This window comes from Aotus nancymaae, unplaced genomic scaffold (assembly GCF_030222135.1).
Source record: "Aotus nancymaae isolate 86718 unplaced genomic scaffold, 86718_ANA_hifiasm-v0.15.2.pri h1tg000057l, whole genome shotgun sequence".
Taxonomy (NCBI): Eukaryota; Metazoa; Chordata; class Mammalia; order Primates; family Aotidae; genus Aotus; species Aotus nancymaae.
Window position 1 is genome coordinate 30,507,780 of NW_026988471.1, and position 72,089 is coordinate 30,579,868.

At 39.1% G+C, this 72,089-nt stretch overlaps 1 protein-coding gene across 1 annotated transcript; it reads right to left on the reverse strand.

Moving 5' to 3' along the window:
- Nucleotides 1-3,743: 3,743 nt before the first annotated feature.
- SRD5A2 (steroid 5 alpha-reductase 2) lies at nucleotides 3,744-59,145 on the reverse strand. Its single transcript, XM_012475559.2, has 5 exons — nucleotides 58,865-59,145; nucleotides 15,865-16,028; nucleotides 11,674-11,775; nucleotides 9,576-9,726; nucleotides 3,744-5,837 (listed from the first exon to the last, which is right to left on the reverse strand). The coding sequence occupies exons 1-5, from the start codon at nucleotides 59,143-59,145 to the stop codon at nucleotides 5,771-5,773; spliced, it is 765 nt and encodes a 254-aa protein (XP_012330982.2). The 3' UTR covers nucleotides 3,744-5,770.
- Nucleotides 59,146-72,089: the final 12,944 nt, after the last annotated feature.

Genomic DNA, 72,089 nt, shown 5'->3' on the forward strand with positions numbered 1-72,089 from the left:
TTTGTGACTATGCACCATCAAGGAAGGGCCCTCTCAGGTCTCCTTCCCTGTCCCCAATCCATCTCATAAGCTCCAGGTGGAGGTCGGGGTAAAAGATCCTGCAAAAGACCTAGCAAGCAGACTAAGGTGACCAGGTCATCCTGGTTTGCCTAGGACTTTTCCAGTTTGAGCACAGAAAGTCCTGTGTCCCAGGAAATCCCTCATCCTGGGGCAGATCTGGATGCTTGATCGGCCAAGCATCTGAGGCTCCTAGAAATTCTAAACTCATGCTAGTTTCCACTCAGCTATCGATAATCCATTGAAATTTCTGTTGTTTTCTTCTTTCCCACTCTTATGGCCATTACCTCTTTCTCCCATACTCTGTGAAAGTGAAACTGTTTGTGTGTTTCCTTTGAAATTCAGTTCTTGTGATCGCTTTCCTATCTCAGTTCATTAAAAGGCTCAAAAAGTTATAATTGTATAGACTATCTGGCTTTTTCTCATTTTTGGAGTGGGGATGATTATCTCTGGTCTCTTTCTCCATCCTAAGTGGAAAAAAAACCTCCTCATCCCCTTTGCTTCTAAAGAATTGAGCTGTGGCATAAGCATATTGTCCTTGTAGAAAGACATTATAAGAATCTGCGCAAAGTGACCCCTGAATTTGTTGTTAAGATGTTCTCATGAATGTAGTTTTCCACATCACATAGTGTAGAAATTTATCATGAGTCTCAGTACCAGTAATAGTTGTGTTTCCCTGGTCAAGCTGTTTTTCTTTTATGAATGCTCTGAATTTAGCAACTGGCATTTTCTTTCTGTACTTTGAAGACTCAGCACCTAATTTATGTTTAGATTTAGCCACTGTACATGATCTTCTGGAGGGCATTTTCGCATTTTAACTCTATCTTTGGTTTTATTTTATTTTATTCTTGAGACAGAGTCTCACTCTTGTTGCCCAGGCTGGAGTGCAATGGTGTGATCTCAGTTCACTGCAGCCTCCGCCTTCTAGGTTCAAGCGATTCTCCTGCCTCAGCCTCCCAAGTAGCTGGGATTACAGGAGCCTGCCACTACACCTAGCTAATTTTTGTATTTTTAGTAGTGACGAGGTTTCACCATGTTGCCCAGGCTGGTCTTGAACTCCTGACCTCCAGTGATCTGCCCACCTTGGCCTCCCAATTATTTTATGTTTTAATCAATCCTATTGTTACTTACCCTCATTTACTTATTTGTTGAGAGATTATCCTGTTATAAACCACAACAAATAATTATTTTAATGAAACAGTATCTGAAAGGCAACTTGTAACAAATGAAAGCATTAATAAATTGCCAAAATTTAATTGATTTTATGGTATTGCTTTCTAGTCAACACTGCAAAAATGCATCTCTATAGGGAAGGATTCTTTTTTTGGAGGAGTGTTTCTGGAGTAAAGGAAAACAAAGGCCTTGAAAAGGGGAACCCTGGCGGTGGCTTATTCCTCTGGATGCTCCCATCTCCCCATTGGCCTCAGCAGACTTGAATGCTGCCACACACTCTCAGAGCAATTACTTCACCTCTTTCTCACAATGTCACTGCTATGTGGGACTAAAACTATCTTTACGAGGTGAGCTGATAGAAATACGATTGTTTATAGTGAAGCACAGCCATATGGCTTGCGTTTTTTAAAAGTCAGCTTCTTATGAAATGGAGCTCTAGCAAGTGTTTATTTTCTCTCTCAGAGGGGCTTCTTTTCCTGGGGAGATAAAGAAGGGACCAGGCTTGTGCAGCCTAGACACAGCAAAGGGAAGACGCCCACTCTGTCAGTGGGAGGCCCCTGTCTCCCAAGGACCTTCCGATGCCAACCCTCCCTTATATACTCTCCCTCATTACTCCCCTCCTTCCTCCACTTTCTTTGTTCTTCTCCTCCCAGCCAGCTTGCCATGTCGGAAGGGATATTGAATATCCCTTCAATAAAAAATCTAAATTCTGACTGCATTGAACAAAACCTGAACCCAAAAAAGACAGGACCAAAGAAACTAACACAGCTTGGTGCATACTTTAACCTTCTGATTATTTATTTCATTCAATAAAAAATGATTTATTTCACCAGTGATTTATTTCATTCATCCAAATACCAAGCTAAGGTTAATGGGGAGAAATGAGGTCCAATACAAATAACATAGAACTTTTTAAGATCACAACTCCACGGACTTGTAGAAAGAATGAACAAATCTCTTACTTAGAAACTAAATTCACCCAATGGCTTATTAAATCATCCAAGCACTCACATTGCCATCTGGCTCTATGCCTCTTTCTTTCATCATAGGATAGTGTAGATGCTATAAAATAACCAGCGTCCTTCTCTAGAAAGATTCACTTTACATTTGCTGTTACCCTCCTTGTTTGTCCTGCCTGGACCTCAGCCCATAGCTTATTAGAGAACCAAAGGACCAAGCAGGAAAGGGAATGGCTCTTCATGAGTCTATTCCTTCATATGCCAAGAGCTTGCTCCCCTGCTTCTTAGTGAGATTGCCATGAGGTAACCACAAAAATCCAAGACAGCTATTATCATATTGCAGGGTTGTAAAATCATCGGTTTATTTATTTGTTCCTGAAAGGGTCTAAGCCGCCTAAATCACTGTTTAATTGCATATTTTTCATTAGAGCTCCTTTTTCAATTTAGAATACAGTGGAGCCAGTGTTGTTCTTTATGAAAGTAAACATTAGGGATAAGGGGGTTTTGAAACCTTTTCCATGCTAAACATCCGTGTTGTCTTGACTACACCAAGGAGGGAAAACTCTCTATTCTGTCAAATAGGTTTATGAAAGGGCATGAACCTGATGCTCCCACAGATTGAGGGAAGCCTCACACACAAACAGGCATGGGACAACAGGTGTATAACTGAATTGTGCAATAGCACTTAAGCTCTGGCTATTTTTCTCCTGCATGAGCTCTGTAGAAATCCAGATGGCAGCCCTAAAGGCTGTGCCTTAAGCAGAAAAAACGTACTTCTGACCTTCAAAAGGGCAAAATGAGATGGCTTCTCTGACCAGCTCTGTACCAGCTATGGGGAGGCATTTTAACTCTGTGGGTCTCAGTGTTACTACGTATAATATGAAGTGGTGGGAGTAGCTGATGTCTGAGGTCTGCTTCAGCTCTTTAAGTCTAAATTCTGAAAAACAAACAAAACTCAACATCTTCTTCAAGGTTGGCAGGAAAACACCTCTTCCGTGAAAGCTTCAGCAAAACCAAGACAGAGTATCTTGTGAGTTAGGACACCATTATATTACTTTAGCCAAAACCACTCCATGGAAACCTCGATTAACTATAATTTTGTTGCACTCTATTTTTAGAAGTGGGAAGAAATATATTTAGAGATGAGCACACATTCAGACCTTGATTGTACTTAATCCACATACATATTCCAGCCCTAAACGATGACAAACTATCATTGAACATGATGGCCCTAGAACACTGAGAATACCTGAATTATCAAGGGAAGATTTCAGCTTTCATAGAGTTCATGCTCTCCTACCCTATATTCAGATTAAGAAGTTCCACGATTATGCTATCTTGAAAGGTCCACCATCAGGCAACCGGATTGGGGTTTCCCCAATATGTTAATTACCTAATTAAGTCAAGGTTGACTACATATAATTTTAGAAAGCGCCCTCTTGTGGCAAAAAATAAAATAAAATTGCCAATGGCAGCATTGTCCTGAGACTGTGAGTACTGCCATTTATGGTACACTTATTTCATCTCAAGGACCGGTCTGGATGTTTACATGGGAGTAAAATAAAGGACTTAAGAAAGGTAGTTTTCAATGTCATAGAGAGAACTGAAAGTCTTCTATGTCACAGAGCTCAAGCTACACCTGAAGATTTATTTTCCCCTGTGTATGCCTGAGCACCAGGAGTGGCGTCTAAACTTAGGACATTTTCCTGCGTCTTTACTGTACTTCGTTGTAGTTCTGAACTGTGGCTGAGAGGCTCCATAAGTCGTGCTTTTTTCTTTCCAGCACATAGCCCCTAATTTCATGAAGAGAGAAGAGAAGAAAGGAAACAACACTACAGACAGGGTGAATGGGTACAGGGGCCTGGGCGAACAGGGAAATCAATACCTTGTGAAAAATTCTAGAAGTCCCAGGATATTTTAATTCAAACAAAATTACTTAAGATCCATGATTGTACAGGTATTTAATGAACAACAAAGACATTTATTTATATGGTTACAATTTGTATTTTTCAGTAATCTACATCGTCCTCAGACGTTTCTAGTTTCCTATGTGACTTACATAGTGAGTTTCTATACTTAGCACCACTGGTGCCCATTTCTCAAAACAGTTTGCTAAATATTGGCAATGCATTCCACACACATAGGCCTGAAAAGACAAATATTTCCACATATTTCTTTTTTTCTATAACAATTTCTTGATTTTTGCTCAAACACATATTTCAATTACTAGCGTTTAGCCCCGTACTTAGAGAGTCCCATATCTCAGCACCTTTGGAAGGGTGACCCCCTCGCAAGAGTTTGCAAACTCAAATGCTTACTAGCTACATAGTTCCAGTTGTAGTGTGGAAATGTGGACTCTATATGCTCAGATCCTCCAACGTTTTAAATGAAACTAGAATGCTAGTGTTTCGTGAAGCAAGCCCCCGATTTTTAAGTTTTTGAAACTTTGTAAAAAAAAAAAAAATCTATATGTCTGAGCCAAACAAAACAGGTTTTCTACCCAGATATGCCCCTCAGTCTGCACTTTTCAGCCTCTGCCTTCAGGTCCTTTGAGGGGTGGCTTCCAAGCTGCCCCTAGCAGACTCCTTCTTGAACAGGTCCTGAGAACTCCAATGAAGAAGTTCCAGAAAGGAAAGTTGCTCGGGGCTTCTGCTGTACTTCACATTGTTGTGGACATCTGGTGGAGGCAAGCAGCATGTAACCTCATCATTAATTCTCTTTATTTCACACTTACTCATTATTTGGATATTGGCACCAGTTTCCAAGACTGTGGGAGTTTGCAATGTCTGTTATAAAACTCTTCTCCCCACTCTCAGTAGCCATCCAGGGTCATGTCATTCTGTTATTAAAACCTGACCTTCAAGAAAATTCATACCAGTCTTCTGAGGATTGTGAAATTTTCTGGAAAACAGAGGCACTCATCAACTAAGACACTGCAAAAATTTGAAATGAGGTCAGTGCATCAGTAACTTTTCAACACTATAAGGAGAGGGCTCCTATATTAAAGTCCTACCTAATAATTTCGTATCTTTCCCAATTAACCAAGAAAAAGGAAGACATGACCAGGGTTTTCATTTGGGAGTGGGTTTGCTCTCGTTCTTTGTGACTTCAGAATTTAAATCTCTGCTACTCTGTATGGATACAAAATGCACTTAATAAGGTCTATAAGCACTGCCTTCAAGCCAAAAAATTCTTCACTACAGAGTTGTCCTCCATTGATAAGGAGTGAATGTGAAGCCACATGTACTTAGATTGCCCAGTGAAAGAAACAGAAGTTTGTACTTTCTCAGAGCAATAGCTAAGAAGCAACTGTCGCCATTTGGAAAAGGGGCTTTTTGAAGTTTCGGTTGGAGATCAGGATAGGGATTCCTGGAAGGGTGGTAGTAAACTCTAAGCAGGCATCACTCAGAATCCCCAGCTGGGAATTAGGCCAGCTGGCAGAATGCCAGGAGACCTACTATTATATATATACACATACACATATATATGGAGGACTACTATATCATGAAAATTACAGTTTCAACAGCTTGACAGTTTTCATTAGCACTGTGGGAGTTTTGCTCCTTTTTAATTTGGCTTCTTTAAAAGATGAATGGAATAAGGGCTTTCCGAGATTTGGGGTAGTCCTCAAACATCTTGAGGTAGAACCTAAAAGACAAGAAAGAAATAATTGTAAATATAATGGAGCCGTGGCTGACAGCTGAGGTTTGCTGTGTCCAAGATCTTTGTTACAAGTCAACGTACAGGTATTTAGGGCCTGACTATTTCAGATGATCATTTATGATTCTTATTTCTCCTTCCCACAGCCTATTTTTTATAAATCCTGAAGCTTATTGTGCTGGGAAATAAAAAGTCATAGGCAGAGGGTAGTGGTGATGGCTGTGCAACATTGTGAATGTATCTAATGCCACTGAATTTTACACTTCAAAATGGCTAAAGTGGTAAAATTTTTGTTATGTATATTTTACCAGAATTTTTTTAAAATGTGGTATCCAGAAGGAAGCACTCATTTGGATTCAGCTGAGAAATACAGGGAAGCAAAGATGATGGGCAAAGAGAACCACTAATATTCCCCAATATCCTTTCATGAGGCCTGGGAATGCCAACAAAATATCACCTTGTCTTATGGGTTGAATTTGTCCCCCCAAAAGATATGTTGAAGTCTTAACCCCCAGTGCCTGAGAGTGTAATTTTTTTTTTTTTTTTTTTTTTGGAACTAGGACTATTGCAGATATAATTAAATTAAGATGAGATCATACTTGAGAGGGGTGTGCCCTTAATCCAATATGGCTGTGTCCTGAAAAGAAGAGGATAAGAGACAAAGAGACGGAGACAGAGACACCCAGGAGAGAAGGCCATGTGATGGCGAAGGCAGAGATTGGAGTGATGTAGCTATAAGCCATGGAACACCAAGGGTTGCAGGCCACCACCAGAAACTAAAAAGAGGCAAGGAAGAATTCTTCCCTAGAGCCATTGCAGGGGGCGTGGCCCTGCCAGTGCCTCGATTTCAAACTTCTAGCTCCAGAACTGTGAAAGGACAAATCTGTGTTGTTTTAAGCCACCCAGTTTGTGGTAATGTGTTGCAGCAACCACAGGAGACAAATGCATCTTAAGGAATCCTTTCTCCTTAAGTTTCCAGGCTGTCCTTCTAACTAGTTGGTGACGGTAGCCCTCAAGGTATAATCAAGATGATACACTCTGTTAAAGTACCTTAGTTTGAATTAGAGGGCAAATAATAAGGTACAAAAGGTGGCTGGGTTTTGGGACTGTGATTTGAGAAGTCTGGTGGGCCACCTCTGTGCATGCTGCCTCTGCTGTGAGGGCCTGCCTTTGTTTTATAGGAGCCTTCACAAAATCTTGTTAACCTATTAAAAACCATGCCCTTTGGCCCTTCTCTGGTGGTCTGACATAACAGGATGAGGCCTCAGTTTCGGTTTATTGTTGCAGTAGCTGAAAACATCTGGTAGAATTACTGTCCCTCCCCTAACCAAGCACAGTGGAGTCCACACTGAGTGATGCCTTCTCTTCTCCCATTTCCACTCTGCCTCTGCCTCTTCTCCCATTCCCACTCTGCCTCTGGTGGGCAGCACATCCAGCCTGAAATGGTAATGTGGGAAGTAGGAAAGTTCCTCTTCAAAGTTTCCTTTCCTATTAAAGAATAATCATAGTAAGTGTTAGAAATAAGAGTTTGTTTTAAACACTTTCTTCAAAACTTTCGTGCTTTTTGCTAGTAGCTCTCTGGTAAGCCCTATCCTATGTAGCTGTTAGGTTCACAGGCATGTAGTACATTCTATGTCCTTGTACTTTCACCAAGATACTTGTGCTAGACATGTTTACAGGCAGGTAGTATATTCTATGTCCTTGTACTTTAACAAAGATATTTATGCTATTACTTTTCTAAGCCCTTTCCTAAGCAACTTCCTGTCCCGTCCTTATTTGGACTTCCTCTTTTCCTTTTGTTCTCCATTGCTTTTACCTGTTTAGAAAAGTTTTAAGTTGTTAGCCAATCAGGTTTTAGTTTAGATTGTGAGGTCTGGCTCCAACCCACAGAGATCAGACACAGCAGTAAGGATGACCCTAAATGCATAAGGGATAAATATGTCTGCTTTTCCTTTGTTTGTTGCACTGTCGTGGCAAGACTGCTGTTGAGTGTAACCTTTCTGCAAGAAGTAAAGATTGCCTTGATGAGAGATCCTTTGTCCCAGTGCTGACTTTTCTTTGTGGCACTGAAAATTTACATATAACAGTAAGAACTGTTATGACTCTCTTATGGACTAGGAACCTTCTGCCACTCTTCCCCACAGACTCTAAGAAGTGGTAGGAATAGGTCACGAGCTGTTGCTTCATTCATTTCAGAACTGTTGTCCTCAAACAATTCTACTCAGAAGAAAAGAAACTCATTCTTACCTAAACTTTCAAAATTAGGCAATGAATCATAACCCTAGGGTTCTGGTTCCAAGACCATACATTCCTTCTTTGAGTATCCATACAGTCTTCAGTAATTATAGGCTTTCTCTTTCCACAAAAGGCATTTTAGGGAAAGGATCTGAAATTTACACTTGGATTTAAAGCCTGATAACAACTTAATACGTTACCTTTCACTTCCAACAATGCTTTCAGTTAATTCTTTTGTCCCCACTCCACCCCAGGTTAGCGGGTTAGTGAAGCCTTAGGCCAGACCTTCAGAGGGAGGATTCCGAAACACCTGCAATCCCCAGCATTTACCAGCAGATGGGGCAGTCCTAAGATTGCCCCACACATGCAATTGTTTGTCCTACCTTTCCCAGAAGCCAGTGTTAACCTTGGTTATGACTTATAGAGGGTGGGTGTCAGGGAAGGAGGGCAGTACCAAAATAAACACTGGTATTGCACAGGTTCTAGGGGAAATAATCTTTCTGGAGTTTCCAGGGATCTGTGATTACCTGAACTGTTAGCACCAAACCTTGTAGCCAAAAATAGCAGCCACATAGGCACCAAGATAGTATTTTTTTAGTAGCTTGCTAGCCTGCTATGACTCAGAACTATCGGTAGAGGCCAGGCATGGTGGCTCATGCCTGTAATCCCAGCACTTTGTGAGGCCAAGGCAGGTGGATCACTTCAAGTCAGGAGTTTGAGGCCAGCCTGGTCAACATGGTGAAAACCTGCCTCTACTAAAAATACAAAAAGTTAGCTGGGCATGGTGGTGGGCTTGCAGTCTCAGCTATTTGGGAGGCTGAAATGGGAGAATTGCTTGAATCCGGGAGGTGGAGTGAGCTGAGATCACCCATTGCACTTCAGCCTAGGCAACAGAGTGAGACTCTGACTCAAAAAATAATAACAATAAAAATAAATAAAATTTTTTTAAAAAAAGAAAAAAAAACAACTATCAACTATTATCAACTATCTGTGGAGCTTTGGAAAGTGCTGGCCATGGTCCCGGACATGGAGCACACTTCCGGAAATGTGGTGGGAGAGGATGAATTTGAAGCATGGTAATGGAAGCTGCTGCTTCTGCTTCTTGAAGCTTTATCTAAGCATCTCCAGATAAGCCTGCCTGGCGGGCACAGAGCCTGGTCAACTAATTCATGTTGGTGCAAGGCACTTCTTGCTGGACAGTCTTCAACAAGACAGGCACAGGGCCTTCCTGGCCATCACCTCAGTTACCTCTGTCTCCATGGACTTATTTTTGTTATTAGAAAAAAAATTATTACTACTACTCTCATCCAGCTAACTTCCGACTTCAATAAAAGCCCAATATGTCAGAATATACTAACCCAGATTATTGTATCAACCTTCCCTTATAAAAATAAATATCTTCGGTTTATAAACCTTGCTCTGCAGGTTAAAAGCCTGTTTAGAGAACAAAAAAAGCTACATGAATGCAGCTACTTTTATTGGAAAGTTTACCTATGGTGGTGAAAAGCTCGCAGCCCAAGGAAACAAAGTGAGAAAAACGCAAATGCAAGTGCTGGGAGGGACCAAGTGGCCAGGGCAAAGCCGATCCATTCAATGATCTCACCGAAGAAATTGGCTCCAGAAACATACGTAAACATGCCACCTGCGTGCAGAAGAATTGGAAGGTCAATCATTGCAACTGAATCACTGTGACATTAAACCCCTCTGTGTTGTTCCAAAATACACAAAGGCACCAAGAACAAATGTGGGGCTGGAGACTCCCTCCATAGTCTTAGAAGTTTGGTGGAATCCTCTTGGAAAGAAGGGGAAGCAAAGCAACAACAGCCTGTTGCCTGGAAAACATTCTGGAGTTGCGAAGAGTGGCCCCAACTGCTTAACAGGCTCTATCCAAATCTCTAACAACTGCTGGACCACTAACTTTGGGTAGGACAAGGGAGAGGTGTGGGAGGTCTGGGTTTTGTTTCATTCTATTAAGGAAGGGGCCACCTCTTACCTCCCACTTCTTTCCTGGACACACTCACACTTTCACATTCACAGTCCCAAAACGTGAAACTGCGCACTACATTAAAATAATACAAATCTGAACTTATGGGAGAAGGAATTTAGATTCTCTTTTGGGATTTGCCCCTCCCCACCCTTCTGCAAAGCACTCTACTCTGTTCATGTTTAAAGTAGGGAGTAGCAGCTATAGGTATTTGTCCTGCTGGAGGCTGGTGAAGTTGGCTTCTTGATTTTAAAAGTTTCATTTTCTATCCAACCAGGTATTTCTTCCCTCAGAACTATATCTAGAAATCAACATATTTCTAATGATATTAAATATATCCACACTCAAATTTTATGACCCACATCAAACTAGGGAAGTTTCAACCAAAACAATTTTGTTCTTTCTGTAGTTATGTAAAAATACTTTGTTTTTAAATCATTCTCTATTATAAATCAAAAGTTGGAAACTAATCTTGGCAACTGGTTTTCAAGTGCCTTCTCTGCTCTTCTTTATTTATCTAGTTATGGAGTGAATGTTTTTAAAATGAAAGCTCCTTAGGGTTGAATCTTTCTTGAAAATAAGATTGCGTCAGTGGTTCCCAACCTGTTATTCTCTAGGCCCTGGGAGGAACTAGTGCAAAGGATCTATAGATCATTTATGAATACAGTAAATAGCACATCTTAACCTACTAAGTTATTTTTGTTTGATGTATATACTGTTAGAGGATATTAACAACATTCAAATTCATTTGAATATGTTACTGAATTCATAGGAACTTTGTCATTAATTTCTTATTCAATTACTATTAATGTGCACTAACATCATGTCATAATTGAGGCAATTTTTGGATGTAAATAAAGGATTGTATTTCCATCAGAAAGGGTGGAAGCCACAGACCTACACAAATACCCATCTAAATCTATTGAAGGATTACTTGGACTGATTCACTCCTATCTGTGTATATTTGTCAATCTCTTACCCTGGTTTCTTTGGAGCAGTCAGGATTACAAATATGCTGCAAAAATGCACTTGTGCTTTTTTATCTCCAAAATTCACTTGTGCTTTTTTATCTTCAAAAATGCACTTGTGCATGTAAGACCTCCCATTCTAAGTTTTGATGAAGTAAATATGGTTCTCTACACCTTTAAGAGTATACAAGTGGCAGGAAATATACAAGTTCTACCCTTAACTGCTCATAAGATAAGTCTAGATCAATTGGAGGGGACACATTTATTGGCCAAACATTCAGCAGCATTTGCAAACCTAGAAAGGATAAGCCCTCTGTACATGACAATCTTACCTACTGCAATGAGGTTGTAGGTAGCCGATTCCAACCCTACTCAAACCTCCCACTCTCTCCCACCTTCCAGGTATTGTGATCTCACACCTTCCTGAGGGCTCTGGTAGCTCTCTGGAGCTTCTGGATTCAGATGAGAAGAGCCGTTGTGCTGTGATGGGACTGGGTATGCAGGGGAAGTCAAGAGCAAGCTGAGAGCCATTGCATCATCTGTGCCCTCACTGTCCCCTCTCCATTTGCTACCATAGTGTCATTCTTGAGACAGGCTCCAGGGAAGAATGGGATTCTGGGGGCAGGAGAGGCATTACCTTGTGGAATTCTATAGGTGATTTCTCCAGGCTTCCTGAGCTGGCACAATATGTAGTCACTATGAATGTTGATTCCCATTCCCAAAAGAAATAAGAAGACACCTTGACAAAGAAGAGAGAAAGGAGAATTTTTTTTTTAAATGTGTGCAGATTTTGATGCTTTTTTCACAAGCTAAGCTAAAATGAAAGAGGGGCATTTAATTCCTAATAATGAAGGGAGGGGCATTTAATTTCTAAAGAATGGTCCTAAGTTATGGCAGAAAGCGAGGAGGGCAATGAGTCCTGGTTCTGAATGGGGAGCGGGTGTGCTGTTTCCTAGACTCAGGCTGAAAGTGCACAGTGGCACCACCGATGGAGACAGACAGGAAGAGAGAGGAGAGCAAGAGGCAGCACCATTGACCAGTATTTAAACAGATAAACAAATAAATGAACGGATCATAATAGTAAGCCTTTAGCTCATTCACAAACAGTCAAATCGAGGTTGCATATCTCAACAGCCAATTCCAGCCCCTTTTCCTTCGCCATCTCCCACTATAGAGGGTGGACTGAGAAAGGTGGGTCACATGAGCTAGTTTCAACAATAAGATGTAAAGTGAAGTCTCGATGGGAGGACTTCCTTGGAAATTGTTTGCTTTTCTGATAAAAAGGTTCAGGCAAGACCAGTGCCCCTGCTTCCTCCTTCTTCCTGTCTTGATTGCCAGATGTAATGCCTTGAGCCTCAGTCACCATCTTGCAACCATGAATTGACTAACAAGAGGACCATAGGTAAACATGCTAAGAATAGTGGAGACAAAAAGTGCCTGAGTTATTCATGGTGTCAGTAAGCAACAACAGGAATGCAGAAGCCAACTACTTTGACACTTCTTGCTATGTAAGAACTATGAATTCTGAATTATTTCAGTCACTATTGTTTGGTTTTCTGAGCGCATTCCTGACTGAAACACCCACTCTCATGAAAATAACATGAGCTAGTTTGGCGGACTTGGCCACTAACAAACTGACTCCCACCACTGTCAGTTCACACACACACACACACACACACACACACACACCCTGACATACTACACACACTGTTCACATCTATTTATTTTACTTAGCCACATATCCTGGAGTTGTCTCCACATGTACTATCCACTGGTACAGAAAGGGCCCTGTTCTGAGGTGAGGAGAGTCAGGATCAGGGATGCTAGATCCTGCATCCCAAAGGGCATTATTACAGCCCAGAAACACTCACTATCCAACCCGACCTCCCAGCAAAGCACATTTGTGCTTTTCAAAATATATTAGGCAAAAAGCAAGAAAAGTTTAGTAAAAGTGATCAGGTCTATTCTCACCTTATTTGATGTGATATAAAACAAGGATTTTCCACCTTGTCTAGTCAAAAGATCATTGGCCTGGAAGAAAGGGTATCTGAGGAGGGATGGTAGGGGAGCGGGGAGGCAAGGGGGACAGCACACACAGCAATGGAGAAAAGCAGGGACCTGGGACCAGCTGTCTGTGTGTCCTTGAGCAAGTCACTTCAGCTCTCTCAGCCTCAGTTTCCTCATCTGTAAAATGTAAATTCTAACAGTGCCAATCTCACAAGAATGGTATGAAGACCATCCATGCATTCATTCCGTCATTCATTTATTCAACTAATATTAATTGAGAGCTTACTACATACCAGGCACTGTCCTAAGCACCAGAGTTACAGGAGTGAGAAAACAGTCAAGGTACCTGTTGCCATGCAGCTTACATTTTAGTGGAGGAACACAGACATGAATTTTTAAAAAATTAAAGTAAAAAAAAATCACATAATGATCACTGCAAGGCAGAAAAATCAAAGTAGGGTCATGAGACAGAGAGTAAAACGGGGTAGGGGCTGTCTCTATTTTAAGTGAGGTAGCTAAGGGAAAGTTTTCCTGAAGAATTGACATTTGTCCTGTGATTTGAATCATGAGAATGCAAAAAATCTGAGGGACAGCAATCTGGTAGGGGGACAAGACGGACAAAGGCCCGGTTCACCTGAAGCTTGAGGATAGAGTGGGCTGGAGGAGATGGGGACAGGATGCTAAGTGAAAAGCCACAGCAAGCATTCTAGGCCTTGGCAAGGGGTTTGCATTTTTAGGTGACATAGGAAGTCCTTGGTGTTTTAAGCAGGAGAGAAATGAAGTCTGATTTCTGTTTATTATTATTGCAAAAGAAATAAAAAGGTTGTATAGAATATTGTAATTAGCAGACATAAGGAAACCAAGACACTTATTCCTACCACACACACATTGTTACTATTAAACACTTTAGTGCCTATCCTTCCAGATTTTCATCTTACTTAATATTCAGGCCATATTTCAAATTCCTCAGATATCTCCCAAATGTCCACTTAAAGGTGGTTTGTGCAAACCAAAATCCAATATAAGATTATGTCTAGCATCTGCTGGTTGTGTCCAGGCTCTTTTAATCTAGCTCAGATCCCTGACTTTTTTTTTCCAGGGCACTGACTTGTTGAGGAGATCTGGCAGTTGTCCCTTAGAATGTCCCCCTTTTTTTTAATATGACCAGCTTACTTCCACTGTATTTCCTGTAAAATGGCATAAGTCATTTTCCTATGTGGTTATATTAAAAGCTTAGCATACAGATAGGTCTTTGTTCTCAAGTTCAGGAAACTTTTTTTCAATTTAGAATTAAAAAAAATAAGTAATGAAATTTCATAATTCAAAGGACAAACTATATTGAAGGAAAAGCTCTACCTGCCCACTCTGCCCCCTTTACCCTGAGATACGTAGGGAAACTTTTTATTAAGTTTTTTACAATTTCAATATTTCAGTTTCCAATTATACACAGCAACACACATTATCCTTCTATTCCATTCCTACACAAAGAGTAGCATACAATACCTGCTACTTATAAATGTGTAGCGGGCATCCTATGCATAAGTTATTTGTTTTTATTTAACCATAGATTCTGGAGGTGTCTCCACATGAGCACACAGAGATCTTGGTTTGGTTTGATTTTGTTTTTGTGTTTCTTTCTCTGTGTTTGTGGTCACAGAATATTCTATGCATATACCAGTACCGCACAGCTAATCCTCTGGTTATTTGTGTTTTCAAATGTTCACTGACTGCTTTGTGGAGAAAACAGTGCACAGGATGGAAAGGGAGGTAGAAAGTTCAGTTCGGAGGTTATTTTGGAAGACCAGGCAAGAGGTGATTGTAGCATGGACTAGGATAAAGTAATTTAGGGAAAAGTGACCGCAGCGGCACATGTTTCAGAGGGAGAGCCAGAAGTACTAAGCTGATGGAAGGAATGTGATGTGTGATTCTAACAGGAATTAAGCATAATTCCCACTATCCTATTATTTTTTCATTTAGGCCAAAATAGTATAAAGAAAAATGAATCTTCCTGGACTTTAACTCCACTTAAAGAAAATGAAAAAAAAAAAACAAAACTCAACAATCAGTGTCTTCAACTATTTTAGATAGGGTGGTCAGGAAAAGTCCCTTTGAGGAGGCACAAATTGGTGGAGACCTAAACAAAGTGAAGGACCAACCCCATGAATATATGGGGGCAAAGCCTTCTAGGCCAAGGTTGTCCAGCCACAGCCTGTGGGCCACTTGCAGCCCAGGACAGTTTTGGATGTGACCCAACACAAATTGGTACACCTTCTTAAAACATTATGAAATGTTTTTTAGCTCATCAGCTATTGTTGGTGTTAGTGTATTATACGTGTAGCCCAAGGCAATTCTTCTTTTTCCAGTGTGGCCCAGGGAAGCCAAAAGACTGGACACCCCTGTACTAGGCAGAGGGAGCAGTCCTGAACAAAAAAACTGGGGCTGGAAAAGCTTGACAGGTTCTGGCACAGCAGGAAGGCCACTGGCACAGGAGCACAGAAAAGGAGGTGGAGCGAGCCAGGAAAAGAGGCTGGGAAACTGGAAAGACCAAGAACATTTAGGATTTATAGGCTATGGGAAGGAATTTGTATTTTATCTTGAGAGTAAAAGAAATCTACTGGAGATTTTTGAGATAGGAAATGGCATGATATGTGTTTAAACAATCTCTCTGGCTACCGTATGGAGAAAACACCAAGGTAGGTGTGAGGTCCGGGGAAGATGAGATAATTAGGAGGTTATTACAGTAGAGAGAGGCCATGGCGACATAGACTGTGGGAAGGGTTGCTAGCTGGGGAGTAGGTGAGAAGTGGCCAGATTCACTTACCCAAGCTAAATCGTATGTCTGTGTACCACTCATCAGGGTATTCAGCACAATAAATCAGATAGTAGCCTTGAAGGAATCCATTTCCAGCACAGAAGGCAATGCCTTTGAAAATGAGTAGAACTGGATAAGGCCTCCCTCGACTGAGCAGTGGGTAGACAAATGTCCTGGAACATATGGGAGGAAAGGTTAGGATCCATTGTTAAAAAAGAAAACAGTCAGACAATAAGAGGAAAAGGTTTCAAACAGATAACCATATCAAACCCATTTTTACAAACTGTTTTCCGTTATATCTGTGGAATGAAAGAATATTATTATCTGGTTCTAGAACAACAATTTATACTATAATTTGGCCCTTTTCATTAAAATTTGTAGTAGCCACAATTAAGTATCTTATTTTAATCTCACAACAGCCTTGAAAGGTGAGTATCATCCCCATCCAGTAGTTAATAAATTGAATTCTATGAGCTCAGAACTGGAGAACAGCTTTCTATAAATCCAGAAGTGAAATCTAGTTTATATTAGAAGAAAGGTAAAGCCTGGTTTACCCCAAAAAGTGGAATGGCATTTTGATAGCAACCACTTAACCACATGGCTTTCCATAATGTTTTTCTGATATGATTAGTTACTGATATTATGCATTCCCAGAAAGTGGACTGCAGGGTCCCTTGAGAAAAGACACACACATACACACACACACACACACACACACACACACACACACAGAGAGAGAGAGAGAGAGAGAGAGAGAGAGAGAGAGAGAGACCCATCTAAATATAAGAAACTATTAACCTGGAGGAATCTAGGAAGAAGGGCTTGAAAAATATAAATACCCCCCAAATAAAAATTTACCCAAGATATAATACTAAATACTAGACCAAAATCTATACCCTCTTTATGACTTTTCTTCCCTTATGGTGCAATATAACGGTTCTATAGAAAACTTCATAAACTTTTGTGAATAGTTTAATAGTTAACTATCAAATAAACAGCCCCATAACCAGGAATGAATTAAAGAAACATAACAATGCCATCACTCAGAAATCTCTCATGTGTCCCTCCCTGTTCTCAGTACCACCATCAACCTGGAGGTAACCACTATATGGGGATTTTTGTTTTTTAAATAATTTTTTCTTTCTTTCTTTCTTTTTTTTTTTTTTTTTTTTTTTTACAATTTTACCACATTTGGGAGCTTTCTTAAAAATACAGTTTATTTTGCTCATTCTTAACTCCATAAGAGTGGAATTATACTCTGATTCTTAGACTATTCTTTAACACCTATTTCTTTAACTCATCACTATGTTTGTGAAGCTCAAGCATGTTGTTGTGTACAGCTATATTTGGGTTGCTTCCTGAATGTTCATACCCACTCTGAGATTATTTTGCTATAGCTCCCAATTTTCCCATAATTTTAATGATTTCCTTTTTATGTTTAGACCTTTGATATATCTGGAATTTCTTTTGTTCTGAGAAGTTAGATAAGAATTCAACTTAATTTTTTTCTGATGTTAGTAAATTTACTAAATGTCTCTTTCCTACTGATATGCATTGCTGTTGGTATTATACACTAAATTATCATATGTATTGGTTCTTTTTCTGAGTTCATGGTTCTGTTCCATTGATCTATTTATTGCCAATACCACACTGTTTTAATCATTGTAGTTTTAAAACATGTCTTAATTTTGATTGAACCTATTCTTACATTACACTTTCTGAGATATTTTCAAGTCCAGAACAGGTAAGTCCTTAGAGACAGAGAGTAGATTAGTGATTGCCAGGGGCTGGGGCAAGGAGGAGTGACAGTGACTGATACAGGGTACATAATTTCTTTTGGGGGGTGATGAAAATATTTTGGAATTAGATTGTGGTGATGATTGCACAACTTTTTGAATATACCAAAGCCCAATGAATTGTACATTTTTAAACAGTGGATTTTATGGTGTATGAATTAATTCTCAATTTTTAAGTTAATTGAGAGAAAATTCAGGCAGTGTTGTATAGGGGTTAAAATTTAGGGTCTTGCACTTGCTGCATGGCCTTGTCACTTCACTTCATTGTGTCTGTTTCTTCATCTGCCTACCTTATAAGACCAGGCCATGAGGATTACGATGAAAAGGGCTTAAAACAGACCAAATAAGAGAGCTCCATACATGCGTATATTGTTGTTGTTACCTTTATTATGTTGTGGTTAACATCACCTTTCTGTTCAGGTACAGGTTGTAACTTTCTACTTAGTCAGATCTTTTCAGTCTCTCAGTAGGCTTTAAGGTTTCTTCACCACTGCACATTTTTTTGTTATTTTTAATCCCAGATTTCATACTTTTTTTGTTACTGTACATGAGATTTTTCCATTTACATCTTTAACTGTTTGTTTTACATGTAAAGGAAGACCTTTGATAGTATTAATTTTGTTCTCAGCCCTATCCTGAATTTCCTTATTTATAATCATTTTTCAGTTTACTTTCTAGAATTTTCCAGGTATACCAGCACCTGTAAATTATGTTTGACTCTTCTCTTAGAAAGAATCTCAACACCTTCATCTTTTGACCATGCTCTGGAATGACATAAATAGCATTAGCATTATCTGTCTTTAAAGATTTTGAAATCCATCTAGAACCGTTTTATTGGAAGGAGAGGCTGTTGATATTTGTGATGGCTCATCTTACCTACCAACTTGACTGGACTGAAGGATACGCAGATAACTTGTAAAACATTATTTCTAGGTGTGTCTATGAAGGTTTTTGCAAAAGAGATTAGCATTTGAACCAGCAGACTGAGTAAACAAGATCCACCCTCAGCAACATTGGGAAGCGTCATCCAACCTGCTGAGGGCCCTAATAAAACAAGACATCAGAGGAATGGTGAATTTATTCTTTTTGCTTGAGATGGAACATCCATCTTCTCCTGCCCTGAGATATCAGAGCTCCTGGTTCTCAGGTCTTTTGATTCTGGCACTTACACCTACTCACTCCTCTCCTTCCAAAATCTCCTGATTCTCAGGCCTTCGGGCTCAGACTGAATTACACCACTGGCTTTTCTGATTTTCTAGCTTGCAGAAAATATGTCAGGGGACTTCTCGGCCTCCATAATAGAGTGAACCAATTGCCATAATAAATCTCTTGTATGTTTATACATATATATCCTCTTGGTTCTGTTTCTCTTGAGAACTCTAACACAATATTATTGACAATAAGATCTCTATTTGTCCCATGGTAATTGGTTTGTGTAGATTATGTCTTCAGGAACATCTTATGAATTCTGGAAAATTTATATTTTCATAGAAATAGAAGGTCATTCTTATTATTCAAGTTTTTTAATGTATTTGTATAAGACTGACAAGATAATATCTTATGAAATTTTTAAACTGTCAGTATATTTTCTTATTACCCCATCAGCACAAGTATCTGCTATGCTGCCCTTTCATAGTTACAGCCATATGCCCTTCCCCAACCCCTAGTAACCGCTTTCTGTTATCTCTTTCTATATTTTTGTCATTTCAAGATCCTCTAAATAGAATCACACATATGTAACTCTTGTAAACTGGCTCTTTTTATAACAGTGTCAATTCCCTCAAGATTCATCCAAGTTCCATAATATATTTTTAAGCAAAAAAAGAAATCTGAAAAATAGTATATATATAGTGTGCTAATCTTTTGTAATCAAGAAAAGGAAATCGTAAAACATGCATACATATTTGCTTCTTTTTTATAAACGTATTATCAAGATATAATTTACATACATGAAATTCACTCTTTGGGATATTCAAAAGAATATTGACTGTAGTTAACTATAAACACTGAATAAATAGAGAAATAGAGAAACAAAGATCTATAAGTTGATAATGATACTTTTAAAAAGATATTAAGACATTTGTTACCATTGAAGGTGACTGTTATTATACTAAATTCTTACTCTGATGAAATGTAACTAAAAGGATAATTAAGTATTTATCCTACATCTTATGTTCCCACCTTCTTAAAAGGAACTATAATTTATATCTTTAATTAATAAGTGAAACCTTTTCTTTTTGGAAGGACAGCAACTAATATATGGAAGACTAATTTTAAAGTTTGAAAAACAGGATTCCAAAGTATTATCCCAGAGATTATATGCTGATAACAAGAGAAAACAATTTTATAATGGTGAGCTCCAGAGGTCATTATTTCAACAAAATGACCAAACTAGACACCACTGAGAATGGGAGAATTCATTATTACTTACCTCCTGATATGATGCACCATGAGTTCTGCAGCATCACCAATGAAGTGTTCTTGCCAAAACTGCACCTGAATCTAATCAAAACCTTACAACTAACTTTCACTAAGATGAAAAAGAGGAGATAAAGCAAAAATTTAATTGGCTCCAAGAGGAAAAGATAAATTCAGAGTATGAGATATTCTATTACTGGCCCTCTTCAAAAAGTCACTGTCATGGTTAAAAAAAGATATATGGGGGAGAGTAGTCAGTTCTAGATGAAAAGAGATGCAAAAGCAATAGACCTTAATGTATGATGTTTCAATATATCTTTTCAATGTTTTGAAAAATTAGCTATCAATAACATCTGGAAGAAAAGGCAGTTGAGGAAATCTGAATATGAATTGGATACCAGATTGTTATTGATGGCAGTGGCCACTCCAGACGTCTTGCTGCTGCCATCATGCAGCTGCAACAGGAAGGCACAGCCGGGGCTGCACACTCCATGGAGCCAGAGGGAGCCTGGCCCCTTCTGAGTTGGAGCAAGAGCTCCCTGGGTACTGCTGCAGCTGCCCAAACCACGGAGTGAGACCCAGGCTTCCCACTCCACAGAGCAGGCAGGAGCACCACCCTCCTGGGTGTAGCTGTCCAAACTGCAGCTGCAGACTCAGGCATCCCTGCACTTTTGGGGGCCCAGGAAGGACCCCCTGCCCTCAGAGCCTCAGAAGTGCCTTCCCCTGCTTCCTGGTTTCTCCCTGCTAAAGGCACCCTCTCCCACCTCCAAGAAAAGTCTCAACTGAGCCCGGGGACCATGAATGGCAGCAGGAGGCAGATAGATTCCTGGGCAGATGAGAGTAGGTCTCTGGAAAGGCCCCACCTTCAGGCCAGGGAGGGCCTGAAAGCTGCAGGCCAAATGGCCAGACTCATGCCAGTGGGAGTGGGGACTTGTGGTGCCTCTTCTGGACCCACTCATGGATCAATTGGCATGCACTTTCTCCCCTCTGAGGTCCATAAATGCCACCCTGAGCTTAGCCAGGGCATGGCAGAGGACGAAGAGATGACCAGCTGCAGAGAGGATCTATCCTCTCTGGGCCTCCTCTCTGCTGAGAGCTGCAGACGTTGGAGTAACCTGCCTGCAGAGAGGAGCCACCCACTCCAGGGCCTCCTCTCTCCTGAGTGCTGAACACTGGACAAGATGACCTGCTACAGAGAGGAGCTACCCACTGCGGGTCTCCTCTGAGCTGTTCTGATACTCAGTATAAGTTCCTCTTCATCTTATTCACTCTCCACTTGCCTACATACCTCATTCTTCCTGGATGCAGAACAAGAACTCAGGCAAAAGTGCCACTGGCCAGAGGCTTCTGGCCAGAAAATCAATACCCCAATATTTCCATACCATTGTTATTAAGGACTTGTTATTTTTCCTGGATGTGTTGTTTTGTCAGAGAACATCCTTATTCTTAGGAGAGGCATATTGACATGGTTCCAAATGGATCATCAACAATATAATTATTTTTATTAAAATTACATAAACATGAGAAATATAAAGTAAAAATTTCATAATGTTAATAATTGTTGACTCTAGGTGTCAGGTATCTAGGTGTGGGGTTTCTTTACCTGTTTGAGATTTTTCACTGGGAGAAAAATAAAAGTTGGGAAAAAGAAAACTATTTAACCAAGAAATCTAACCAAACAAAAAGCAACCAAAAGAAAAAGTTTGAGTGGAAAAATCCAGGTAAAAGGACAGAGGGTGGGCATTGAATATACTGAAACAAAGAACTTAGATTAAATAACTACAGGAATTATGGTTACACTGCTGAATATAAATGTGAAAAACCTCAACAACAATGTAAAACTGTAACCAATAAAATTCACAGAGTTGGGAGAGGTGGTGAAAAGACACATGGACGAATTTTTTCTTTCTCATCCTTTGTAGCAGTAAATCAATAGGTTTGCATGTAGTTGGAGGAGCAGGAGAAAGAAGAGAACTTGAAAAAATATGATGACCTCAATCGTTTTTAATTTTTGAATTTTTTTCTTGTCTTTTTGAGAAGTTAGCAATATCTCTTGAGGTGAAGAAACAAGTTTTTAATATTCAGAAATTTCTTCAGTTTCATCTCAGTTTCTTTTTCTCCAGTTAAATTCAGATAAAACTACATTGAGTACATTTTATTAAGATATCATATGTTGTGGATTCTTGTTTTTTTGAAAACTTGTCAATCTATCTCATTTCCTACCTGCACATGCATATAGAGAGATGCCCAATGAGTGATTTGTTCGATGTTAACAGCACTTAATTCTAGAACATGGCTTTAAGATGTTTTATTTCTTCACTGTGCATTTCTATATTGGTTAAATTTTTGTACTGGTGATGGATTATTTGTTTCAAAATAAGTCATTGTCAAAAAAAAAGAGCTTCAATTTACAAACTATTAGCAGCTTGTGTGATGTCTAAATAACAAAAAGAAAATGGAAAAATTCAGTCATTGAACTCATTCATGATCCTAGCCTGACCCATTTGTTCTTCTGTATTTATCAGTTCTTTTAAAATAAATAATCCAATGGCAACTTCTGGGGCTAAATTCAATTATGAAGTTTTCTGCAAATTGTGGGTCGACTTCACTTAAAAGTTGAAGAAAGATTTTTGTTGCTGTTGTTGTTGTTATTGTTAAATAGGAAACTAGCATGGGCTGTTGCACCACTTGCTCTCAAATTCAATCCTAGAGAAATGACAGGCTGAAGAGTATTATCTGGTGGGTGGGTTGGGAGCTGTGGCAGCATCTTAGGACAAACAATAACCTGATGCAGCACAGAGGAAATTTTACATTCTACTCTTGCCTCACCTCTTCTCTTATGTTCCTCTGCCCCTTCCTTGCACATTGACACTGTGACAAGCAACAGCCCAAGCTGCCCGGGATCTATGAAATTACATCTGAGGAGTGCAGAAATTCCACTGGAGTAGGCAGTGATGAAAACAGGAACAGACTAGCCAGCTACCCTAAGACATTCTCTCCAAATCCCCATGGCCAGGCTAGAGGATTGCAACTTATAATCTCCTTGTCCCAGTGCTGCTTATTAGAGTCTGACGGCCAGTTGCCTGGAAGGACATGGGAATTTTGGGGACAGCAGTTTTGTGGTGTTGGATGTCTCACCCTGAGTTTCATCCCCACCTCTTCTTTAAGCTCACACCAGAAGGTACAAAGATCAGGCTCCGGCATTTAGCCTTAACCCAATATAAATTGTTTTCTCCAGGAGGATGTGTATCACAGGCCAAAATAATTACATACCGGAAAAGTACAACCATTAAGAAATAATCTACAACATATAATATAAAACGTATGTAACAAATGATGAACAACATGTACTATGCAAAGTGGAATTATCGTGACAGAACAACAATTTTAAGTACAATAAATATCCTTAAAGAAATGTTTTTTTCAAAGCAGAAAAAATACTCACTTAAGAAGGAACTAAATAAAAATAATTTGTCAAAAATTGTAAACCCTATTAGTGACAGAGTAAGAGCAAGAGCTAGGTCTTCTGATAATCCCAGATTTCTACACTAAACCTTTCTAATTAATCCTGAATTGGCATTTTCAAAAAGATGTACTGTCACTGTATGTGAATGAGTGACAAACTCAAAAAACAGAATCCACAGTTAAGTAAGTTTAGGATCTATAAAATCAGACAAGACCTAACATTTACTCATAGTGGGATTTCTTCAAGTCACGACAGGCTAAGGATATGGTGAGTCTCTGAGAAGGACCCCCTAGTTTGGCACATTCATCACAGAATTGGAGCTCCACTACAGAAATTGCTTTTCTAAACAGGACAGATAATCCTATACAGACAATTGGATACTGCAGCTTTGAAAACTGATATTTGATTCTATAAATTTCATATTCATTTTTTTCTCTCTCTCTTACACACACATATGCATGCACACACACAAGCACAAATGCATACACACGTGCTCATGCTAGACAACCACACACACATCTCCAGGGCATTAATCTGATCTTCCGCAGACAAGAAAGAGCAGACAAGATCTGCAGATTTCACAGATAATCACAGCTGCATTTTGGATAGGAACACCTATTCTTCAAAGTCAGGGAGGTTTGCCTTGGATCTCCTCCTCAAAAACAGGAAGTCTAAGAAAAGCCCTGGGATTCATGTCAGGGATGAGGGTCACCATTTTTTTTTTACCTGGATTATATGTGAGTGTTGCCTCCTAAAATTGCTGTGAGGATGAAATTATCTAATTTGATGCTTCATATGAAGAAGTACATTTTAAACTATGGAGTGACTGGCAAAAGTATGCAGACAGGTGTTGCATTATGTGTAAGCCAAATTTTATTTATTTATTTATTTTATTTATTTATTTTATTTATTTATTTTTGAGAGGGAGTTTCACTCTGTCGCCCGGGCTTGAATGCAGTGGCACGATCTCGGCTCACTGCAACCTCCACCTCCTGGGTTCAAACAATTCTCCTGCCTTAGCCTCCCAAGCAGCTGGGACTACAAGCGCACACCACCACATCCAGCTAATTTTTGTGTTTTTAGTAGAGACGGGGTTTCATCATATTGACCAGGCTGGTCTCTTGAACTCTTGACCTCATGATCCACTCGCCGTGGCCTCCCAAAGTGCTGGGATTACAGGCATGAGGCACCATGCCCGGCTGAGCCAAATTTTATAAACAAAACATCAAGGTGGTCTTGAAGACCTGCAATTTGCCCCTTGGCAACAGCAGTTCCACATCTTTCCTCTCTTGGCTTGAATATCGACAACTCTGTTGGAACAGGGAGGCTGCCCAGATGTTCTCAGGATGATGAAACTTCTCACTTCTATCATCTGCTCTCCTGGCCAGTTAATGGACTATGAGGCTCTTTAATTATCTATATTAAAAAGTGGAAGAGGAAGCCGGGCTCGGTGGCTCACGCCTGTAATCCCAGCACTTTGGGAGGCCGAGGTGGGTGGATCACGAGGTCAAGAGATCGAGACCATCCTGGTTAACATGGTGAAACCTTGTCGCTACTAAAAATACAAAAAATTAGCTGGGCATGGTGGTGCGTGCCTGTAGTCCCAGCTACTCAGGAGGCTGAGGCAGGAGAATTGCCTGAACCCAGGAGGCGGAGGTTGCAGTGAGCCAAGATCGCGCCATTGCACTCCAGCCTGGGTAACAAGAGCGGAACTCCGTCTCAAAAAAAAAAAAAAAAGTGGAAGATGAAAGAAAGGTCAGCTTCTTGTGCTGTCTCCCTAGAAACTAAATGCTATCTGCTATCTCCCTCTCCCCTCCACACCTAGACTCAGGCCTCCTATGTCATCTGCAGATTGTCTCCCACTCCACCCAATCAAAACAGTGTCTACAATTCATGTCTTTCATTAAATAATTACCTTATCTGTTTCTCACCTCTTCAAAACACAAATACACACAAGAAGGGAAAGGAAATTGAGTCTCTAATACCAGAGTGTGCATAAGTGAATTAGATTCATGAGTTTTTCTTCCTTCTCCAGAGGGAAAGGCAACAGAGTGAAGACATGGTGGGAGAGCAAGTACTCTGTGGTTAAAAGGTCAGGCTTGAAGGATTTCACTGTTTCATAACTCTGTGATCTTGGACAAACTTCTTCATCTGTAAACTGAGGTTAATCATTAACCTCATTAGATTATGAGGTTGGACTCATTGGACTATTATAAGAATCACTGGATTCCCATGAAAATTAAATAAGATGATGAAAGAAAAAGTAACTGATACACCATTGTTGCTGACTATGTGTTTCTCCTGGCATTCACACCCCATGAGAGCTTTGGGAGCCTGAAGGTGGCTTCTTAGAAGGAAAGGATCCTGAAAGGCTACAGAAAGACATTTTAAAAAGTTGTATTTTTGTAATACTTGTAGTAGAAGTATGTATTAATTGGAGGAGGCTCACTTCTGTAACAAACAACTGCAAAGTATCAAAAGATCAACATAATGAAAGCTCATTTCTTGCTCATGCCACAGTGAAATGCTATTCAAGCCTCTATTCCACAGCCATTCAGGACCTAGGCTCTTCCAAGGAATCTTCCGCATCCATCCAGCAGGCAAAGGAAGAGAGGGGAAGGAGGATTGTGTAGAAGGTTTTCTTAATGGTCATATTTCAGGCTGGAAGTGGCACAAATTCCACCCTAATTCCTTTGGCCCCACACAACTGCAAGAGGGGTGTTGGAAAATGTAGCCGATTGGATTTCCCAGCAGGAAAAAGAAGGTTTGGTGAACACATGGCACAGACAGAAGGTTTTGGAGAACTAGAAGTCCCAGAGAACAAATAAAGTTCATCTAATCTGAATAACTTTGCTATTGGAAAGCTGGAAGTAGTTCAAAGCTTGTTTCACTGTAGAAAAAGACAAAGACAATGACAAGAAGTGGGAGAGAAGAGAGTCTATTAGCCCAAGAGGCTGATAATTGGTGCTGTAGAGTTGTAGGTGAGTTTCCCCTCTGATCTCTTGCTCCACCTATAGTCTGAGACTCAGTTTCCTTGGTCTGGGACCACATCACTTTAATTACCTTCTACAACTCTAATGTAAATTTTCATTCTTTTATGTTTGTTCTCATAGAGAGACTAATAAGTACTCTGTAAATATAAAGTTTTCTATTACTGCTAAGTAAATATTCATTTGGGGGGACTCTTTGGAAAGGGTTAACTGAAATTGCAAATCCAAATTTAACCAAAGGAAAAAAGCTTTAAAATTACACATCTTGCATAGACCAACTCATATTTAACTAAATCTTCTTCAAATATAAATGCTATTGCTAAGATTATCAAGTCAATTGAAGACTTTTCACTATATGAAATTTTAGACTCATTGTCAATCAAAATGAATTCAAACTATATATATAAATACAAAGTTTCCATGTATGTATTTAGTTGTTCTGTATAGTAATTACTCCCTTCTTGACCCTGTATCCTTGTTCATCTACTACTCCATTTTCCTGCTTTCCTTAATAGCAACTCCAGAGAGTTGCCTATACTTGCCATCTCTGTCTTTTGCTCTTCTTTTCTCCTTCCCCCTCCTCTCATGGAAACAAATCTTGGTGAGGTCACCAGAGACCATCACGCTTCCAAATCGAAGAACCAATTTACAACTCTCTTCTTATTTGACAAATTAATCACTCCCTCCTTCTGGAAACATTTTCTTTACTCAGCTTCCAGCACACCACAATATCTTGGTTCTCCTGCTTCACTGATCTGTTCTCATTTTCCTTTGCTGGTTTCTCCTGATCTTCCTGACCTCAAAATACGAGAGTGCCCCCAAAGCTCAGGACTCTTTTTCTTCTTCATTTACAGTCTCTGTCTATGTGATCACATCTAGACATATCATTAAATAACGTTCCTATAATCTGAATGTGTCCCCCAAAATTTGTGTACTGGAATTTAATCCTCAATGCAACAGTGCTGGAAGGTGAGGCCTTTTAGAAGCTGTTTAGGTCATGAGGTTTCCGCCAACATGAATGGATTAATGCTGCTATAAATACGACTTCAGGGAGTAGATTTGCTCATTCTTGCCCTTTCCCCTTCTGCCTTCCTCCACGTGAGAATACACCAAGAAAGCCCCCATCAGATGCTGGCACCTTGGTCTTGTACATCCCAGACTCCAGAACAGTGTGAAATAGATTTCTGCTCTTTGTATATTACCCGGTCTCAGGTATTATGTTATAGCAACACAAAACAGACAAAAGCAGTTATCTATAGAATAGCAAGTTCCAAATTGACATCTCCAGACAGGATATCTGCAGTCCTTAAACTCAGGCTCATATGGGCAACCACCTACTATACCTCTAGTTTAATGGACATTTCCATTTTAACACAGCCAAACCCAAACCTCTGATTCCCTATTCTTCCCCAAATTTGCATTTCCCTCAGTCTTCCCCATCTCAGTAAATGCCAAAGTTTATTCTTCCAATTGTTTGAGCCAAAGACCTTAGACCATCTTTGACTTCTCTCTCTCCCTCTCTCATACCCCACATAAAATCTGTTAGCAAATTGTGTCATCTTCATCTGCAAAATATTTTCAGAATCTGGCCACATCTCACCAACCCCACTATTTCTTCTGAGTTTAAGCTCTCATTAAACCACTCCTGGGTATTTGTAAAAGCCTCCTCATTTGACCACCCCACTTCCTCTACTGCGATCTATTCTCCGTATAGCAGACCAAGTAAAGCTGTAAACCGGATCATACTACTTTCCTCTGAAAACCTCCTTCATGACTAAACAGAAGTCCAGATTCTTGACTGCCTTCAAAACTCTAGACAGTCTTATTCCCCAACTACATCTCTGCTCTCTTCTACAACTTTTATCCTTGTCCATCTCACTGCAGCCATTCTGCTCAAATGTCAGCTTCCCTGACCACCTTACATAAAACAACTAACCTCTAATGCCTCCAGCACTCACTAGCCTCATATATCTGCTTTACTTTTTTCAGTATCACTTTTTATTAACATATTCTACTTTCTGTGTTTATTGTCCATCTCTTCCCATAAGAATGTATGCACCATAAAGAGAGAAAATGTTATCTATTTTGTTCATCACTATATCTGCAATGCCTTGAACAGTGCCTGGCACATAGTAGGCCTAGAATGAATTTTGAATGAATGAGAGTCTATCATGTGCTATAATTGACACACATCATATGCATCCAGAGCTTCAAATTTTATCCCATTATGTATGAATCATAACTTTTACTTCTGGGGGATGTGAAGTAGATACACTTTTCCACATTCCTCCTGTTAAATATAATTCAGTCTCTGGACATTATTTGTAAAGCAAACATGAAAAGATACTAAAAGTTGGAGAGAGCAAGGCACATGGACTGGAGACCTTAGGATTTGAAGAAAAATAAAGCAGTATGTTCCCAGGTTTTCATTTTGCCTCATATATTCTAGACTTAGAGGTGATGAAGTTGGCAACCATAAAATGGAACAGTCACAGATCAAAAAAGCCAAACAAAATTGTACCTTTTCTACAATTGGGATGAGAAAAAGGGAAAACCCAGAAAGACAAAAACTTTTAGAATATAATTGCTCTGCTATACCAAACACCACAGAAAAACAGGCTCACTCTCACCCCACTGTAAAGTCTGATGGAAGTGCAGAAGCCTGCACTTCCCCCTTACCAAGCTGCCATAGGCACTCTAACCCCTTGCCCCTTGCCGGGCTGTGTCAGAAAAGGCTGAGTAGGGAGTCAGAAATTCCTACTGGGAAGTAACAAGCTCATCCCACTTCTCCACAATGTTAGTAAAGACCACATGGGGAGCCAGGACTTCTTAATTCCATATCCTCCTGCTGGCCTGGGTAGTATCAGAGAAGCCCTAGTGGGGAGTTGGAATATTCACCATTTCCCAGTGATAACAAGGCCAATTTCCCTCCTCCACCATGGTGTCAGTGGGGGAGGGAAGAAGACATTCCCTCCAGTTGGGAGGAGAAAGGAAACATTACTAACTCTCAGCCAGACATATCAGTGGAGCACTAGCAGGGAGCCAAAACTCCCACTGCCACACAAAAGTAAGAAGGAGCCTCTACATTCAGGTTTCAAAATGTCCAGGTTTCAACTGAAAATAACTTAACATACCAAGAACCGAGAAGGTCTCAAACTGAATTTTTAAAAATCAATACACTGTATTATGTAATTCTAATGGTATGAAGGGCAAATATTTAAGACAATTATATTATGAATGAGGAGGAAAAAAGCAGCATTGCAGGAGGTATGTTTTCTACACTCAAACTGGTAAAATGACAATACTTTTAAACTATGAAAAATTCTGCATATATAATTTAACACCAAGAGCAATCACTAAAAAAAACTATATGAAAGATACTCTTTTATATCAAATCTAAGGATAAATCAAACTGAAATTTTAAAAAATGTTCATATAATCACCAGGAAGCATAAAAAAAGAAAACAGACATAGAAAAACAGAGAACAAATAGAAAACAAGAAGAAAACAAAAAATAAAATGGCTGGGGGGCAGGGGCTCATGTCTGTAATCCTAGCACTTTGGGAAGCAGAGGTGGGTGGATCACCTGAAGCCAGGAGTTCCAGACCAGCCTGGCCAACATGGTGAAACCCTTTCTCTACTAAAAGTATAAAAATTAGCTAAGTGTGGTGGCACATGCCTATAATCTCAGCTACTCAGGAGGCTAAGGCAGGAGAATCGCTTGAACCCAGGAGGTGAAGTTGCAGTGAGCTGAGATTGCGCCACTGCACTCCAGCAGCCTGGGCGACAGAGCGACTCCATCTCAAAAAATAAAAAAAAAAAAATTAATTAAAGTAATAATAATAAAATTTCAGACTTAGGCATTAATGTATTAGTAATTACAATAAATGTAAAAGATTTAAATCATTGGAAAGACAAGAGTTGGCTGAAGACAATTAAAAGGCAAGAGTTGACTAAAACATGACCAAACTACAGGTTGATGACAAGAAACTCACTCAAATATAACAACATAAGCAGGGTAAAAGTAATAAAATGGGAAAAGATGTATCATATAAACATTAATTAAAGGAAAGCATGGAGAACATTCTAGGGAGCTGGAAGAGTAAGAAACATGAAGAATCTGTCTTTCTACTTAGGAAGCAATTGCACTGGCAGAGTATGTCTGATATAACTATATTGGAACTCTGGAGTCTACTGAAGGCTTGCAACTTTCAGGATAACATTAGGACAGTACTGCAGCTAATTTCGATTTCAGCTTAGTCAATTTTAGCTCTTAGCACAGTAGCAGCTACCCATTTCTTATCCCCATCCCTGTGGCAGACAGCTGTGCATGTATTCCTGCAGCAGCTTGCACAGAGCTTAAAGGAGCCAGGGTAAGCAAAAGGACTCTGTCCTCTAAGTATCAGGCATATGTGCATAGATTGATGATTGCTGCTTCTGATCAGAGAGGTACAGACAAAGAGGTGATGGTCTTTGCTGTTACACCTTATTCCATTGTTGCAAGCCCCTCCCCATATAGTTGAAATGACTTCTAGGGATTTAAAGAGGTGGCATCCTATTTCTTTCTTTCTTTTTTTTTTTTAATGAGAGAAAGAAAGAAAGAGAAAGAAAAAGGGGAAGAGAGAACAGGATTCTTGCTCTATTGCCCAGGCTGGAATGCAATCTAAAAGTAGGTATTAAAAATCTCTTTTATGCCAATAATTGTGTTTAACAACGGAGACAGGAAGGAATAAGGGAAGAAAATAACAAACAAACAAACAATATTTCATTTAAATCTGTGAAATGCTATGCAAATGCTGAAGAGTGATTTACTTCCAATTATGTGGTCACTTTCAAAATAGGTGTGTGGCATCCTATTTCTACTCTCTTTTTCATTTTTCTCTTTTTCTCCTTTTGGGAGCCAGATACTAAAGACAGGGACATTCAAAACAACTGAATATATCAGGAAAATTAGAAAGTTAACACACATGACTAAAGAAAGTTGCAAGCTCAGAGAATACCAGTAAAGACCTTATGTTTATACCTCAGGCTGATCCTTGGCACAAAGACAGATTAAAGCAATTCTTAAAAACAAACAAAACACTAACAGAAAGCAAAAATTCAGAGGAAAAAGAAGAATCTGTGCTCCAGAGTTACATTATTAAATTCAAATGCCAAGTTTCAAAAAAAAAAATCACAAATCATTTTAAAAAAGAGGAAAATTCAGCCCATTCAAAGGAAAAAACAGTCAACAGAAACTGTCCCTGAGAAAGACCTAACTGTAGATCTACTCAAAAAAGACTTTAAAATAACTGTCTTGAAGATACTTAAAAGAACTGAAAAAGAGGGAGAGTGGAGCAAGATGGCCAAACAGAAGCCTTCAACAATGGACTTGCACAAAAAGGTCTAACCTGAAGGAAAACCAATTTAACAACCATCTACACACACAAAAAGTACCTTCATAAAAACAAAGAATCAAGTAAGCAATCACAGTACTTGGTTTTAACTTCATATTGCTGAAAGAGGCATTGAAGAGGGTAAGAAACATAGTCTTGAATTGCCAATGATGCCCCTCCCCTATCTCTTGGGCAGCAACCATGTGGCACATAGAGAGAATCTGTAAACCTGGGGAAGGAAAAGTGCAGTGATTGTCAGGCTCTGCGTTGAACTCAGTGCTTCTCTGTGACAGTGGAAAGTAAAACTGAGCTAAACTCAGCTAATGCCAACACACACAAGAAGCATACAGTTCAGCCCTAGCCAGAGGAGAATCAACCATCCCAGCAGTTGGACCTTGAGTTTTGACAAGACTTGCCACCATGGGCTAAAGTGCTCTGGGATACTAAACAAACTTAAAAGGCAGTCTAGGCCACAAGGGCTGCAATTCCTGGCAAATCCTAGTGCTGTCCTGAGCTTAGAGTCAGTGAACAGAATACCAGCCAGAGTGGCTAAGGAAGTGCTTGTGCCGTTCCTCCTGCAACACAAGGCAGCACAGCTCACAGCAACAAAAGTGACTGCCATCATCTGCTTAAGGAGAGGAGAGGGAAGAGTAACAAGGGCTTTTTCTTGTATCTTGGATGTGATTATTATGCACTGCATTCCTGTATCGAAATACTTTATGTAACTCATGAATATACATACTTACTATATACCCACAAAAATAAAAAATAAAATTAAAAAGCCTAGGCAACAGAGTGATACCTCATCTCTATTAAATTTATTTGTTTATTTATTTATTTATATAATTATCCAGAAATGGTAGCATGCACCAGTAGTCTTAGCTACTCAGGAGGCTGAGGCAGAAGGATCATCTGAGCCAAGTAGGTTGAGGCTGCAGTGAGTTAACTGAACCACATACCACAGCCTGGTTGAAAGAGCAAGACCCTGATTCAATAAATAAATAAACTAAAAGAAAATGTGCAGAAAGTCAAGAAAATAATATATAAAACAAAATAACAGTACAAATAAAGATTTTGAAAACCTAAAGAGAATATCTGGAGCTAAGAATTAAAATAACTGAAATTTAAAAATTACTAGAGGGCTTTGAGGGAAGATTTGAGTAGGCAGAAGAAAGAATCAGAGAAGTCAAAGATAAGGTAATGGAAATTATCAAGTCTGAGGAATATAAAGAAAAAAATAATTGAAGAAAAGTGAGAAGAGACCTGGGAGACATCATCAAGAGGTCCAACATATACATTGTGGGAGTACCAGAAGAAGCAGAGAGAAAGAAAAGAGTAGAGAGAATACTGGAAGAAATAATGGTGAAAAACCCCCCAAATTTGAAAATAAACATGAATATAAACCTTCAAGAATCTCAATTAACTCCAAATAAGCTGAATTCAAAGAGAATCATATGGATATACATTATAATCAAACTTTCCAAATACAATAGCAAAAAGAAAATCTTGAAAGCAGCAAGAGATAAAAATGACTTGTCACATACAAAGCATCTGCAATAAGATTATTACAGATTTATCACTGAAACTTTACAGATCAGAAGGCAGTGGGCTGATATTTTCAAAGTGCTAATATCAAAAAGAAATTGTCAAGCAAGTATACCATATCTGGCAAAACTTGAAAATGAGGAGAAACTTAAGACATTCCCAGATAAATAAAAGCTGAGAGAGTTTGCTGCCTTACACCTGCCATGCAAAAACTGCTAAAGGGAGTTCTGCAGGTTAAAATGAAAGCATACTATACAGTAACTAGAATGTATATAAAGAAATAAAAATATAAATGAAGGTAAATATACGGACATTGTAAAAGGTGGTATCATTACAATAATGGTTCTTAACTTGACTTTTCCTTCTCTACATGATTTAAGAGACTCATACATTTTTAAAAACAATTATTAGTCTAAATGTTAGTATCACTGAAACTATGGTTTCTAACTCATCATTTTTTCCATATAAGAGTTTAATGCATTTCAAAGAATTATTTATTTATATTTTGCAACACATGATATGTAAAGCTGTAATTTTGTGACACTAACAATCAAACGAGATGGTAAGGGAACTGTTAAAGTAGCAGAGCTTTATGTTATTGAAGTTAAGTTGGTTTATGAGTTAGAATGTTATAAATGTAGGATGTTAAAGGTAATTCCCATGGCAATCACAAAGAAAATAGCTGTAGAATATATGAAAAGAAACAAGGGATGGAGAGTTATAAGATGTGCAGAAAACAAATATAAAAATTATAGAAGTAAGTTCCTCCTTTTCAGTGATAACATACATGAAAAAGTATTAAACTTTTCAACCAATATCGATGGACAGAATGGAATTTTTAAATGATCCAAATATATGCTGTCTACAAGAGACTCACTTTAGCTCCAAAGGTAAAAATAAATTGAAAGTGAAAAAATGGAAGATGACATTATATGCAAATGAAAACCAAAAAAGAGCAGATGTGGCTGTACTAACAGGTGAAATAGACTTTAAATTTTTAAAAAATGGTTACAATAAACAAAAAAGTACAATTATATTCAAAGGTTCAGTATAGCAAGAAGATATAAGACTTATAAGCATTTCTGCACTTAATGGCAGACCATCAAAATAAAGACAGCAAAAACTTCAGAATTGAAGAAGAGTCATTTCTGCAATAATAGTTAAAGAATTCAATACCACATTGTCAAAAATGAATAGAATAACTAGACAGAATATAAGTAATGACATAGAGGACTTAACAAAATAAACCAACTAGATATGACAGAAATATACAAAACACAACTCTGACCACAATGGGACACAGTTAGAAATCAATAACAAAAGTAAAACTGGAAAACCTATAAATATTTGGAAATTTTAAAACACATTCTTTAAAAAAAAAAATCAATGGATCAAAGGAGAAAGCAAAGGAAAATTAGAAAATACTTAGATATGAATGAAAACGAAAGCACAACATGCCAAAACTTATAGAATGCAGCAAAAGTAGTGCTAAGCATGAAATTTGAAACTATAAATGATTATATTAAAAACAAGGAAGATCCCATATTAACCACCTACCTTTACAACTTAAGGAACTAGAAAAGAACAAGCTAAACTCAAAGCTAGTAGAAAGAAGAAAATAATAAAGATTAGAAGAAAGATCAAAGAAATGAAGAATAGAAAAACAAGGGAAAGAAACAATAAAACCAAATGTTCCTTTTTTCTTTTTTTCTTTTTTTCTTTTTTTTAATTTGAGGTGTAGTATCACCCAGGCTGGAATGCAGTGAAGCAATCTTGGCTTACTGTAACCTCTGCCTCCCAAGCTCAAGTGAGTCTCCTGCCTCAGCCTCCCAAGTAGGTGGGACTATAGGCTTATGCCACCATACCTCGCTAATTTTTGTATTTTTAGTAGAGATGGGGTTTCACCATATTGGTCAGGCTGGTCTTGAACTCCTGACCTTGTGATCCACCCGCCTTGACCTCCCAAAGTGGTGGGATTACAGGCATGACCCACCACACCTGGCCCTTCTTTAAAATAATAATTTTAAAAATGACAATTCTACACTCAGATGGACTAAGAAAAAAAGAGACAAGATTCAAATTATTAAAATCAGAAATAAAAATGGGACATCACTACTAATTCTACAGAAACAAAAATAATTATAAGAGAGCGCTATGAACAATTGTACCCCCTGAAATTGGATAACCTACATGAAATGTTGAAATTCCTAGAAATACTAAACCTATTAAGACTAAATCATGAAGAAATAGAAAATTTGAATAGACCTGTAACTAGTAAGGAGATCACATCAGTAATCAAAATCTCACAATGAAAAAAAGAAAAGCTCTTGATCTGATAGTTTCACTGGTAAATTCTACCAATAGTAGAAATCCTTCTACCATTTAAAGAACTAACCCCAATTGTTCTCAAATTTTTTCCAAAAAAATGAAGAGGAGAGAACACTTCCTGGCTTATTCTATGAAGTAAGCATTACCCTGACACCAAATTTAAACACAGACACTACCAGAAAATCAAATTATAGGCCAGTATCTTTTATGAACATCAATGTAATTTTTTAAACAAAATACTAGCAAACCAAATTCAGCAGCATATAAACAGAATTATGCACCATTATCAAGTGGGACTTATTCTGGAATGCGAGAACAACTCAACATTCAAAAATCAATCAGTGTAATCCATAACATTATCAGACTTAAGGAGGATAAAATACATGGTCATTTTAATTGATGCAGAAAAAGCATTTGACAAAATTCACTCTTTCATGTTAAAAGCACCCATCAAACTGAGAATAGAAGGAAACTTCCTTAACATAATAAAAGCTGTATATTAAAAACCCAAAGCAAACATATTCAAAGATGAAAGCTCTTCCTTCAAGATCAGGAGTAAGTCAAGGATGTCTGCTTTTGCCACTTCTATTCAACCTAATACTAGAAGTTTTAGCCAGAGCAATAAGACAAGGAAAAGAAATCAAAGGGATACAAATCAGAAAGGAAAAACTAAAATTATCTCTGCTTACAGATGATTAATCATGTATCTAGAACACTTAAAGATTCCACATACATTTTTTTAAACTGTTAATAAATGAATTAAGCAAAGTAGCAGCCTAGAGAGTTGACACACAAAAATCAGTTACATTTCTATACACTTAGAATGAACAACATGAAAAAGATATTAATAAAGTCTCATTTACAATAGCATCAAAAAGAATAAAATACTTAGGAATTAACCAAAGATGTGAAAGACTTGAACAGAAAAAATTATAAAATATTGCTGAAAGTTAAAGAAAAATATAAAAATGGAAAACATTCCGTGTTCATGGATTGAAAGACAATATATTTCAAATGTCCAGACTACCAACATAATCTACTGACTCAATGCAATCCCTATCAAAATTCCAATGACATTTCTTTTTTTTTTTTTTTGCAGAAATAGAAAAGTCCATTCTAAAATTCATATGGACTTTCAAGAGACATCAAAAAGCCAAAACAATCTTGAAAAAGAGAAAAAAATATTGAAGACTCACATTTCCTAATTTACAGAAAACCAAATACTGCACATTCTCCCTTGTAAGTGGGAACTAAACATTGAGTACACCTGGAGATAAAGACACAAACAACAGGCACTGGGAACTAATAAAGTGGAAAGAGTGAGAAGGGGCTGAGGGCTTAAAATCTACCTGTTGGTGACTATGCTCACTAACTGTGTGATGGGATCATTTATACACCAAACACCAGCAACGTGCAATTACTCATGTAATAAATTTGCACATGTGCCCCCTGAACCTAAAATAAAAGTTGAAAAACAAAATCTAAAAATACACATAGTTCAATGAAATACAATTGAGAGTCCAGAAATAAACCCTCATATGTATGGTCAAATGATTTTTGACAAGGGTGCTGTGATGGTTGATTTTGGATGTCACCTTGACTGGATTGAGGAATACCCAGCAGCTGATAAAGTACTAATTATTCTCAATGCTTCAATAGAAACTGATCATGTCTCCCTTCTGTAAAAGGGAAACCAAGGTGATCTGGCATTTGATTCGAATGATTGGGCTACCCCAGTTGTATCTGTGAGGGTGTTTCTGGAAGAGATTGGCATTTGAGTTGGTGAACTCAACTCACCCATCTGTGTGGGTGAAGATGATCTGCCCTCAATGTAGGTGATGGAATAAAAAGGTAGAGGAAGGGCAAATTCTTGATCTCTCTTCTGGAGCCAGAATTCATTTCTTCTACTCTTTTCAGGTGCCCATGGTCTTTATACCATGGTAGATTATATATTGCATCATGAGACAAGTTCAGATTCTCTGGGCTTTGCACTCTAGGATTTGCATCAGCAATTCTCCAGGCTCTCAGGCTTTTGGCCTCGGACTGAGAGTTGCAACATTGGCTTCCATGGTCCTAAGGCCATCAGACTTGGAACAAGCCATGCCACCAGCTTCCTTCATATTCCAGCTTGCAGATAATCTGTTATGGAACTTCTCAGCCTACATAATCAAGTGAGTCAATGTCCCTAATAAATCCTTTCTTATGTCTCCTCCTGTCTCTCTCTACATAGATAGATATAGATGAAGTTAGATAGATAATATAGATATAGATCTCCTATTAATTCTATTTCTCTGAAGAACCCTGATTAAAACATATGTCAAGATCATTCAATGAAGAGAGAACAGTCTTTTTAGCAAATGGTGCTGGGAAAACTGAATACCCATATGCAAAATAAATAAATTGGCCCCTTGCCTAATACTATACAGAAAAATTAACTCAAAATTGATCAAATACCTAAATATAAGACATAAAACTATAAAATAAAATTCTTAAAAGAAAACATAGGACAAAAGCATCATGATATTGTATCTGTCAGTAATTTCTTGGATATGTCATCAAAGGTACAGGCAACAAAAGAAAACCAGAAAAATTGGGCATCATGGAAAATTTTTAAAATTGTGCATCAAAGACACTATTAACAGAGGAAAAAGGCAGCACACAGAATAGGAGAAAATATTTGCAAAGCATATATCTGACAAGAGATTGACATCCAGAATATATAAAGCACTCCTAAAACTCAATAACAAAAACAAAACAACTAGATTCAAAACTGGGCAATGGACTTGAATAAATATTTCTCCAAAGAAGCTATACAAATGACAAATAAGAACCTGAAAAGATGCTCAACATCGCTAATTATTAGGAAAATTAAAATCAAAACTATAATGAGACACTATCTCAAACCAAACCAATTCAGATGGCCACTATTAAGAAAACAAAAAATAGCAAGTCTTGGTAAAGATGTGGAGAAACTGTAACACTCATGCCCAATAGTAGAAATGTAAAGTGGTGCAGCCACTGTGGAAAACAATATGGTGGTACCCCAAAAATTAAAAATAAAGTTACTACATGGTACAGCAAATCTACTTTTGAATATGCATCCAAAGGAACTGAAAACAAAATCTTCAAGCAATATTTGCACACTCACACTTATAGAAGCATTATTCACAATAGCTAAAATGTGGAAGCAACCAAGTGTCCATTCACAGATTAATGAATGGAGCAAAATGTGGCATATACTTACAATGACTTTTTGAAGGAAGAAAATTCTGGCATGTACTACAACATAGATGAAACCTCAGAGCAATGTGCTATGTGAAATAAGCCAGTCATAAGAAGACATATTCCATGTGATTCACTTATATGAGGTACTTAAAAGTAGTCAAAATCATAGAAAGTGGAATGGTGGCTTCTGGGGACTGGAAGTAGAGGGAATTATTTTTTAAATAGGCACAGAGTTTCAGTTTTATAAGATGAAGAGTCATGAGCTGAATAGAAGTGATGATTGCACATTAAGAATGTATTTAATGTCACTCGAAATGGGGGTTCAAATGTTAAGTTTATTATGTTCATTTTACCACAATAAAAAAATTAAAATGTTGCACATTAAGAATGTACTTAATGTCACTCAAAACAGTTCAAACGTTAAGTTTATTATGTTCATTTTACCACAACAAAGCTGCAATTTTTGTGAAGCAAAATCAAAAGGAAAAATAAATAGATCCACTATTATAGCTGAAGCCTTCAACACCGTTTCTCAACAATAGATAGGAAAACTAGAAAATCAGCAAGGATATAAAAGAATGCAACAATACTGTCAACTGACAAGATATAATCAACATTTCTATTACACAGCATCCAACAACAGCATAATACACATTCTTTTCAAGTGGCCATGGGATATATACCACAGTAGACCACATCTTATATCATAAGGCAACCCTAGACAAATTTAAAAAAAATAAAATTATATAGAATATGTTACCTGACCATAATAGAATCAAAACAGAAATCAGACATAAAAATAACAAGAAATTCTCCAAAACTCAGAAACTAAACAGCATACTTTTAAAATTCATAGATCAAAGGTAGAGTTTCAAGGCAAATAAAAAACTACATTGATATTTGTTTTGTTTTTGTAACCACTTTATAAAATAAACTAGGTAATTTATTTAATAATTTTCAATATCTCCAAAATAGAGATATTCCGGTCCAGATGGCTTTACTGGAGAATTCTACCAAACATTTAAAGAATTTCTGTGTGATTTCTTCCAAAAATAGAAGAATTTCCCAATTCATTTTATAAAGCTTGTATTATGAAAAAAACAAAACAGCAGATAAAGAAAAAAAAGGCAAAGACAGTGCAAAGAAGAACAAGGAAAAAAATTACAAGCTATTAGTCCCCATAAAAAATTGACACAAAAACATTTAACAAACAGAATTCAGCAATTCTATAAAAAGAATTTTATAGTATGACCAACTGGGGATATATTTCAGAGATGCAAGGCTGGTATATTTAAAATCAATTGATGTAACCCACCATATTAACAGAATTTTAAAAAAGTAATAACCTGATCATATCAATCAATTTAAAATTTTATAAATTTCAACACCTATTTATGATAAAATTATAAGGAATAGAAAATAGGAGTAAAGGAAAACTTCCTAAACTTGATAAAGAACATCTACAGCTAACATTATACCAAATAGTCAATGACTGAATGCTTTTTTCTTAAGATTGTGAACAAGACAAACATGCATTCTTACTACTTTTATTCAACAAAATGCTTGAAATTGTAGTCAGTGTAATAAGACAAGAAAAGAATTTAAGCCTACAGATTAGAAAAGAAGAAACAAAAGTCATTTGCAAATAACATGATTATCTATGTGGAAAATCCCCAAAATACGTGGAAAAAAACCCCTCACTCCTAATAAATTATTTCAGTGAATTTGCAGGTTACAAAATAAACAATTAAATTTCTATTTGCTACTAATGATTATGTTGACACTGAAATTTAAAAATACGATACAATTTACAATGATCCCCAAACTACCATATTTAGTTGTAAACCTAACCAAACATGTACAAGAGTTCTATAGTGAAAATGCCAAAGAATTAATAAACTAAAAGATCTCTTTAAAATGATGACATGTCATGGTCATGGATTAAAAGACTCAATATAGTATTAATATTAATTATCCCCCAAAGTGACAATGCAATTCTTATTAAATCCCATAAATTTTTTTATAAATATAGACAGTCTAAAACTTATGCATGCTCCTCAACTTACAATGAGATTTCCTCCTGAAAAAAACCATTGTTTTTAATATATCACAAGTTGAAAATACATTTAATACACCTAACCCACAAAATATAACATTTTAGCCTTGCCTTACCTTAACTTACTCAGATCACTTACATTAACCTACAGTTTGGCAAAATAATCTAGCACAAAGCCTATTTTATAATAAAGTGTTGAATATGTCATGTAATTTATTGAATAGTACTGTGCTAAAAGTGAAAAACAGAACAGTTGTGTGTACACTCAAAATACAGTTTTTACTGAATGCATTTTACTTTCACACCTTTATAAAGTCAAAAATTTTTAAGTAGAACCATTGAATTTCAGGGGCCATCTGTACATGGAAAGTCAAAGGAATTTGGATAACTAAAATAACTGGAAAAAAGAAACAATAAAGAGCAATTATCCTACCAGACTTAACACATTAAATAGTTATAGTGATTAAGACTATGTGCTGCTGGTGGAGAGACAGACGCATAGATTGACAAAACAGAATATAGAACCCAGAAGGAGAGCCACAAAAATAGGCTTAAATATTTTTTTATAAAGGTGCAAAAGCAATTCAATGGAGGAAAATTAGCCTTTCAGTCAGGAGAAAATACTCAGTATCTAGGATTAAGCAAAGAGGTCTTGGGCTTGACACCAAAAGCACCATCCATAAAAGGAAAATTTATAAATTGGACTTCATAAAAATTTAAAACTTTTGCATTTCAGGAGAGGGATATCAGTAAGATGGTAGAATAAGTAATCCCACCCCTCCTTATTCCACAGAAACATCAAGCTAACAATAATATGCACACCAAAATACCTTTATGAGACTACTTTTATGAGAAGTTTCAAGTATCCTAGCTGAGCACAAAATTATGAACAGCCACATTAAAACAGATAAGAAGAGCAATTACACTTTACTTATGTCAGCCTCTCCCCAAAGCCAACACAGATCAATGTCAAGGGATACTGCCTCAATGCACACTTCTCGCATTAGGAGGGGGAGAGAAGTGGATAACCATCTAGCATCCCAGCCTTTTAGTAAATTGTCCAAGGGGACAGTTTCTATCTTGCCTCACATGGAAGATTGACAGTACCACCATAGTTTGGACCACTGGGTCAACTCAACAATGGACAGTGGGTAAACAGATTGTTACAGGAAAGCAGAGTTCTGTGAGATTGGTAGAAAGTGCAGAACCTAGGCATCTCACCAAGGAGAGAGTGAGAGGAGTGGTGTATGTCTCCAACCTCTTGGCCTTTCAGTATATTGCCAGAAGGATGCTAGTCTCTGTTCCACTCAACCCAAAAAACTGACAGAATGAGTATAGTTTGATGGGGGTAGCTAAGAACAAAGGAAAAGAGGCAGTCAGCTTGCTAAATGAGAGGCTCTCCAAATCTCTAGCTGGGCTGATTGGTGAAGATCTTTAACTGCTAACACCACTCCATAAAGACTGGGAGAGGTAGCTGTTTTTTCAAATATGCAAATACCAAGGCAAAGCTACAAGACATAAAAAAAAAAAAACCTGGGAAACATGACACAATCAAAGGAAAAAAAAAATCTCCAGCAACCAACCCTAAGGAAGTGGAGATCTTTGAGATGCCTGACAAAGAACTCAAAATTCTCATCTTAAAGAAGTTTAATTAGTTACAAGAGAAAACAGATGAACAACCAAAGGAAATCAAGAAAGTAATAACTGAAAATGAGACACTCAGTAAAAGGGTAGGAACTATAAAAAGAACCAAACAAATTCTGGATCTGAAGAATCTAATTGCTGAAAGAAAAAATCAGTAGAAAACTTCAAAAACAGAGTTGATCAAACCTAAGAAGGAATCAGTGAAATCAAAGACAAGTTATTTGAAATTATCCAGTTAGAGGTGCAAAAGAAAAAAGAATGAAAGAGTTAAGAAAGCCTAAGGGACACACAAGACATCATCAAGAGAACAAATATATACATTATGGTGATTCTAGAAGGAGAGCAGAAAGACAAAAGGACAAAAAGCTTATTTAAACAAATGATTACTGAAATTTTTCCCAAATTCCAAAAGGTAAATGAACACTCAATGATTCTTATACAAGAAAGACCAGAAGAAGAAAGGCACACAGAGGAGGACGAAATATGAAGATGGAGCAAAGAGAGATGTGACCACAAGTCAAGGAATGCCAATGGCCACCAGAAGCTGAAAGAGAAAAGGAGATTTTTCTTTCAGAGCTTCCAGAGGAATTGTGGTCCTAATGACACATTGATTTCAGACTTCTGGCCTTCAGAATAGTAAGAGTAAGATTTATTTTGTTTTAAGCCACTTTGTGGTAATTTACAGTAGTCACAGGAAGTTAATATAACTTGTTGGAGTAATATTAGACCATTGAGATCAATTTCAGTTCAGACATCCAATAAGGAAAATGTCAGCAAAGGACCACAGACAACTAATATTTATATGTTGCTTACTATGCTCCAGATAATGTTCTAAGTACTTTGCCCATATTAACTCATTTAATCTTTATAACAACTCTAGGAGATAGGTATTATTATTCCCTTTTATAGAGAAAGAAACTGAGGCACAATTAAATTAGCCCAAAGTTCATAGTTATGAGATATCAGAGTTGGGATTCCAGTCCAGGTGGTACTGATTCCAGAGTTTCTGCTCTCTAGCATTTTCCTCTATTGCAGTCACATGTCCAACCATCAGAGGATTACACTGCTGGTTGCAGAAGCAAATCACCTGAGTGGCTTTAGAAATATTAAAGGAGGTCAGGTGCAGTGGCTCACACCTGTAATCCCAGCATTTTGGGAGGCCGAGGTGGGCAGATCACTTGAGGTCAGGAGTTTGAGACTGGCCTGGCCAACATGGTGAAACCCGGTTTTTACTAAAAACACAAAAATTATCTGGGTATGGTGGCAGACGCCTGTAATCCCAGCTACTTGGGAGGCTGAGGTGGGAGAATCACTTAGACCTGGAAGGTAGAGATTGCAGTGAGCTGACATAACACCACTGCACTCCAGGCTGAGCAACAGAGCAAGACTCCACCTCAAAAAAAAAAAATAAGAAATATTAAAGGGGAGGAATCACCCTGAAGACAAATTAATCACAATCTTGGTCACACAACTTTAAGCAGAATTCATTTTTAAGGGTTCCCCAGATGATTTTAATGTGCAGCCAGGTTAAAAGTCAATGACATAATGACAACCAATGGCAGATTTAATTAATTTGTCTAAATCTAAATTGCTTAGATGTTCTGGCTTTTCCAAAGTCTACATCTACACAGAAAAATTGGACTGCAAAACCTAGTAAAAGGTTTAACTCAGTAAAACCATATTTTTTTTTCTTCTAATTGTCTGCTTGGCCAATGTTTATCAAGGGTTGTACATAGGAAAACTCAATATGAAGGCTACCTAGTAATCAATGATTTGTTCTAATTTTGGTATTGAGGGAGTAGAAATGGAGAATGAAGAACTGGAGATGGAGTAGAAGTGGATGAGAAATGGAAATTCACCCACATCCCCAGAATCCATTCTGGCCAACTCTGGTTTGGATACTTGTGACCTAGAAATCCAGAGTACGACACCTTGGGGACTCTTGATTTTGGAACTTCCCTAGAGCAAACTCAAAGCCTGTTATTGCTTCTAAAACAGGACCAGCTTCCTTATATTCTCCTGAACAAAAAGGAATTCATCATGAAAGCAGCCTCCTAGAGCCTGCTCCAGGCCTGACACAAGTCAGTGCTGCCTGACCTTCTGATGCAGAGTCTGAGGTTGAACAATCAGAGACAGGGCTAGTGCTATCTCACTTTCAGATCAGCACTATGAAGGACTTCAGAAACGAAGCTTTACAGAGTCAAATCTGCCTATACCAATGGATTTTAAAGCTTTTTAGCCATGGAGCACTTTCTTAAGTGGAAATCTTACTTGGAAGGCCAGCAAACATAAAAATCGGGGGAATTTCCATACTTGAAGAGAATCTGAACCCCACTTGGCCAGACCTTTAGTGTAGGAAAATACAAAGAGCCTTTGGCTAAGAGATAGCCAGGTAAACATCAAGAACTGCTCTGACGTTGTACATAATTCTAGTAACAAGGGACCTATTTGGTTATCCCTTGACCTGTCCTGCTCTGAAGTGTACCTAGTGTTAATTTCCTAGGCTGCCATAACAAATTGCCACAGACTGAGTAGCTTAAATCAACAGAAATGTATTATCTCACAGTTTTGAAGGCTGGAAGTAGGAGATCAAGGGGTTGGCAGAGCCATGCTTCCTCTAAAGGCTCTGGGGAAGAGTCCTTCCTTGAGTGTTCCTAGCTTCTGGCGATGGTCTGCAATCCTTGGCATTTCTTGGCTTGTCATTGCATAGCTCCCATGTTTGCCTCTGTCTTCAGACGGCCATCTTCCTGGTATTTCTCTGCGTTTGTGTCTGTTTCTTTCCCCTTATGAGGGCATCAGTCACACTGGATTCAGAACCTACCTTAATCCAGTATGACCTCATCTTAACTACAGTCATGCATCATAATGATATTTCAGTCAATGGCAGATTATATATACAATTATGGTTTCATAAAATTATTGTGCCCTAATTACCTATAGTATTCAGTACAGTAACATGCTGTACAGGTTTGTAGCCTAGGAGCAATCGGCTATACTATAGTCTAGGTGTGTAGTAGACTATACCACCTAGGTTTGTGTGAGTACACTCTATGATGTTTGCACAATGATGAAATCACCTAACAACACATTACTCAGAATGTATCCCTGATGTTAAGCAATGTATGACATCGCAAAGACCGTATTTCCAAATAAGGTCATAGTCTAAGGTTCTAGAAAAAACATGAATTTAGGAGAGACAAGCTTCAACCCAATACACAGCTTCAGTCCTACCTCTGAACTTGTTCATATGGCTGGGCCCCACTACCACAGTCAGATCTCCCCCAGCAGCTACCCTGACACCAGATACCCGTGGCTCTGGTTTTTGGCTTCCTTCAGCTTTTATTGCCTAAATGTTTGAGCTCCCAGACTGTTTGATCTCCAGGCTCCAGATGTTCCCACTCTGGCTGGACCTGCTGCCGAGTCCAAAATGGAATGTTTTCTTGCATGTTTTCCTTTCCAGTATTTCAATCAAGAAAAAAAAAATTAAGCTGTCTGCAGAAAATCCTAAGGTGTCTTTCCAGAAAGATTTTCCTGGAAACCACTCTTTAACTCATTCAACATCCCTCTTTTTCTTAATGATGGCTAATATAAATTGTTTACAGAAAGTGCAGTAACATCTTAATGGGGTGTCATATCACTGCTGAGATTTAATTGCATGGTCAGTTTGTAAGGTACATCTTAAAATCTTGTAATACAGCATTATTTCTTCTATTAGGTATAATAGTTAAATCATTAAATACTTTAATAATACTACAAGAAAAAATATAAACCAGAAGTATCAGCTATTTACATCACTTTATATTCCAATCATGGTCAATTTTCATTATACATGTCAACACAGATTAATTCAGAGTGTACTATTTAGGTGTTACTTTTTAACTAAATGGCTTCATATATTTATTTCCATACATATAATCCATGAAATTAATATTTTGGAAGTATATATGATAATTTAATCATATTGATTACAATCAATCCCCACTTGTAAAGCATTTAGGTAACTTCCAGGGTTTCACAGTTGTGAATAATAACACTATAACTTTGTGTAGACTGATTTCTTTCTTTTGGATTATTTCACTTGATTAGAATTCCTGGCCCTCCTCCTACATCCTCAAAAAAGTGAAACAGTTTTTCAGCACTTGTTGAACATTGTCGGATTAACTTCACAGAAAGTTTGAACAATTCTCAGTGGCACAGGGCCATATATATATATATAATTTTTTCACAGGCATACCTAGTTTTCTTATCTTTATTGAAGTAAATTACTATACAGTCAACTGAACATATTTAAAGTGTGCAATTTGAAATATATATATATATGTCACATGAAGCCATGTGACATAAAAGTAATGAACATATCCATCACAACAAAAGGTTCTTCATACTCTTTGTAGTCCTACCTTCTTGTCCCTCTTGTGTCCTCAGGAAACCATTGATGTATTTTATGTCACCATAGAATTTTATATAAACATAATCATAAAGCATGAACTCTTTCTAGTTTTTGGGTTCTACAAATAAAGCTACTACAAACATTTGTATACAAGTCTTTGTGTCACAGGATCCCTGTTGTGTCACCACCAGCTGGAAACCTCTATGGCCAGAGGTGCCTTCTGCCTGAGTATTGCTAATGCCCATTGGGCTTAATCTGCCCACTCGGCCTGGCAGGCTGCACTTGGCTTGTGCTACAGGCCTGGATCCCACACCTGTCAAGGGCAAGCCAGGCACCAAATGATGAGGAATGTGTGAGTGAGTGCCAGCTCCATGTGAGGCTGTGGCTGGACCAGATGTACCACAAGTGGCTTTCACTATAGGCATTCACATCTGGATGAGGAGAACATGGTGGTACCTGGAAACTTGGAGATGTCAGGAACCATAAAGCCCCAAAGAGGGTATCACAGCCCTGGCTCAGGGATCCCTAGTTCTGGGCTCCCTAAAGGGCCACAGCTCTTCTCTCCTTCTTGTTACCTGCAATGTGATAAGCAGGAGGGCATATTTCAGCCCTGTTTGTGTTACAGCTCTTTGAGTACCCCCATTCGGCAGGTCTTGAGTTCTTGTCCCATATCCAGGAAGAATGAGGTATGCAGACAACTGGAGGATGAGCAAGACAGAGAGGAGCTTCAGTGAGTGACAGACCAGCTCTTGGAAGACCGAAAGTAGGTAGCTCCTTCCCACAGGTAGTAGTCCTGACTTTTGTCCAAGTCTGTCCGAGACCAGAGTTTTTATGGGCTCAGAAGGGAGGCAGTGCATGCTGGTTGGTCCATGGGCAACTATGAGTAGGCTCAGAAAAAGCACCATAAATTGTCACTCTGGGCCACTGACTCCACACAGAACTGATAGCCCAGCCCCCAGGTTTTAGGCCATCCCTGGCTGGAAGGTGGGGTTTCACCTGGGACCTGCTGCTTACCTCCCAGGAGCCTGTTTGCCTCCTGCCACCATCCACATGCCATCCATGCTCATGCCAAGAGGTCCCTGCAGGCCTGAACCAAGCTACCCTCAGCCCCTACTTGCCCCCACTCCCATGTTCATCAGCACCCAAAGTCTGGAGGGTGTCAAGGAGGCAGGGGGCTGATGTGTCAATGCTGCCCTGAGTGTGTGCACTCCAGGCTAGGCTGTAACAGCACCTGGGCTCAGCCACAACTTTGCTCCGTCCCAGAGCAGGCACCTAGAGCAGAGAGAGGTCAAGGAGTGGGAGCAGGCTTTCCTGCTCCCTTTCCTTTCCAAGCCTGCAGGGGCAGGGGGGCTTCCCAGGCCCCTGAGAGCACAGGAAAGCCCAGGTTCAAAGCCATGGCTGAGCAGCTACAGCTTCTCCCAGGAGCACTGGGCTTTTGCCCCATCAACTTGGTAGGGGGTGGGGCTCATGCTTGTTCCCAGTTCTGCAGAGTGCGCAGCCCCAGCCAATCCTCTCCCATTGCAGCCACTCCAGATGGGCTGCTGCTACCATCATTTTTATGAACACGTGCTTTTAGTTTTCTTAGAAAAATAACTAGGAATGCAATGGCTAGATTATATGTAGGTATATGTATATGATAGGTATAGGTTTCACTTTTTAAGAAACTGTCAATTTTCCAAAGTGGTTGTCATTTAAATTCTCATCAACAATTTATGAGAGTTCCAGTTATTCCACATCCTCACAAACACTAGGTATGCTCAGTATTTTTTATTTTAGCCATTCTATCAGACACATAGTGATACCCCATTGTGGTTTAATTTGCATTTACCCGAATCGCTTATAATGAGGATCTTTTCACTTTCTTATTTGCCAGCCATATGTTTTCTTTGTCAAAGTATCCGTTCATATAATTTTCCTACTTTTAAAGTTAAGGTGCAAAGGCAGTTCATTGGAGAAAAAGTAGTATTTTCAACAAATGGCACTAAAACAATTGGCTGTCCACATGCAAAACAAACAAGCAAACAAAAATCTTTTATTCACACCAGTAATTCTACTTTAAAAATTAATTCAAAATGTATCATAGACTTAAAAGTAAAACCTAAAACTACAAGTCTTGTATAAGGAAATATAAGAGAAAATCACTGTGACCTCAGATTAGGCAAAGATATTTTAGATATGACATCAAAAGCGAAAGAAAAATGGAAAAAATGAGACTTCATCAAAACTAAAAATTTCTGTCTTTCAAAAGACAGTTAAGACAAATTCTACCAGATGTGTAACAAAGAGCTGGTACCATTTCTACTTAAACTAGTCCAAAAAATTGAAGAAGAAAGACTCCTCCCCATCTCATTCTAAGAGGCCAGCATCATCCTGATACCAAAACCTCACAGAGACACAACAAAAAAGAAAACATCAGGCCAATAAAAATCAAGGCAAAAATCATCAACAAAACACTGGCAAACTGAATCTGGTAGGACATCAAAAAGCTAATCCACTACAATCAAGCAGGCTTTATACCCGGGATGTAAGGTTGAGTCGACATATGCAAATCAATAAATGTGATTCACATAAACAGAAATAAAAACAAAAACTACGTAATTATCTTAATAGATACAGAAAAGGCTTTCAACAAAATTAAACATCTCATCATGTTAAAAATCCTCAACAAATGAGGCATTGAAGAAACATAATTCAAAATAACAAGAGCCGTCAATGACAAACCCACAGCTAACATCATACTGAATAGGCAAAAGCTGGAAGCATTCTCATTGAAAACCAGAACAAGATAAGGATACCCTCTCTCACCACTCCTATTCAATGTAGTACTGGAAATCCTGACCAGAGCAATCTGGTAAGAGAAAGAAATAAAAGGCATCTAAATAGGAAGAGAGGAGGTTAAACTATCCCTGTTTACAGATGATGTAATTTTATACCTGAAACATCCCATGTAGGCTCTGCCCAAAAGCTTCTCAGTCCGATAAACAACTTCAGTAAAGCTTCAGGATACAAAATCAATGTACAAAAATTACTAGCATTTCTGTACACCAACAACATCCAAACTGACAGCCAAATCAAGAGTGCAATCCCATTTACAACTGCAACAAAGAGAATAAAATACCTAGGAATACAACTAACCAAGGAGGTGAAAGATCTCTACAATGAGGATTATAAAACACTGCTGAAAGAAATTAGAGATGACACAAACAGAAAAAACATTCCATGCTCAAAAACATTCCATGGATGGAATCAATATTGTTAAAATGGCCATACTGCTCAAAGCAGGTCACAGATTCAATGTTATTCCTATCAAACTACCAATGACATTCTTCACAGAATTAGAAAAGAACTATTTTAAAATTCACATGGAATCAAAAAAGAGCCCAAATAGCCAAGGCAATCCTAATCAAAAAAACAAAGCTGGAGGCATCACATTACCTGACTTCAAACTACATTACAAGGCTACAGTAACCAAAACAGCATGGCACTGGTACAAAAACAGGCCTATAGACCAATGGAACAGGATGAAGAGCCCAGAAACAATGCTGCACACCTACAATCATCTCATATTTAATAAAGTTGACAAAAACAACCAATGGGGAAAGGATTCCCTATTCAAACTGGTGCTGGGATAACTGGCTAGCCATATGCAGAAAATTGAAACTGGACCTCTACCTTACACCATATACAAAAATCAACTCAAGATGAACTAAAGACTTCAATGTAAAACCTAAAACTAAAATACCCTAGAAGAAAACCTAGAAAGTGCCATTCTGGGCATAGGCCGTGGCAAAGACTTCATGACGAAGACACCAAAAGCAATTGCAACAAAATCAAAAATTGACAAATAGGACCGAATTAAACTAAAGAACTTCTGCACAGGAAAAAAATATATATATCAAAAAAGTAAACATACAACCTACAGAATGGGAAAAAATATCTGCAAACTATGCATCTGACAAAGATCTAATATCTAGCATCTATAAGGAACTTAAACTAATTCACAAGCAAAACGAAACAATCCAACTAAAAGTGGGCAAAGGACATGAACAAATATTTTTCAAAAAAGACATATGTGGCCAAGAAGGATATGAAAAAATGCTCTGCATCAAATGTAAATCAAAACCACCATGAAATACCATCTCACATTAATCAGAATGGCTATTATTAAGAAGTCAAAAATAATAAATGTTGGAAAGGTTGTAGAGAACAGAGAATGCCTATACACTGCTAGGGGGAATTTCTCAAATAATTTAAAACAGAATCACCATTCAATTCAGCAATTCCATTATTGAGTATATCCACAAATAAATATATATTGTTCTACCATAAAGAGACGTGCATATGTATGCTCATTGCAGCAGTATTCACAACAGCAAAGACATGAATTCAACCTAAATATCCATCAATGGTGGACTGGAGAAAGAAAATGTGGTACATACACACCATGGAATATTATGCAGCCATAAAAAATGAGATCATGTCCTTTGCAGGCCATTATTTTTGGCAAACTAACACAGAAACAGAAAACCAACTGCATATCCTCACTTATAAATGGGAGCTAAACACCAAGTACATATGGATACGAGGAGAACAACAGAATTGAGATCTACTTGAGGGTAGAGAATGGAAGGAGGGTGAGGATCAAAAAAATACCTATCAAGTACTATGCTTATTACTGGGGTGATGAAATAATCTGTACACCAAACCCCTGAGACATGTAGTTTACCTGTATAACAAAACTGCATATGTAAACTTGAACCTAAAATAAATTTTTTTAAAAAACAAAAGACAGTTAAGAGAATAAAAAAGAAAAGCCACAAATGGAGAGAAAATATTTGCTAAGTTTATACCTGGCAAAATACCTCTATCCAGAATATATAAAAAACTTTTAAAACTCAATAATATGAAAACAAACAACTCAATACACTGGAACTTAGACTTGTTTATCACAAATTTGTTGGCAAGTAAAGAACATTGACTAAGAGCATGAGACACAGAGTTAAGTTTTGAAAGATAACTTTGTAAGATTGAATACTGCTGATATAAGAGGACAGGCAGAGAGGCAAGAGAGAACCAGAGTCTGTACATGAAAAAAGATCTTGAGACGTTTCATGGTCAGTGAGAAAAAATATCAAAAGCAAATTAACCTGTTTTCTTCACAGTAACTTCTAGGATCAGCCTCAACAATATGGAGCAAATATAAGAAAAAAACTTGAAAATGGCCCAGACTCTAATTTAAGACTTGGGTAGTAGGACTAGATAATATGGCATAGTTACAGAAGATGTTTGGAATCTAAAAGTGGAGAGAAATTCAAGACTGAGTATACAGAGTATAAGGCAAATTTAAGTCATAGATTACCAAATGGGTCCCTTTTCCCAACAGATGTCACATCCCCACCCAGAAATCTGGGAATCGGCCATTCTTCAAGAACCAGGTCAAGTCTCCCATTCTCACTCCCACTCACTCCACCAATGTTCTGCACTGCAATCACTTGTAAAATAGCACTAATAACAGGGATTTTCTCAAGGACAAAATGAGATAACCAATGTAAAGCACGTAATATAATGCCTGGAACACCCAGAGCTCAATAAATATTGGTTTCCCTTCTCTCCCTTCTATAACCAAATGGAAGACAAATTGCACTGTTGGCCCTAGTTCAGAGGTTTTTAAAATTTAGAGCTCCTATGTTGAGCTGAGTCTCATTAAAGGCCCCTGGGTTGAGCACAGAAACTTTTTAAACAACTCGAATCCAGACTTTGATGTCCTTATTGCCATACATGGCAGGGAGTCAACAGCAGAACGGGAAGTACCCCAAGTTCCAGAAATAAGTTGCCAGGCTGTGGCAAAAGTAAGTAGACAACTTTTGCATTCTATCTAGTAACAAAAAATATTTATGCTCCCCCTCCAACTGGCTGAGGGCCCTTTACTAGAGCATCACTGAAAGTCTTTCCACTGTCCCTCACTCATTCCTTCTCAGGCAAGGAAACATGAATCACCTGATGGGTCAATCTGACAGCAGGACCTGCCAAAGGATGCATACAGCTCAGTCCTTCTGCTGTCTTTTCAGAACAGGCACCGCTGTGAGAGGCCTGTGGTTGCCCAGCCATGATTGTAGCTAAGTATTTCTGAGGCACAGTGTTAGGAGACCCACATGATCTAAAATCTAAGCCATGTTCCCACAAACCAGCTTTACCAGTAACAAAAGGTGGTAATATGTCTCTAGTTGCCTAACTCCTGGATCTCTCAGGGGGCCCCTGGCGGTGGCCCATACAAACCAGGCCTCTTGTCCTCTCAGTTTACATTTTCCCACCTGCCTGATATTCTCAGACTGACATTGCTGCCACCCAAGTTTCACACCAGAAAGAGTGAGAAGCACACGATGAAAGTTCTTTCCTGCCTTCTTTTTAGAGGGCAGGCACTAGACATTGTACTCCTATGACCCCCATAAGACCTTGCATAATTCTGAGCATGTAGAACCCTGAGAAAGATCAGGAGCCCTGGCTTCAAGCTCCACTCTGCCCTTTCTTGCCATGTAGTTTGGTACATGTCACTTTGCCAGTCTGAATCCTTGAATTGTAGTTGCAATGAATTCCAATTGTAATTCTTTATTTTATTTGTTCTCTTTAAGTGACATTAAATTGGATTTTAAATGAACAAGAAGTTGGTTCTTTCTTCAATGTGGTTAAAGTGAAATGGTCATGATCTCTAAAGCTGGTTTATATTTTTGGCAAACATAGCTATATATTTTTCAGACTTGCTTATGATGTCATTCCATTTAAAATGAAAACTCCAAGAGTCCTATTATTTTCCCATAAGGGTCCAAACAAAAAACTTGAAACCCAAGAATTCTCAGAAAACAATGTTTACTATCAAGTCCCCACTTACATGTAGCAGAAATTTTCTAAAATATGCCCACTGCTTTGCTATAGAATTTAATCAAATTTTATTATAGAATTACCAGGGCACTGAATGTAAAGCTATGCCATTCATAGTTTTCTTAAGAATGGACTGGTAAACTATGGCCTATAGGCCAAATACGGCCCACTGCTTAATTTTGTAAATAAAGCTTTATTGGAATACAACCACATTCATCTGTTTATATAATGTCTGTAGCTGCTTTCCTGCTATAACAGTAGTCGTGAGTTGCTGCAATAGAGATCACGACCTGGCTTTTTACGGGAAATGTTTGCTGATTCTCATTGTAAAAATCCTTCAATTAATCTTAATTGATCCAAATTATGCCTCAGGAACATCCTTAACACGTGATCAAGTGACCACAGAAATATTTCTTATCTTGTTTGGGCTTTTTTTTATCTTAATCTGTAAGAGAAGAGATTTGTCTATTGTTTCCAATCTAGATATTAATTCTCATTCTGATTCTCAGCAAATGAGTAGTTTCCTTAGTGAGGTTTGATTACTTCTGAATGGTTCGACATCTGCACCTCTCATGAAATAAGAGAAGCATTGGCAGGGGCCCATGAGGAAACTCAAGTTCCAACTCCTGCTTTGTCCCTAACTGACCCAACCTTTTGTGCTTTGCTTCTGTAAAATGACGAGGTTGGACAGATGAGAACTACATTTCCTTAGAATAGATAATTATGATCCAGTGTGTGAAATGCCTCAAGGAAAGCCACACTGGCTACAATGAAAGCCCAAGGAACAGCATCACAACTGGATTTAGAGAGAAGAAAAGACTCAGACAAGGTTTCTTGGAGGAAATGATGCCTGACCTGAATCTTGAAGGATGAGAAGTTCTGCTGGAGAATGAACTCACCAATAAAGCAAAAAGGCATTTTATTGAGGCCATCATTTTATTTGGCTAATTAAGAAAATGTTTCAGCATCTAAACCTCAGGGAATATCTCTCTGAATTAAAGCAGACTCTAATGTGTGCATTATGCTCTGCTTCTAGATGTAATCACGAAAGTCACACTGCCCAAAACCTTTTCACAATGTAGTCACTTTTTTCTGGAAGAAAAAATGTTTCTTTGTGTCTTGTTCATTCAGTTATCAAAGTCCCATCAAAGTCTTGAAAAAGACATCAGCTACCACATGCATAAGTGGTATGACTGACCACTGTATGGGACACCAAGACTTCTTGTGAAAGCGAAGATCAGTCAGAGAGTTTGGGCAAAGGGTCATTCCACAGCTGTAATCACAGCCAACAAGAGGTGAGACAACTCTTGACTTCAAATAACTTTGACAGTGGGATTAGGCAACATGCTTAGGCAGCAGTCATTTTCATGTGGCTAAACAACCCAGCAGCCAGAACAATAGATCCTGAAGGGAGGAAAATTATCTAAATTGACCTAACTATGCAATTTCAGCAATGATGATTCCCAAGTAATTGCTGCTAGCTCTCCTATAATTCTGTCTGTACTGTTGTTGTAAATAGAGTTCATTCATGCATTCAACAAATGTTAGTGAGTACCAACTATGTCCCAGCTCTTTGTATACACTGGGGATACAGCCATTAAAAAGTGAGATGAAAACCCCTGACCCTGTGGAATCTACAGTCTTGTGTGTCATCTTTGTATTGAGAAAAATGTAACAAGTTTTAACTTCCATCCAATAGGACATATTGCTGTTCTGAACAGTCCCCAATGGACATTTTGCAAAAGAGTCTGAGCCAAACCTGAGCCACCCTTCCTCCTTGTCTCTCCATCTTATTCTCTGTCATAGCAACGCACAGGACAAGATAAAGCCAAGAGAGCCTGATGCTTGTTCCTTAATGCACCCTTATTATCAAGCCAAATGACTTTTTAAGCCTCAAAACAGATATGGGTGAATATCAAGACCCTAAAGAATGCTCATAACCTTTGAACCACTTCTGGGAATCCTGACTAAGAAAACAGACCTAGCTTTTGAAAAGAATTTAGATGCAATAAATGCACATCACAGCTTCAATGAACCTAGCCCCACCCCAAGACAAATTAAATGCCCAACTATAAATGAATGTATAGGTAAATTATTGTTTTTACATTAGATGAAATCAGCAGATATTAAGAAATCTATGATAATGTGGGAAAGTACTCACTATAAAATGTTAGGTAGTTAAACAGAACAAAAAACCGCATATTCAACATGAAAAGCATGTGTGAAAATCTACTAAGAAAAAAGATTTGATAGATAGGGACATAGATAAACTGGAAACCATCATTCTCAGCAAACTGACAAAATAACAGAAAATCAAACACCACATGTTCTCACTCATAGGCAGTTGTTGAACAATGAGAACACACGGACACAGGGAGGGGAGCATCACACACTGGGGTCTGTGGGAGGGAACTAGGGGAGGGACAGCGGTGGGTGGGGAGTTGGGGAGGGATAACATGGGGAGAAATGCCAGATATAGGTGATGGGGAGGAAGGCAGCAAACCACATTGCCATGTATGTACCTATGCAACAATCTTGCATGTTCTTCACATGTACCCCAAAATCTAAAATGCAATAAAATATATATTTTAAAAAAAAGAATAATAAAGTAAAAAAAATTTTTCTAAAACATTAACATTTAATATACTTAGATGCTGTAATTATGAGTATTTTCTACTTTTTGAATTTTCCATTTTTCATGGGGAAAAATGATTTTTATAGTAAAAAAATTTAAATAATTTTAAGCATACAGTTTTATAAAGCAAGAATGAGATCTCATTTATTCAACAAATATAAAACAGTTTATTATCATACCTGAAGAGCCTGAGATCTGGATTTACACTGCCTGGGTTTGAGCTCTGATTCCTCCTTACTGTGTGACCTTGGGCAAGTAAGTTATTTAACCTTTTCTTGCTCCAGTTTCCCACCTGCACCTCCAGTGCCTGCCTAAATGGGTTGGTAGGAGGATGAGTGAACAATTTACTTGAAGTGTTTGGCACAGAGTGTAACACCCGGTAAGCACTCAAAATAATAACAGATCAAATGTCTCAGTGGCCTCAAAGAAAGAATTCAAACAACAGGAAAGACAAACATCATATCCTGACGCCTCAGGGACGAGTAATTCAGAGTTGTACTTCTAGTGGGCAATTTCCCTCAGGCAGAATCAATCTCCAAGACCTTTACTAATATTTTTAAGTTTCCTCCAAAGGACGGTATGTAGATATTTCTTTTATGTGTAATTACTCCTTTGGTTTTTTTTTTAAAAAATGTACTGGTCATAATTTACTGTGCAAAGTGCCTTTTGATTTCAAAAACAAGCCTAAACATTATGTTAATAGGATTGTCATAAAACACTAATCATTACTCTAAGATTAAATGACCTCATAAAAATATTGCTTATGTTGCCAACATACAGTAATTAAAGATAAAAATAATTGTTGATAAAAATCACATTTCTGTCAAATATCTATTCGAAAATAGTGAAATAAAAAACTAATCTCTTATCTCCTGTATCCAACATCCTTCTTTCTGTGCAAATTAAATCATCTAAATCTGAGTAAAATAAAATCTGTGTAAAATAAAGAATCTTGTTCACAATAGACTTTTAGTAAATATTTGTTGAAAGGATCAATTTAGTTCTTATTGCTTGACAATAGACATATTTGCCTTTTTAAAAGAGTGAGAATTCAGTTAAGATTGCATAAATATTAAATCTTGACTACAGAAGATAAGAGGGAATTAAGAAAGATTGAATTTTGTCTCTGACATCTTCTCTCGAAATGAGGCATCACTTTTTCTTTATGAGAGAGATTATGCCAGAGGCATTCTTTATCTTAATTTCTAATCCAAACTTTTTGATCTTTTGACCCTAGGAATCTTCTACTCAAAATAAGGCAGTGCTTCTTCAAGGTTTTGATTTTGTTTGATAACCTTTCTCTGTTTATGGGATCTGTTCTTTTCTTGCATGGAATATCTGCCTACTTAAAATGGCTAAAAGGTCTTAAACCTCGGAGATTCACAGGCTCAGATTTGAATCTTAGTGGGCACCAGCTGTATTGTCTTCTTTCAGTCCCATAACCTTACCCAGACATTCCTCGGTCTCTTTCCTGTCTTTCCTTCCCAGCGCAGAAGGTAAATTTCTCCTGAACTCGGGTTTTTTGTTTTTTTTTTTAATCTAGAAGAACATTTGAGCTCTAGGTTAACTTTCACCCACTCACAATTCAGGTCCCAGGGAAATTGGAAAGGTAGATGAATTGGTGATGTGCTTGGTCCCTTTTGGGAGGGGCCTAAGAAGCAGGGACCCTCGCTTAAGTCAGTGGGATCTCGATATATTCTCTTTGCCATCTTTGAAATCTGGATTTGGGCTCTGCCCACCTTCCTTCTTAGACCCGCAAAGACTAAATCTGTGAGAACCTCTGAGCTGCGTTTTCCGCGGGAGATGTCAAACGCGTAAGACTCTCCCAAGATCCCAGAACTAACCTGTCCCCACCCGGCAAGGAAAAGGTGAAGGAAAAAAGAGAAGCGGGGCGGGGCGCGAGATGCCACAGGTAACCGTGGATTAAGGAACAGTCCTAGCCAATAGCTCTGCCCCGTCTGAGCTTTCCAGCTCGCCTCTCGCCCGCAGGGCCTCTTTCTCTGGAGCAGCTAGAGGATTTGGAGCGGCTGAGAGGGGATGAGGTCCCGGGGGAGTGAAGGCGGTGTCTGTCCCACCGCCGCTTCTCAAATCTCTAGCGTCCGGCCCCGGCCCCCGCCAGGTGCGCCCTGCAAGCTACCCTCCGCGTTCCTCGCAGCGCTCCGCGCTGCCTCCTTGGCGTTCCTAGGTGCGCGCTTCGCTCTGCGCCCCTGGACGCCGGGAGCGGGCAGTGCGCTGCACTTGGCGCCCGCAGGGGAAAAACGCTACCTGTAGAAGTAATGTAAGCAGAAGAAGCCCAAAAGCACCGGCCCAGGTGGCCCGAAGAGGGAGAGCGGCTGACGGGCGAGGATCCCCGCGGGCACCACGAAGGAGGGCAGCTCCTGCAGGAACCAGGCGGCTCGGGCGGACAGGCTGGTAGCCGCGGGCGTCAGGATCTCCGTGTGCTTCCCGTAGCTGGCGGGCTTCGCGAAGTACAAGGCCAGTGCCCCGAAGGCGGCCAAAGTGGCGCTGCCTGCCAGCACTGGGCTCTGTTGGCACTGAACCCGCATCGCGCCGCGTTCCCCGCCGGTGGCAGCTGCCCTAGCACAAGAGAGCGCGGTCCCCGCAACCCCTTTATGGAGCGCGAGACACCACCCCATGTCCGCCCCCCTCGGCCTTGGCTCCCGCCCCTCCATCCTGCCTCCCACCTCGGCGCGGCCAGCCCTGGCTCGGCTTCGCAGCAATACCCCTTTCTCAGGGATTCAGCCAAGGGGGACAGGGAGGACGAAAGCCTCCTTAGTTCCACAAGGTGTCTGCGCCCGCGCGCGCCCGCCCTCTCCACCGCTTTACATTCACCTCCGCCTTAGGCTGCCCTTCCATGTCTTGTTCCTCAACTATTAACTTCTGATGCGGCAACTTGTGGAACTAAGACACTGGAAGAAAAACCCACGGGGACGATTCAGCTGGGGTGGTTTTCCTGCCCCAACACACACCCTCTGTCAGTCCGTAGCCACTCAACCCCACCCTCCAACATCCCAGCCAGGGTCTTTCCAGCTCCTCCGGTTCCTTATGCACCTTCACTCTCCCACAGCTTCTACCCAACCTTGTGACCTTCTTTGGACCCTGAACCATCCCGGCTCTTTGAGCGTCTGCCAGCCCCTCTGCTCTGGGGCGCCGCGCTCCTTAGCCACTCTCAGCATCAGTGCCAGCTCTGCCCCACCACGCGCGCCAGGCAGGTACAAGTCTCTCCCGGCCCTAATTCCTCAGCGGTTTCTCTCTGCGTCCCCGCACGCGTCCCTGAGCCGCCCGCCTGGGTCAGAGAGGAGCGTCCGCTTGGGTCAGAGAGGAGCGTCCGCTGAGCTCAGGGGATCATGCACAGATTGGGGCCAGAAGTCGAGGTTCTGTCTGTCGGTCCTCCCCCGCCACCCAGTCTCGGTCCCCCAGAGTGGCGCAGACTCAGGCTAAAGTCAGGGCTTCTTTCCTGGGACGCCCTTTCCCAGCTCCTAGAGCCAATGAGCCGTGGCCCATAAGGTGGTGGCCTGGCAACCCCGCTGCTCTCTGAACTCCTGTCTAGCCATCACACACCTAGACGATTCTTTCACTCTTCCATTTCCCACCTTTATCTTATCCTCCAGCCCCTTCTTCTCCTACCTCTTCCCTTCTATGATTCAGCATCCAGGCTTTCTTGGCTGCCTCCTCCTCTGTTTCCCACCCCTTCTTTTCTTCTCTCCCTTCTTTCTTAGACCTGGCTTTCTCCTTACTGGTTGACCTCTTCCCACCTGCTGTTTACCTCATTCTTCCATCTTCGTGTCCTATCTCCCTTGATTACTTTATTTCTATTTTCTCCTCTGGTCCCTACTTGGGGCTCTACCCCAGTCCTTCCCATTTTTCACTCTTCCCTTATTTTGGAGGTCTCTTGTTCCTTCCCTTTCAACTCACACCTCCGAGAAGCCCCATTCAGTACTTCTCCATCCACTTCTGCTGGGTCAGGCCAGCTGGTCCAATGACAGGCACAGTCCCTCATCTGCTCCAGTTTGGATCTCCTGATTCTTGGCACACATGATATACAGCGATGCTTTAGTGCTACAGGACATCCTCTGCTTGCTGACCAAGATACGTTTATTATATTCCCATGGAGTTATAATTAACATTAATCATGCTTCAGTTTTTAATTGATCACCACTTCCAAATCACCCATACTGACTGAAGCATTTTTCATGGAGTAACCAGGTGTTAGCCATCACAGCTGTTTCAAGCTTTTTTTGCACTGACTTTAGAGTGCAAGTCCAGTCGCAGCTTCCTCAGCTACAACCTGCTTGTTGAAGATGCCCAAATATAGATCTCCAATAAAGACATGAGCTTTAGCTCTGCATTTCCTCCCTGCCGGAAAACTCCACTTGCATGTCCTTCAGAGATCTCAAACCCAACCCTACTCAAAGCTAAAGCCAGTTATCTTTCCCTCCACCCACTTGGACCCAAATCCTCCTACGTTCCTGAGTGTTACCTCTTCCCTGTCCTCAGTCCTCTTAGCCTCCCTAGGAAGCTGGCTGATAGACTCAGGAAACTGTAGATTTCATGATGCCGTACAGCATTAGGAGAACAAGCAGTGCGATATTTCAAACCCAGCTCAATGGAATAACTTTTTTAAATGAAATGTCTTCTGTCTCAATTTCGTTCTCTCTTTTTTTCTAACTCTGCCCAATTTTTGTCCTCATGAACTTTTCTCCACTATTGCAACAGTCAGCTTGATAAAGCCAGTGATCTTCAGTTTATACATCTGTGGATTCGCTGTGGGTCAGAAATCTGGGCTGAGCTTGACTTATCTTCACAGTGTTCACTTATTCATCTATCTAACAACTTAGAGCCCAGCTCCAGGCTGTGTTTGGATGGAGAGACTTAGCTGAGGCTGTCATCCTGGGATGAGTGAGCTAGTTCTACCATGTCTATATAATGTTAATAACAAAAGCACAAGAGTAGAAGAAACACACAAGGTCTCTCAAGGCTCAGGCCAAGAACAATCACACCTTTACTTCTTTTTCATTTTATTGACCAAATCAAGTCATATGGTGGATTCTAGAGTCCGAGTGAGAGAGTATTTGTAAATTTACATGGTAAAGGGCATGGATATAGGGGGAGGTAGAAAATTAGAACCAATAATGCAACTGGTCTGTATTACACACATGAAGGAATTATAAATATACAGCTTGATTGATTTGCACAAATTGGGCACACTCTTGCAAGATGCACCTAGGTCAAGAAACAGATTATCAGCATACCAGGAACTGTGCTCCTGCCTCCTTATATCCTCCTTCCAGGAAAAATAAAATAAAATAAACTACCCTGACTTCTAATACCAAAAATTAGTTTCGTCTGCTTTTGAATTTTATGTAAATGTAGTCATACAGTACTTACTCTTTGTATGTGTTTTAATGATACCTGGGATTTATTTTAATCAGGTGTGGTAACGTACACAAACACATAAATGACTATGATGAAGAAAAAGGTTTATATCAACAGATCCCTACAAATAGGAGTCACAGCACACCACCCAAGACCACATGGGGAAGCACCAGTGTTAGGAGGCAGGCAGAGAGAGGGGACAAGGTGAGCAAGAGCCTTTACCGTGGTTTATGCAGGAAGGAATGGGCATGAAAAGGTAATCAGGCTTAGGATTAGCTAGTTTGAATACTTCTAGCAGGCTCTGGGGTAGAGGGGCTGTCTTTAGTTTTCTGTTACCTGGACCTGGCTGATTAGGACAGGAGAATGGTGGCCCAGGGTGTAAAGCCCTGATAAAGGAAGTGGTTGGGCAATGTATGAGCTCTGAATTAATTGGTTTGCATATGAAAGCTATGTTAGAGTCATTTACAATTTCTAGGAAACAGCTAGCTGGGAGATCCCAGATGGTCATGGTTTAGTGGTAGAAATAATCTATAGAATATTAGAATTAGGTAGAATAAAAGCTATCTCCTTAACAAAACATAAAATCAATCCCCAAAAGGATCAAGTTGACTCACAAGTAACCTAACACAGTCCAACACTGTTTAAAGGAAGTCAACTAAATCCAGACAAGTAAGAATATAGCATTTACAATATCCAGCATTCCTAAAATTACTAGACATATTACATTAAATTTTGACAACAACTACTAGAGTCGAGCTAAACTTCAAAGGTTAAGGACATGGTCCTCCATGAGACTGCTTTTACTTCAGACATCAGCTGCAAGTTCAAGGTTATGTAAGCCACCTATACTCTGAACAGCTGGCTACATACTTAGGAATCCCCACTAACCCTTCAAGCTTGATAATTCACTTAAAAAAAAAATTAAAGAACTCTGGAAAGCACTATACTTACGACTACAGTTTTATTATAGTAAAATGACACAAATCAAAAGTAGCCAAAAGAACTGATGTATAGTACTATGGGAGGTGGAGCAAGATGGTGGAATAGAAAGCTCCACTGATTGTCCCCATAACAAGGACACCAGTTAAACATCTATGCAAGCAAAGCTCCTTCACAAGAACCAAAACTCAGGTGAGCACTTGCAATACCTGCTTTTAACTTTGTGTCACTGAAAGAGGCACTAAAGAGGTCCAAAAGCAGTCTTGAATCGCTGAAGCCACCCCTTCATCACACCCTGGTAGCTGTGGTGTGGTGCAAAGAACATTTGTGCGCACTGTGTGAGGAAGAACACATCAATTGTGAGACATTAAACTCAGTGCTATCTTGTTCTAGCAAAAAGGAAAGCCAGACCAAGTTCAGCTGAGGCCCACCCATCAAGGGAGCATTCAAACCAGTCCTAGTCAAAGGGGAATCACTAATCCCGGAGTCAGAATTTCATTTCCCACAAACTTTACCACTGAGGGCTGAAGTGCTCTGGGTCTCTAACTAAACTTGAAAGGCAGTTTGGCTAAATGGCCTGCAACTCTTAAACAAGTCCTAGTACTGAAGTAGGGCCAGAGACAGTGGACTGGGGGGCACAAAATATACTGAGACACCAGCTTGGGCAGCCAAGGGAGTATTGGCATCACCCCTCCCCAACTCCCAGCTGCACAACTCACAGCTCTAAAAGAGACTCCTTCCTGCTGCTTGAGGAGAGAAGAGGAAAGAGTTGGGGAGGACTTTGTCTTGCATCTTGGATACCAATTTAGCCACAACAGATATGGCACCAGTCAGAATCATGAGGTCCCCATTCCAGGCCCTAGCTTCCAGAAGACATTCCTAGAAACGCCCTGGGCCAGAAGGGAACCCACTGCTTTGAAGGGAAACACCCAGTTCTTGCAGCATTCATCACCTGCTAGCTGAAAAGCCCTTTGGCCCTGAATAACCAGCAGTGATACCCAGAAACTACATCAAGGGCCTCAGGTGAGTCTCTGAGACTTGCTGGATTCAGATACTGGCTCAACCACAGGGAGGTAAAGCACCAAGCAAGCTCATAGTGTCCTTAAATCCAAGAGTTGACTCTTCAACAGCATTTACAGACCTTTCCTGGGCCACAGGGGAGCCCACTGCCCCAAAGAGTGAGTCCCAGGGCAGGCAGCATTCACCACAATAGCCTCTCTGCCTTGAAGGAATATCGGTGGTGATCTGGCAGTACTCTTTGTGAGCTTCTCTGCCTTTGGAAAGGGGTGGAAAGAGTGGGAAAGTCTGTGTTTTGTGGTTTGAGTGCCAGCTCAGTGTATTTATTTATTTAGTTTATTATTATTATTTCAATAGGTTTTGGGAGAACAGGTGCTGTTTGATTACATGCATAAGTTCTTTAGTGGTGATTTCTGAGATTTTGGTGCACCCATCACCCAAGCAGTGTACACTGCACCTAATGTATAGTCTTTTATCCCTTACTCCCCTACCATCCTTTCTCCTGAGTCCCTCCAGCTCAATTTTAATGCCATAGAATACTATGTAGACTTCAACCTTTTTTTTACTCTAGTCCCTGACTCCTATATAACACCTCTGGACCCATCTGGGGATTGGGGAAACTTGCCACCCTGAAGGGAAAGGCACAGACCTGGCTGGCTTTTCCACCTGCTCATTGTAGAGCACCAAGGCCTTGAGCAAACATAGGCAGTAGCCAGGGAGTAGTTACAGAAGGCCTTGGGTAAGACCCAGTGTTATACTGGCTTCAAGTCTGACTGAGTACAGTTATAGTGGTGGTGTCCTCAGTGGTGCTGGTTTCACTTCACTCCCAGCTTCAGGTCGCTCCGAACTGAGAGAAGGACTCTGTTTGGGAGAAAGTAAAGAAAGAGAATAAGAGTCTCTGCCTGGTAATCCAGAGAATTCTCCCGGATCTTGTCCAAGACCATCAAAGCAGTACATCTACAAGTCTGCAAGAACAACAGCATTGCTGGGATTGTGGTACCCTCTAAAGCAGATACAGCATAGATCACAATATTCAGGTCTTTTCAAATATCTGAAAATCCATCCCAAGGAGGTCAGGCACAAAAAAACAAAAATAAACAAACAAAAAAGCTCAGACAGTGAAGACTACAATAAATCCTGACACCAAATAAACATTTACAAGTATCAAGATAATCCAGGAAAACATTACTTCACCAAATGAACCAAGTAATGCACCATCCTGGATAAACAGCCATATGACCATTCAGACAGAGAATTCAAAATAGCTGATTTGAGAAATCTCAAAGAAATTAAAGATAACACATAGAAGGAATTCAGAATTCTATCAGATAAATTTAACAAAGAGATTAAAATACTTAAAAAGAATCAAACAGAAACCCCATCAAAAAGTAGGTGAAGGATATTAAAAGATACTTCTCAAAAGAAGACACTTAAGCAGCCAATAAACATATGAAAAACACTCATCATTGCTGGTCATTAGAGAAATGCATATCAAAACCACAATAAGATACCATCTCACACAAGTTAGAATAGCAATCACTAAAAAGTTAGTAAACAACAGATGCTTGAGAGGCTGTGGAGAAATAGGAATGCTTTTACATTGTTGGTTAGAGTGTAACTTAGTTCAACCCTTGTGGAAGACAGTGTGGTGATTCCTTGAGGATCTAGAACCAGAAATACCATTTGACCCAGCAATTCCATTACTGGGTATATACTCAAAGGATTGTAAATCATTCTACTACAAAGACACATGCACAGGTATGTTTATGGCAGCACTATATACAATAGCAAAGACTTGGAACCAACCCAAATACCCATCAACGATAGACTGGCATATATACCTCATGGAATACTGTGCAGCCATACAGAAGAATGAGTTATGTCTTTTGCAGGGACATGGATGAAGCTGGAAGCCATAATTCTCAGCAAACAAACACAGGAACAGAAAACCAAACACTTCATGTTCTCACTCAAAAGTGGGAGTTGAACAATGAGAACACATGGACACATGGAGGGGAACGTTACACACCAGGACCTGCCGGGGGGTGGGGGGCAAGGAGAGGGAGAGCATTAGGACAATTAACTAATGTATGTGGGGCTTAAAACCTAGATGATGGGTTGATAGGTGTAGCAAACCACCATGGCACATGTATACCTATTTAAGAAATTCTGCACATTCTGCACATGTATCCCAGAACTTAAAGTAAAATTTTTTTAAAAAATTTAAAGAATTAAACAAATTCTGGAGCTAAAAATGCAATTGCTATACTAAAGAATGCATCAGAATCTTTTCATAGCACATTTGATCAAACAGAAGAAAGAATTAGTGAGTTTGAAGACAAGCTATTTGAAAATACACAATCAGAAGAGACAAAAGAAAAAAAAGAATCAAAAAGAATGAAGCATGCCTACAGGATCTAGAAAACAGCCTCAAAAGAGCAAATCTAAAATTTATTTACCTAAAGAGGACATAGAGAAAGAGCAAGAGGTAGAAAGTTTATTCAAAGGGATAATAAGAGGGAACTTCCCAAACCTAGAGAAAGATATCAATATTCAAGTACAAGAAGGTTATACATTATACATTATAAAAATGTAACATTAAGCATATTTAACCTAATGGAGACTGCTTTGAAGCATTTAGTAATTAAACTCCCAAAGATCAAGGATAAAGAAAGAATCCTAAAAAAAGCAAGAGAAAATAAACAAATAACATAGAATGGGGCTCCAATACACCTGGCAACAGTCTTTACAGTAGAAACCTTACAGGCCAGGAGAGAGTGGCATGATACATTTAAAATGCTGAAGAAAAAAACTTTTACCCTAGAATAATATATCCAGTGAAAATATTCTGCAAACAGGGTGGAGAAATGACTTTCCCAAACAAAAGCTGAAGAATTTCATTAACACCCAAACTGTCCTACGAGAAATGCTAAAGGGAGTACTTCAATCAAAAAGAAAAGGACATTGATAAGCAGTATTTGCTCATTAAGTAATAATAAATAATATAAAGATATAAAACAAACTGCTTATAGTAAGTACACAGAAAAACACTGAATATTATAACACTGTAAATGCAGTGTGTACGCTACTCTTATCCTAAGTAGAAAGACAAAACAATAAACCAGTCAAAAATAATAACTATATCATAAAATTGGAAAATGGTGGCTAGGAGACAGGACTAACATGCAGATCCCCCTTGCATAGACAGAACAGTGTGTGGAGACTCACATTGTGAGCTTTCGCTGCAAGAACCACCACAGAAACATACCAGGAAAAATGAAGGAATTCACAGATCCTTTGAAAGAAGCAGTTTTACTGCTGCAAACTCTGTGAGATAGCCAAAAAAACTGTGAGTTCCCAAAGTGTGAGCAGGGAAAAGTCTGCCTCCGAACATACATCCCCACTGGGGAACCTGAAAATCCAGATCACAGGAGAAGGATCTAACCTTACCCGGAGCTGAAACAGATTTAGGAAGCTTAGCACAAAATAAAAGTAGAAGAAGCAGTGGGAAGAGCCCTATAGGCACTCCTGCTGAGCTGCCCATGTCAAGAGAGCTTGTACAGTGCACAGGCAGCCCCCAGTCCCTGGGCCCTCATTCATCACTGGATTTCACATGGTGGAACTCATTCCCAGTTGTTGGGATAATGAATTTACATGAGCTGATAATGTAGACAAGAATTCAATCAGTGGCCAGGAGTGCAGACATTAATAAATACCTCTCTAGTGAGGGCAGGAGGATGTGCTCTACCAGGGCCTCCTTCTCCCCTCTGCCTGGCTGCCCCTGGGGGCTCCACAGACACCTTGACATCTTCACTGGTCTCAGCCAGAGAATACCTCCATTGTGGGGAGACTCTCATCTGCCTCCCTAGGGAGGGCTCAGGGCTTTGTGCTGAGGCCTAGCGGAGCCCAGGTAAGCCATATCTGGCCTCATCTCACAGAAATCCTTTGGGAAGGGAAGAGAGCCAGCAGAACTGGGGAGGGACCACAGGGTGAAGGAAGCTCCTAGTTGATCTTTGTTATATTTTGGCTCTGCATGAATTTTCCTGAGCAGAATCTGGTGGGGGAGAGGGCGACAAAAGGGAAGTGCAGATATAATTGCAGAGGCTGCAGCTGAAAGTACGAGCAGGCAGGGAAGGGGAGGCCTGAGAGCCCTGCTTGCTTTCTCAGTGAGAAGGATTGTAGCCTGGGGAAAGATCTCAGCCCTGCTCAAAGGCCGCCTGGATATAAACTCAGTGCTATTGAAGGGGCATGACAGGAGTCAGAGTGGCCTTGCTGGCAGAATGAGAGCTTAGTGAGGCCGGTCACTGCCTGTTTTCCCCGTGCTTCCCTGGTGACCAATATAATGCAGTAGAGGTGGCTATAATTCCCCTGGGAACATAACTTCATTGGCCTAAAAACCACCTCCCTGTCCTCCACAGTGGCTGCAGCAAGCCCTGCCCAAGGAGTGTCTGAGCTGCCCAACCCTGCCCGCATCTGACGGTTTTTCTCTACCCATCCTGGTAGCTGAAAATAAAAGACATAAACTTTTGGGAGCTCTATTGCCCTGCGCATCACCTGAGAAACCTGAGTACTAATCCTGGCCAACACAGGGCAAGTTTATATTCCCCTTCTACTACCACAGCTGATGCTCTTTTGAAAGTGCCACCTCCTGTCTGGAGGCCATACAACTCAAGCCAGTATAGCAACCCATAACAAAACAAACCTGATCCTAAGAAGGAGAAAACAACAGCTAATTCTACCACCTGCAACACCCTGGCTAACCAGAAGTCCTGAGTCTGTCCATGTGACAACTTCACTGCTAGCATAATCAGCATTTGAGAAAACCAGTGCATTAAACAAAATTAATACCAAGGACTTTCACAGAGTCCACTTCTCTCCCTAGATACTTCTACCAGAGCAAATACTGGTATCCACAGCTGGGAGAACTGAAGATGGATCACATCACAGGACTCTTTGTAGACATTCTTCAGCACCAGCCCAGAGCCTAGTAGTCCCACTGGGTGGCTAGACCCAGAAAGGCAATAGCAATCACTCCAGTTCAACTCTAAAAAGGCCCCATCCCTGGGGGATAGGGTAGAGCACCACATCAAGGGATTACCTGTGGGAAAAAAAGAATCTGAACAGCAGCTCTTGACTTCCAGATCTTTCCACTGACATAATCTACCCAAATGAGAAGGAACCAGAAAAGTAATTCTAGTAATATGACAAAACAAGATTCCATAACACTACCAAAAGATCACACTAGCTCTCCAGCAATAAATCCAAGCCAAGAAGAAATCTTTGAATTATGAGAAAAAGAATTTAAAATGTTAATTATCAAGCTACTCAAGGAGACATCAAAGAAAAGCAAAAACCAACTTAAGAAATTTTTTTTAAAAAAATACAAAATATGGATGAAAAAGTCTTCAGAGACATAGATATTATAAAGAAAAGACAATCACAACTTCTTGAAATAAAAGTCACACTTGAAATGCAAAACACATTGGAAGGGTTCAACAATAAACTCAAACAAGTAGAAAAAAGAACTTCAGAGCTCGAAGACACAGCTTTTGAATTAACCCAATTTGACAAAGACAAAGAAAAAAAGAATGTAAACAATGAACAAACCCTCCAAGAAATTTTAGATTTGTTAAACAACCAAACATAAGAATAATTGGTGTTCCAGATGAAGAAGAGAAATCTAAAAGTTTGGAAAATTTATTTGAGCAAGTAATGGAGTAAAACTTCCCTAGTCTTGCTAGCAATCTAGACATCCAAATACAAGAAGCTCAAAGAACACCCAGGAAATTCATTGCAAAAAGATCATCCCCAAGGAATATAGCTATCAGATTATCTAATACAAAAAATTTCTACAAGATATCATCAAAAACATTTTTCTAGATACTACCTTAGTCAAAGATTTCATGAGTAAGAGCCCAAAAACATATGCAACAAAAATGAAGATAAATAGATGAGACTTAAACTAAAATGCTTCTGCATAGGAAGAGAATCAGCAGAGTAAACAGACAACCCAAAGAGTGGGAGAAAATCTTCACAATCTATATGTTCAACAAAGGACTAATATCCAGAATCTACAAGGAACTCAAACAAATCAGCAAGAAAAAACAAATAATCTCATCAAAAAGTGGGCTAAGGACATGATTAGACAATTTTCAAAAAATATATGCAAATGGCCAACAAACATATGAAAAAATGCTGAACATCACTAATAATCAGGAAAATGAAAATCAAAACCACAATGCAATACCACCTTACTCCAGCAAAGTTGGCCATAATTTTAAAATAAAAAAATAATAGGTGTCGTTTGCATGTGGTGAAAAGGGAACACTTCTACACTGCTAGTGGGAATGTAAACTATTACAACCACTATGGAAATCAGTATGGAGATTCCTTAAAGAACTAAAAGTAGAACTATAGTGTGATCCAGCAGTCTCACATCTGAGTGTCTACATACAGGAAAAGCAATTATTATAGCAAAAGGACACTTGCACACATATGTTTATAGCAGCACAATTCATAATTGCAAAAATATGAAAGCAGCCCAAATGCCCATCAACCAATGAATGGATAAAGAAAATGTGGTATATATATATACCATGGAATACTACTTCTCAATAAAAAGAAATAAAATAATGACATTCACAGCAACCTGGATGTAGTTGGAGACCATTATTTAAGTGACATAACTCAGGAATGAAAAACCAAACATTGTATATTCTCACTTGTAAGTAGGAGCTAAGTTATAAGGATGCAAAGGCATAAGAATGACATTATGGACTCTGGGGACTCAGTGGGAAGACGGCAAGGGTGGTGAGGAATAAAAGATTGCACATTGGGTTTAGTGTACTGCTTAGAGGATGAGTACATCAAAATCTCAGAAATCACCACTTCAGAACTTATTCATGTAATGAAACACCACCTATTCCCCAAAAAACTATGGAAATAATGATAATAACTACAACTTTTCAAGATATAGACATTACAATAAGAAAAAAACAAACAAAAAAAAGGTTAAAAGAAGGGGGATAAAATAAGACATGGAGTTTTTATTAGTTTTATTTTTTTGCTTTCTTGTTTTTTTTTTTATGGAAATAATGTTGTTATCAGCTCAAGACAATGAGTTATCAGGTAGTATTTGCAAGCCTCATGGTAACCTCAAACCAAAAAACTTGCAATAGATAAAAAATAAAAAACTAAATTGTATCACCATAGAAAATGATCTTCACTAAAGGAAGACAGAAAGGAAAGAAAGAAGGAAGAGAAGAAGACAAAACAAACAGAAAACAAATAACAATATGATAAGTGTAAGTCCTTACTTATCAATAATAACATTGACTATAAATTAAGTAAACTCGGCAATCAAAAGACATAAAGTGGCTGAATGGATGAAAAAAACCAGATCCACTGACGTGTTGAGTACAAGAAACACACTTCACCCATATAGATACAGATATATTGAAAATGAATGAAAAAAGATATTCCATGACAACAGAAACCAAAAAAGAGCAGAAGTAGCTATACTTATATCAGACAAAGATTTCAAGACAATTATAAGAGACAAAGAGGTCAATTCAACAAGAGAATATAGCAATTGTAAATATATATGCACCCAACACTGGAACATCCAGATATACAAAGAAAATATTAGAGTAAAAGTAAGAGAGGTCCCAGAACAATAATAGCTGGAGACTTTAGCACCCCACTTTCAGCACTAAACATATCTTCCAGACAAAAAAAATCAACCAAGAAATGTCAGACTTAATCTACACTATAGACAAATGTATCTCATACATGTTTATGCAACATATTATCCAATGGCTAGAGAATATACATTATTTTCCTCAGCTCATGGATTATTCTGAAAATGGATCATATGTCAGGTCACAAAACAAGTTTTAAAATATTTTTAAAAATGAAATAGTATCAAGCATGTTCTCTGACCACAATGGAATAAAACTGGAAATCAGTAACAAGATGAATTTTGTAAACTATGCAAATACATGGAAATTAAACAACATGCTTCTGAATGAACAGTGGGCCAATGAAAAAATGAAGTTGAAACATTTCTTTAAGCAAATGATAATGGAAATATAAAATACTAAATCTATGGTATACAGCAAAAGCAGTGTACTAAGAGGGAAGTTTATAGCTATAAGTG

Excerpts from the sequence above, each read along its gene's own strand:
- SRD5A2 (XM_012475559.2), bottom strand. The coding sequence starts at position 59,145 with ATGCGGGTTCAGTGCCAACAGAGCCCAGTGCTGGCAGGCAGCGCCACT. Across the intron at positions 9,727-11,673 it reads CACCTATAGAATTCCACAAG|GTGGCATGTTTACGTATGTT; the intron begins GTAATGCCTCTC and ends TTCTGCACGCAG. Across the intron at positions 5,838-9,575 it reads CGAGCTTTTCACCACCATAG|GTTCTACCTCAAGATGTTTG; the intron begins GTAAACTTTCCA and ends CTTGTCTTTTAG.